Source organism: Typopeltis vanoorti, chromosome 17 (assembly GCF_054136105.1).
Source record: "Typopeltis vanoorti isolate ZY-2024b chromosome 17, IOZ_Tvanoo_1.0, whole genome shotgun sequence".
Lineage (NCBI taxonomy): Eukaryota > Metazoa > Arthropoda > Arachnida > Uropygi > Thelyphonidae > Typopeltis > Typopeltis vanoorti.
Window position 1 is genome coordinate 82,736,787 of NC_143565.1, and position 72,089 is coordinate 82,808,875.

Genomic DNA, 72,089 nt, shown 5'->3' on the forward strand with positions numbered 1-72,089 from the left:
AAAGAATTAAACCAAGAACCAGTAATTGAAAAAATTAAAAAACATAAACATAAATGGATGGAACACGTTCAAAGAATGAAAATAGAAAGATTACCAAAACAAGCCTTAAAGTACAAGCCGTTAGGAAAAAGAAAACGATTCAACGATGACTTCTGAGGCCGGAACAGGCCATGCTAGGCCTAAATCCTTGATACGTATGATGATGATGATGATGATGATGATGAAAGCCACCACATGTTATTGTTGTTGTCATTTGAGATTATTCGCGCATGTTCTTCTGCCCATTTTTCCTGTTTCGATGTCATCAGTGTAATAAAGTCTCCGTCTGTTGTGGTACAAGGAAGGCAACCTCTGACCTGGAAAGGGTTGCAGTTCATATACATTCACACGTTTGTATATTTGTTCATTGGGTTGTAGGGTATTGTGCTTGACGAGAAACTATTATTCTTGTGTACAAGATCGCTCAGAAGTCAAGCTCCGTCAGTTTACAAGAGAAATTTATGCTAACAATCACATATCGTAATCCATCTGTTCCGAGTTTATGTCTGGTTCGAAATTGCAGTGGATGGGGGGGGGGGGGGGGGGAAGGAGGATACTTCAGCACATTGCAGATGAGGTTCTTGCGCAGATGGTTACTTCGAGGCAATGGGTTTAAAAGCAAAAATTGATTGTTGAAACTATTACTACTATTAGTTAATATAATTAGCATTATATAATTTATAAGTTAGATAGGGCTAAATGGCCTCGCCTACTCCCGTATACGGGAATAAAAAGGCGTTAGCTGATTTTTTTTTTTTATATATAATTTATACAATGATAATTCATTATTATCCTGGTTTTCTTATCCCTAATGGCTTGTACCTTAAGGCTTGTTTTGGTAATCTTTCTGTTTCCATTCTTTGAACGTGTTCCATCCATTTATGTTTATATTTTTTCATTTTTTCAATTACTGGTTCTTGGTTTAATTCTTTCATAATTTCTTCGTTTCTTTTGTGATCAAATAGGGTATACTTTGCAGTTTTTCTCGTAAACGTCATTTCTGCTGTTGTTAATCTTTGTTTGTCTTTTTGTTTTATTGTCCAGATTTCGCTTCCATACATTAAGACCGGTAGGGCTAATGTATTGTATACTTTTAGCCTGGTTTGTTTTTGAACTAGGTTTGGTTTAAATATAGAGTTAATTACTCCTGTCATTTTTAAATATTTTGCAATTTTTATGTTTATATCTTTTTCATTTTCATAAGTGATCATACATCCTAGGTAGTTAAATGAATTCACCTGTTCTAAGATCTTGTTATCTATTACTATTTTAGTTCTTGCTGGATCTTGTCCTTTAAAGGCCATAGTTTTTGATTTTTTCCGTTGATATTATCATACCATAATCTTTGGTTATCTTATTTAGATCTAAAATAGCTTTCAGTAAGTTATCTTAATTTTAATTATTATTTGGTCGTCTGCAAAGAGGAGAGTGTTTAAGTTCACTATCGGAGAAAGTTTAATTCCTTGATGGAAATTTTTATTCCATCTTATTATTATTTCATTTAGATAAATATCAAAAAGAGTTGCTGAGAGGGGACATCCCTGTGGGGTGGGACTCCTTGGTATCTCTCTCGTATATGATAGCTCATGATTTAATCTTATTTGTATTTGATTATTTTCATATATTCTTATGATAGCTTTTAGAATATTATTTGGTTTTTTTTTCTTTTAATATATTAAAAATGCTTCTTTTAACTTTGTCAAATGCTTTTTCAAAGTCAGTAAATGTAATATGTGTTTCTAAATTGTATTCTCTTAATGATAATTTATGACCAATCGTAATGCCTCTGTCATTTACCCAATTATTAAATGTATGAAGTCAATTAATTTATACGCCAATCATTTTAGCCTTTGCTTTCTTCATTTTTAGGTGTATTCTCTGATTGAGATTAAAAATGGGGTCACCTTATGGAACAGGCTGGCCAAACTCTTGACGGCACCTTGAGAAGAAAATGAATACTTTCAGGAATAACATGCACAACAATATTTGAATGGATATAAATATTTAAATTGCACACTTTACACGAACTCCATAATCATAGGAATGGCTACCTAATGTAAATATTTCCTATTCGTTTTTTATATAAAACTTTCCCACTTCCTCCTCTTTCTCGCACACATCCATTTGTTACTGCAGTAATATCACCCAAAGACAGGTTGACTGAGAAAGATGTCCTTCTACTTTACCAAAATAAAAAATAAAAAAATCATAACATCCGTTTCTATTCACTTCATTAATTAAATTAATTAGAAGTTTCATGTTTATAAATTTCTCATTTTAAAAATGCATTATGCTATTGCTCATGCTTTTTATGTTATAATTTAAACTATATTTGATGTCTGCAGAACGAGGGGAAGGAGGTGGGGGAGCTTTCGAAAGTAAACGCGTCCATTGTGATCGCTCCTATACGAAAATAACAAAATATCCCCAATCTATCCACAGCAAATACTTCATACTTTATCTGTGAATAATGCTTACTCACCCCTTGTATTTCACCCTTTTCCCAGTGACCTTGTGACCTTGGATAGCTGTAAAACACTTTCCATTGGTCACTTTACCGGCAGACTTTGGTATTATCTCCCCCTCTCCTGCAAACACACACTACAACCCACTTTCAAATAGTGTCCCTCAAGCCGATTTCTCTACAGAAAACCCTGGTCATTGTTATCTACTGAGCTCATTCGTTCTCCATTTGTTCTACAGACAGGATCTTTTACTTCTCTCTACGGCTAACGTAAGTTTTGCTAAAGACTTTCTTACTTAGATATATTTTTAGTCTTGTAAACGTCTTAATTTGGGGGAAATTTTGCTTTAAAAACACCTGAAAATGGAACGTAAATGTTCATTTTATCTGCATAATTTCTGTTTTTGCCAACTAACGAACATTATTCCACAATGGAGTCGAACAAAACCAATATTCTCGTGTTTCTTCCATTTATGGACTCTCTAGAATTCAATATCGACTGTTGATCAAATCGTTCAACTTAGAATGCTAGCAAATATCTAGTTTTAAAATGTGTATTTAGAATGACGTAATTGATCATTATAACAAGTCTCCCATTTCATTATTTCCAATTTATTGAAAATATTGCTCGCATTTGTTAACAATAATTACCTCACGAACTTTCCCGTATCACTTTAATAATAACACTGGATATATCATAACCGATCAAGTCACGTGATATCAGTTCTTAAAAGAACTGGGCGATGGACTGAGTCCTTGACTCTTCATCCCGTTATCTGAATGAAGTAAATCTGTGTGGATGAGATGTTATTGAGCTAAAAAGCTCTAGTCATGGCTGGGTAACGGCAATAGCCGAGCCTCAGTTAAAACTACATTGGCTACAGCATTGCCATTTGTTACCCTGGATGTCCTAAAAAGGACTTTAGGTTGTGAAGATTCTTTTCGAACCGCTCCCAACCGTTTATCCACGTTATATCAATCCTTGTAAGGACTGGCTTAGAGGGGCGAAGCAAGAATGCTTTTCATCTTCCCCGTTATCTGTAGAGGACAGGGTAGGGATAAGGTGTTATTGAGCTATTATTAAATTAAAGCTCTGATTATGGCAGGAGGGTAACAGCAATAGCCGAGCCTCAGTTAGAACTTCATTGGCTACAGCATTGCCATCCATTACCCTCCAGGAGTATTTTGAATTGAATGAATCAATCGCCGCATTTCACGGTCGATTGATAATCGGGTTATAATCACCGCAAATGTGCAACATATAAATAATTTCTACATTTTTTTAATGAAAAGGTGTATTACTTATATTAAATTTTATTTAATATATTCCTTAATTTCTTAAAGTATTTCAGTGATTTTTGTGTTAATTTAAATTTTTATTTATTTTTATATAAAAAATATTATGTTAATTTTTATTTAAATCTCTGTACGATATCAACTTGAATTACCTTTGTAATGGTCAATCACGTGGGAAGAATTACCGAAAGGAAAGTATATCCTGATGAAAAAGTTTGACGACACATGTTACTTTTATTTATTTATTTGTATATTTTTTGAGACGAGGGGATAGAAATTTGAAATTCAAATCAAAGTAAAACCTCTTACCTCTTCACTAGATGAAGAAACGCAGGTGGTGAGGGCTAAGGTATTAGAGCTGTTGCACAAACTGGATAAGAATTCTTCAATAAGGATTGATGGGATATCAGCACGGGTGCTAAAAGAGTGTTCAGCTGATCTGGACATTCCTTTGACCAAGCTGTTTAATATGAGTGTCAGAACAGGGAAGATTCCGCAGGAATGGAAGGAATGTATGGTAATTCCATTGCACAAGGGTGGTGCAAAGACCGATATATCCAACTATCGACCAATTAGTATCTCAGGAGTGGTGGTGAAGATTTTGGAAAAATTGGGCAGGGCCCGCATTCAGAAATGGGTGGACAGTGAATCTCTACTTTGCAATGAACAACATGGGTTTACCAAGGGAAGGTCATATTTTAGCAACTTGCTCTCTATAACAATGTTACTGTTGAACTAGACAAGGGGAATGGATACACCATGATACTTTTGGATTTTGCTAAGGCTTTTGACAGAATACAACATGGCAGACTGCTGCATAAATTCGAGAAAATGGGTTTGGGTTATGCATGTGGATAAGAGGATGGCTGACCGACAGATAGCAAAGTGGTATATGGGGGATCTGAGTCTGCAAGGTTTAAGATAACAAGTGGTGTACCAAAAGGATCAGTGCTTGGTCCACTGTTATTCAATCTGTACATTAATGATATTGGGAAGGATTTGACAAGCGACATACAGCTATTTGAGTTGTATTAGCAATCTTTGCCACATGGCCCCTGAACTTCAACTTCCTATCTATTAACACTCCAAGATCTCTAGCTTGATCAGTTTCTTCTAGAATAATCCCACCAATATAATACGACACTGGATATCTAATCACGCCAAAGTGAATGACTTTACATTTACTGATATTGAAATGAACACTCATTTTTCCATGCCCACATTTCCAGCCTATTGAAATCATTCTGCAAAGATAGGTGGGGTAATCAGTAATGCTGCTGATATGCAGTCTTTGCAGAATGATTTGTATAGGCTGGAATTGTCGTTATATGAAAATGGGTATCAGTTCAATGTCAGTAAATATAAAGTCATTCACTTCGGCATGATTAGATATCCAATGTCGTATTATATTGGTGGGATTATTCTAGAAGAAACTGATGAGGCTAGGGATCTTGGAGTGTTAATAGATAGGAAGTTGAAGTTCAGGGGGTCATGTGACAAAGATTGCAAATAAAACTCCAAAGATAATTGCAATGCTGAAACGAACGTTCACACGTAAAGATAAAGATGTTATTTTGCCTCTTTACAAGGCCTTGATAAAACCTCACTTGGATTATTGTACCCAGGTCTGGTCTCCTGGTTTCTGTTGTGATTCTGACATATTGGAGAGAGTACAAAGGAGAGTGTTAAAAATGATACGAAGATTGTAGAATTTGTAGACTGCAGACACTAGCAAACAGGAGAAAGAGGGGTGATATGATTGAGACTTACAAACTTCTGAAAGGATCATAGAGGATTTCAATTGATGGAATTTTTCAATTTATGGAGGGTTGAGAAAGGACAAGAGAGCATCCTTGGATGCTTCTTCGTTCTTGTTCTAATTTGTTTGTTTTGGTTTTTATATCACGTTACGTTGAGTCAAGTTAGATTGTTTTGGAGACCTTCTTTTAAGGTAAACAACATAAATTAACACAACTCACTCTAATTTCTTAATACAGTAATGAATTCAAGCATGAACTTTTAATTATGTTGATTTTGCAAATCGAAGCAACGATGTCAAGAGTCTCATCGGACCTCTCGAAGTCTTGTGGATGGAGTTTGATCCATGTTTGTTCATTGGGTTGTAACGTGCTTGACACGAAAGTATCTTCTTGTGTACAAGATCTCAAAAGTCAAGCTCTGTCAATTTACAATAGAAATTTGTGATGAAAATTACGTAGTTTCAGGTTTATCTTTGGATTTGAAATTGCAGTGGATCAGCGGGATACTTCAGCACACTGGAGATGAGATTCTTGCGCAGATGGGTAGTAGAGGAAATGCCAGAAAGCAGATGGTATAAGAGCAATGCCTGTAAATTAGTCTCACAAGATGAATGATGGCAATCCGACCGAGCAGTTCACTAGCATATTCGAAAAGTTTTTAACTTGCAATGTCAAAAAAAAAAAAAAAAAAGGAAAAGAAAAGCGATGGAAAAACATTTCATAATTGATTGAATAGAGACGTAATGAGTTTGAATTTAAAGTTAATAAAAGGTAGTGACGAGATACAACATTCTTCTGTTTTAAAGGTGAAGGAAGCCGAATTTTTAAATGACCCTCATTCGTGAAAAACCCGAGTTACCAGGAGAAAAATCCTCCACCTCCGTATGAGTCCTGTTAACTCATATTTAGACAAAAGAGATCATATAAAGATTCCACACGTCTTGGACGGGAATTGAATCCAGGTCTTTCCAAACAAAGGGCTTCACCTATATCGACTGAGCTACGGAGGGGCAACGTATTTTTCTTTAAAGATTAGCGCCTTACAGTAATTGTCAGACAACAGATGTTACGTCTTAATGTATAGACACAAAGAAGATCGAGAAATATGGAATGCACCCGAAATTGCTGATTATAGAGCAAATAGAGCAAAGCTGCATAAATGAGTTTCTTAAAAATTCTCTTGCTGTCTACCTGTAACAATAATATTTTATTTACATTTTATAAATAAAGAGGTGTATGATTTAAAACAATTTTAATGTAAATTTTTATTTTCTAAAATCATTTTAGTACATTTCATTTTAATTGTTTTTAAAGAAAACATGTTATTTTTATTGATATTTTTATTTTAATCGTTTTGTAAATTCAACTCGAATTAGCTTCAATAGCCAATCATGCTGGATGAAAAACATAATTATACATCGTACATTTGAGACACGATATTCCAGTTTTACACTTAGGAATGTGAACAGCAAGCTTCATCATTCAGGAACTATCCCATTAAACTTAATTCTCAAAGTTAAAATACAAAAGAATTTAACTAGAAACAATTTACTTTCATTGAAGTTGTGATTCCTTTATGTTGTCTATTTACATTTAGAAATCACCAACATATACGCGAAGGCTACCGTCGAGTCTCTCCCCATTGACTTTCATTCCCCTCTTACATCCATTTGGTGCTACACTACCCCCCCCCCTCAAAAAAAAAATAGGCTCACCTCCGACAAATTTTCTTTCACTTTGCGAAAACATTCACTTAAAACCTTTCTTTGTGTTTGACTACACACATGCAACGTGTCATTTATAGATTGAACACCAGTCTTTTTAATTGTGGCTTCCATTTGGTAGTGTAGCATTCAGATGAGCATCAAAGGGAAGCCACAATTAAAGCCATAAAAGAAAGGGCAGAAAGATTATTACATTAATTACAAGTCATTTTTATATATTTCTCATTTTACAAAATCATCATGGTATTGCTCGTGTTTCTTTTGTTATTATTTAAAGTGTGTTTGATCCCTGGAGTACGAGGGGCCTTCTCAGAGTAAAGGCCTCCGAAACAGATACAGATAAAGGACAAAAAAAAAAAAAAAAAAAAAAAAAATGGAACAGTGACACCTTTCACAGTTGGAAACGAGCACTCTGGCTGGTAAGCATCTTCGAGCATTAGTCTACTATTGCATTTCGTTGATGATGTTTGTTCTGTCGACTGCCATAACCTTTGTTCGTCGACTAACATGTGCGATTTCAGCTGTTCTATCGCAGATGCGCCTGGCTCCAACAATCACACCTCTTTCAACATTCACTGAGGTCCTCTCTCTGGATTCGATTCTAACATTCAATAAACGGCGACAGGCTTCGTTTGCCTTTATACACACGCTCCATTACAATGACCAATAACGTGATCCGATAGCTCAGTGTTTCCATTTTTTTGTCCATTACTTGTATGTCACGGAAACAAAACAACAACAACAAAAAAAAAGATCATGTGAGACAACATGGACGAAGTCTGTTTCACATGAAACAAGTACGTTAACACAGTTTGATTCGAGTAAATTGAATGTTCACTTTTAGTGCTAAGTGATCTCTGATTATCTACTGAACTTAGCTTATGGGAATTCCTACCTCCAGAATTTTCTTTCTCAAGCAGACTAACTAACTATACATCTCATGTAACCCATATGTCAGATTGGATTTTCAACCAGTCGATTTCCACAGCGTGAAAATCGACTGGTTTTTTTCTGTTGTTGTCGTTATTATTATTATTGTTTGACACCTCCAGGAAGTCCAAAGACTCATCGAGAATGAGCACCTGCTCTACAACTCTCCGTCTCCACTAGCCACAACCACCTTCATCATCTACACCAGCGCCATCTAACACCGACCACCACCTTCATCATCCACGCCAGCGCCATCTACCACCGACCACCACCTTCATCATCCACGCCAGCGCCATCTACCACCGACCACCACCTTCATCATCCACGCCAGCGCCATCTACCGCCGACCACCAACACTATTTTCCCAGCCAATCACAAACATCCAGGGAGGGATTCGACCCCGCAACCGTGTTTGGCTAGACAGCGGATACGCTAACCACTCGGCCAATCAGGCCGCTTTGTTAATGTATGAAATGCTGGACCAGAGGAGCAAGTCTATCGGAATTCGAATCGTTCTACTCGGTTGTCGACTGACTGAGGTCAGAGCGCACAACCAAAAATAACACAGTTTAACTGGTTGGAATGATTTCTAATAATGAATGGCAAAGTAGTAATTTTGAAATCTTTGCGTTTTGTGGGTTTACAAAGTTTATCCCCGAAGGCAATTCGAGGTGTCTGTTTATTTAATTGGTCCCTTTTGAATGAAAAAAGAAAATCCCTTGTGATAATCAGCAGTTGGACCCAAGAATTCAACTCTTAAAAAGTCTCCAATCATGGCTGCGACTACTGAATACAATCTGTTACATCCCCCCCTCCTCCCCTCATCCACAAAAAATGTTTCGAGTGTTTTCAGAGATAAATCAAGACAGAGGTGTTTGAATTTTGTAGCTTGCAAACCCTCTAGTTTTCCGCACTCAAAGCAAGCAAACTGTCAAATCTGTAATAGGCCACAAGGCCTGTTATGGCAAATTCAATGGAAGTTTTTATGACTTATTTAATATCATCTTTCTTTAATAAACTCAAGCTACCTCGACTGATCACTAAGTTTTCGAAGTCCTTTTAGTATTGAGTCCTGTACCAAGTACGAAGAGGATCCCACATAGGAGGACCACTTTCACGACAGACAACTCAGTCCCTATCATTAATCACGCTTAGCTTTTGCTATTTTTTTTTAATATTTTTTTCCTTTACTAAATGCCATAATTTATGTATTTATATTGCCTTTTGATATATTCGTATCCAAGTATTTGCAAAATGTATATCATCTGCACATTCATTTTCTACTAAAGATGAATTTTAAATGGATCTTATTGTTTCCGATGTTGTATTATGCATAAATTTTGATGAAATTTGATAGTCGTGTTCTTTAACAAAATTGTTAGCACCAATTCGGATTTGGTTTTTCACCGTTAATTTTAAAAGACTAAATAGCAAACAGTGGGAAAATCTGCGCTGTTGTATGAAACCAAATTTTAAGACATTCAGAATGCAATTTCAACAACAATGAAAAAATCTACCTTACATGAACGCTGTTATCAATTAAATTGGTAAAAAAAAATAATAACAGTCGCAGCAGATTATCAATAGGTTGCTTATGGGTTGTTGAATTAAGTTTTTAATGTTCATTTCATGAAACTTCACAGGTGATTAGTAAACTGGGAAGTTTTTACATTTTTTTCTTGTTTTTTCAGGATTATTCTTTGCCACTGAAGATGAAGCAAGCTATTTTATTGATGTTGGTGTGTATGATTGTTCTTTCCTGCTCTGCACCGCACGGAATCCGTGTCCATCTTGGAATGGGATATCCCATCGGATTTTTTCCGAGTTATTACCCATCTCATGACCACAGCAGCTGTGAACATGATCATCACGATCACCACCATTCTCATTATCGGGAACATCGTCAACTGACCTTGGGTGATTCTTCTGAATAAAGGACAAAGTCTAGCCAAAACCTTCTATCTTTTGTTGCCTATACTGGGTTCGGTATAGAAACACGTGATGTCCGTAACTTAAATTTGGTTGCATTCTTTCAACAGACTCACTCATTTGTTTGTGTAGCAAGAATGAGAAAATAAAAATAAAATGTTCGGGTCATTGCTCGATTAAACAATTAATTATTGTTTAACTTGGTTAATAAAAATAATTAATAAGAATTTATTAAATGTTTAAACCTCTCCGTGATTTATGGGCCACCCTGTAATCCATCTAGCGAGAGGTGGGTCACCATGACAACCTTGTGTGGTGTCCATGATCTCCAGAATGCAATCTGGGCTACTTCGAAAGCATACGAAATACTTAATTTATTTATTTTTATTATTTTTTTTTTCAGTGTCCTTCATAGCACTTCGCTTCCTTGATAAATGGACAGTGGAACAATCTGGTATTTTCTATAACTTCTTTTTCATCGTGTTACAAGTTTCAATTATGTGATGTGACCTCTTTGGATTTCCTTATCGATGTCCTCTAATTTGTGGCCCAGAAGTAAACCTCTTATTAAAGGTCAAATAGAATGAAGGCGACATTTACGAACTTCCTTAAAAGCAGCAATCTATTGGAAAATGAAGGTGAAACTACAGCCTTCACTTTATATAAGATATCACTTCTTAGGATCGGGTAAAAAAACAAAAAAAAAATCATTAATTTTTTGGTAATAATTTTTGCATTTCATCAACGAGACTCCTTTGTGTCAGTCCGTTGCTTTTTTTTTTAAATTGTATTTAATATTCACAGATTTATTTAAATCATATAAAAGACTAATTATGACGTAAAATGTAATGCAGCCAATAGGTACTGCATGATTAAAAGCGATACTGAGGCGCTAATAGTAAATGGACCGTCCATAAACTGAGTATCTGGTTCGAGAGTATCACGAAACTCAACTTATGAAGTATTACGTTGGGAACCCATAATGTTGTGTAAAGTCCTTCTGAGGCGAAGGCAGAGAATCTAAAATTCTGAAAAATATTTTCACTATTCTATTATGAGGTAATATTTGCTAGGAGAATGCTTCAAGAATCTGAATTTTTTTTTTTTTTAAAGTAACTCGGAATATTTCTTAAGCTATATTTGTGGCTGTTGAATTAAATATGTATCTTGACTAAAATATAGGCGCCAGTTACTTTGCGCGAATTCCGAATAAACAAGAATTTACAATATTTGAAATACACTGATGAGCCAAAATATTATGACCACCTGTCTAAAAGGTGTTGGGCCGTCAAGGGTGCACACAAAATGCGTGGACCATGTAACACATGGTCCAAAGATCTTTTTCCAAACAGCTAATTAACTTAACCCCTTAATATATTTATTCCCTCCTCCATTTTTTTAACTTTTCCATTTGTTTCGTGTCCAAAGCATTTTTGACTGTAGTTTATTCAAATAAAATTTATTTTTATATCCAACTACATGCGATTATTTAATTAGTGTTTATATCTCAATATTTATCATCGTAAGAATTTTTACAGGGAAGAGAACGTTCGTTTCAATACCTTAAAAGCTCCTCCCACTTCTTACCATAATTAGACGTCTATTTTTCATACTTGGTTCAATCATAATTGTCTATAAGCATTCCGACTGTTATTTAATCAAAAAGTGCCACACCCCTGGAGCATAAATTAACTTAACCCTCTCCAACAGAAAGAACCAGGAAAGAACGAAGAATAAAATCTCTAAGGGCAAAGTATAACCTTCTCGGGATGTGATCACATACCCCCCCCCCCGGAACTTCCTGTATATCACGTACAATACTTTCAACAAAATGTAGTCGAAATAAGGAAGGCTTAAGATCAAGAGTCATGGACTGTCGTTTTATATTCACTTAAACAGGTTTATAGCATTAATCTTAAGTCTCTCCCGTGTATAATTTTCCCTTAAAAGAAAGCTAATTTTCCCCAATAAATAGAATTTTAATCAATGGTTATACCGTGCTGGGCTTTTAAGTCTTTATTATCTATCATGAATCATTGATTGTTGCAATTTGTATGCTACGAACGCTTTGAATATCATGTTCAACGCGTGTTAAGTTGTTGGACAACAATAGAAAGATGATAGCAGCACGCTATCCATTATTCGGTACTTTCATTACAGTTAATAATACTTCATTTTGAAGTACTTCAGGATAATAATTTGAATAACATTTCTCGCTTTCTTTTTCAATCTCTCTCTCTCTCTCTCACGCACACACACACGTGTAAAGGAGGCGACATTTGGTGCAATAACAATGACTACTTTATTAATCAAAAAACGATACAATTTTTAACAGTTTCTGTCCATTTGAACATCAAATCTTTCTTTTATTCTTGGTTGTCCTTTGAATGGTCATGTCCGTCACCTTCGTAGTGATGTTCGTGTCCATCTCCTTCGTAATGATCATGTCCATCGCCTACCTGATGATGCTTCTCATGATCCGAATCGTCATCGTGTCCTTCTTCGTGGTGTGGACTGCAATGAACTTTGGCGTCGTTCAACAGGACCACCACACACAGAGCAGCTACAAGGAGGAGGATGACAGCCTTCATTTTGATTGGATTCTGTAAAGAAAGTTGCGACACTTAGTTCAAGCAGAGAATCACTGAGAGTCAAAAGTACTCAATCAGTACTTCAAATCTAAATTGATACTTGTTACTTGTTTTATAACCAGTTATACGATACTTCGAAGTACTTCATACTCTATCCTTACCTGATACATCGAAGTACCTTCGTATTTTGTATTTCCTTAAGTACTTGAAATACTTTATTTTTCTTGCCTTTTTACTAAGCAATTTAAGAATGGAAGTACTTTTTTACTTGCTTAAGCGTACTTTTGTATGTTTAATATACAGAAGTATTGAAAAGCAATGAAAATAACTGTCAATATCTCAAATAGTACTCATTAATTCATTAACAGCTTGTTCCCTATCTTGTAAAAGTTAGTTGGGGTTAACTCTGTTTGAGAAGTTGCTAAAGAATTATTTATTTTTAACCAAATTTATCTTCAAGCATTTGATAACTTTTTTTCAAATTACGCAGTTAAATAATGCATTTAAAAATACATTGTACTTCCTAGTGCATGGACGATATAGAGTACCTTATCCAGGTCTTCTCTTAGCCAATTTTTGTGGTAAAATCATTTCCCAATGCAAAAATATTAAGCAATACAACATCTGCCATAGCAAAGATCTTAAGACACGACATATGGAAAACAGCAGTTTAAAGAAAAAAAAAAAACGGGATGGGTTGTTTTCAGATGTCTTTAAAAAGGATGAAAGTTATCATAAGAAAATGTCCATGTCATATCCTATCACTCTCTCATCTCATCTTTCCATTTTATAAGTTCTTTTATAAACAAAAGCCTCCTATTATGACGTAAGTTAGCCTTTTCTGAATCTGTGGTGAGAAGTTTCATTTTTGTAGGTTTTTCCACATTTATTATTATAGAAATAAACACAAAGCTTTGTTTGGTTTTTAATAACACTAAGCAATTCATGTGTTAAAATCATAAAAAAAAAAAAAAACATTGCTGCTAAGTGATATCTTACCAAAAAAGGATACATTCATATTTAAAAAGAAAAAAAAAAGAAAAAAAAAGCAGCTTTTCAATAATAGTCTTTTAAATTAAAAAAAAAAATAATAATTAAAAAAAAATGACCCCGACAAGCAGTGAAGATTATTCTATAGTTTGAGTATCTTTATGTCTTATTACATAAAATATCAGAAATAAAAGAGAACCAAATGCCATAACAGTCGTTAAAATATTCGTTAAAAAGTAATAACTTCGAGAGAAAAAAAAATGAAACCAAATTCCAAAATACTGAAATAGGTGTCCATATTAACAACATAATGTCAAACTGACCAGCCTTCTTATTCATGATTTAAAAATGTACAAGTGACGCATTCATTGCTAAGTTCAAGTTCCAGCTGTTTCAGAATAAATTCACAACTATAATACCAAGTTTATTGAGAACTATAAAAACACATTATTAAAATACTTCTCATAACAATCTATAGATGTCTCTACATGTCGATATTGTTTTGCTTCATTTTTGGCAACGTTCCAAAACTGTTGAACAATAGCAGAAGACATTTGAAAACGTTAATTCGGAAAAAGTAATTTATATAAAATTTTATTATTTATATATAATATAATAATTATACTATTTATAATATAATTTATATAAAATTTACATATAAAATAAAACAAATTAATTTTTTTTTTCTTTAGATTACTTACGAAATCAATACCTTTGATCATACAATCTTTTGGTTAGAAATTATAAAAAAATTAAATATTCACAGTAACGGTGAGCCATAGGGAAAAAAAAAGGCTTATCAACTTTAATGCATTTAATATCATTAATAGTCAAACATCCTTAATTATCGACTAGAATCACTTAAATGTATTCCATTAATGCCTAGAAAAACTCGTAAAAACACATTGACGTCTATACTTACTCAAGCCGATGTGCTAGCCGAATGAACTTGACGACAGATCACTTTACTCGGTATACTTAAGTAATGAGGCGAAGAAGTCTACTTTTATACAAGCCGTAAGACTACCTTCTACTTGAAAAAGATTCTTCAGTGCAATTTATGCACATCTTTAACAAAAATTCCCAAGAAAAAAACAAATAAAACAGTCATTTTTCTGTCCAACGCCCTGGATGTAAAACTAGTTTGGAAAATATATAAGAAAAATAATGTCGTTTCAGTGGCCAGAATGGTCTAGACATATTATTACCGAAGATAAAAAAAAAAAAAAAAAAACTAAATGGACGACTTTCCTTGTTAGGCATGCTCAGATGGGTTGACAAAGAATGTTTACCATGCGTGGGCCGATAAAGATGGGAATCTTGCACAAGAATAAAATATCTTAAAATCTAAACATTTCCTTGGATTGTTTTCTTTGTTTAAATGCGTAGGAAGTGTGCAATTTTTGATTGCATAACTATTATGTGTTTTAAAATTTATTTGTGGATTTTTACTGTACCAAGCAAGCCTTTTTTTAGTTCCAGTAACCTTGAAATGACTTTGAAGGACGCATACATTATTAATGGGTGTGTCTTAGACAACCTGTTTTAAGGATTCTTTTAAAATAAAGCAAAGAAACATGAATGGATAGTTTAAATTATGAATCTTCAGATACATCACACCATTATTAGAAGTATTAAACAACTGTAAGTATTTAAAAATTGCCTAAATCCTGTGTATGTTAAATCAATGAATATCTTTCGCGGTAAGTCCGATCGTCTCGAATGCTTCCGAAAAGAACCGAAAGCTTCCGAAGTATAACCGAAGTTGTTTTTTTAAAAAATTTCAACTATATTGATGTCTAATAACTGCATTCTTGGTCCAGTTGAGGTGTTGTCGCGCACGCACGCACACACAGACCAAACCAAGCAACTTTTTAATACTATTTGATTAATAGCTAAGAAAAACCTTGTAATCTAAGTACTGACAAATTTATATTTACTGAGATATCCGGTTTCCAAGAAGGATGGAGGCATCTTTCGGCAGCAATGAATGTAATGTTAAACACAGCGTCTCCTTCAATTAATTAGCACCTATGGTGTGACAACACTTGAAATAAATGATCGAATCACTGTATAATTTACACGAAAATTACCCCGTCTTTGGCACTTTCAATAATTCAACAAATATAAATCTGGGGTTTTGCAATCGTAGACTTATTATCGCCTCGTGGGTCATGGATGGTAGGTATTAATAATCCACCGTATTTCTCCAAGGAGTTCGTTTAGGAAGTGTTGTTAAAGGTGGTCCGAATGGCACTCAAGAATGTCAAGTAGGATCCCAATTACATGGAAGGTTAGATGTGTTATAGAAGACCTTACGAACATTTAAATATACTCGTTTGTCGGTTCTGAGAAATATAAACCAGCAGGATCTTTTTTCAGATGCGTGAGAGGGATAATAAAACACGTATGACAGTAGGAAGCTACGAGAAGTCTGTTAAGCCTAATCATATGTGATGTGCTATGAAACCTTGGCAACTTTTTTTAATAGTTTAATGTTGTATCATCAATCGATAATTGTGATCATTAAATAACCTTCTCAATACCACACTAACTGATTCTTAGCAGACAGCAGATTATTATCATTATTGCTTCTTACTCATAAGTCACATTAAAATAATTGCTAAGTATAATGTCCTTTTAGAGTCTGTTTGTTCTTTCAACTGCAGAAATAACCGAAATATTACAACAAAGTACTAGAACATCAGCTCCCCACATTGCATTATTCTATAAGTTAAAAATAACTAAATTTCCACGGATAAAATTGAAGCGCCATCTATGAGTCAAATAAGGAACCTTCTTGCATTTTACTACTTATATCTATCAATAAAAATGTAAGCTCTCTATAATAAAAACGGAATATTGTTTTGGACGAAATCTGTACTGACACCTATGAGCCAATTGAGGAACTATCATTTGTTTTTCAATTTATAAGTAATATCCTTTAATCACTATTATCTCTCAGGAAACTGTTCTTTTAATTTTAAGGTTTAGAAATCGGTGTATAAATGGTCTTGATCTTGCACTATCACGTGTGGTTCATTTCTATTGAAGATTTTGGAACTGTGATACGAAACCCGCTATCTTGTGGTCCTAATCCTAACTTCTATTATTGTTGTGTGAATATCGTGCATTGAATTGTCAATTTTTTTTTCTGAGTTGATCGTTAAAGAATATATATATATATATATATATATATATATATATATATATATATATATATATATATATATATATATATATATGACAGAATGATCATTGACTCGGTTAACATACATAGTTTTATGAAAAAAATTGAATGACTAGAACCGAGATTTAATTAAAAAGGTTTTAATATAAACACACTACTAGTTTCGGCCTGTAACAGCCTTCTTCAGGTGACATTATAAAAGAAAAAACACTAAACATTGTTGAGGGTTAAAAGACTATGAACAACATAGACAGTCTTTATACATAATTAGCATGAAAACGTTGTATTTGTATTTGAAGCAGTTCTTTCATTTGTTGCATTGTTGGGAGAGTGCGTGCTTGCTGCATCACGTGAACGCCAGTACATGATTACAGCTGAATGACTATCTGGGAGGTTGTAGCTGAAGTTGTTATTTAGATGAACAGGATTGAAGATGATTTCTCTCGATTCCACAATTTTTCTCTCTATTTCGTCACTGCAACGGAAGATGTTTGTAGATTTTTCCCAGCAGACTTTGTGACTTTGGTTATCATCATTAGGATTAGCCGAGAAAAGGATATGACTTGATAATGCACTTGCTCACTGTCTCTTGTAAGTAATGTCTCTCATGTGTTCTTCCATACGCATTTCGACAGATTTGTCTGTCTGCCCGAAATAAGGAATATCGCAGTCACATAATATTTTATATACGCCAGGGTATTTGAGTTGATGATGACAAGGTTTTGGGTGGCTAATTAAGGAACGGATCTTTGGAAGTGGAGTGAACAAGGTTCTGATATTGTATTTTTTTTAGAACTTTTGCTAATTTATGTGAAACAGTACTTATGTAAGGAATAGAAATATTGCCTTTGAATCTATTTGTTTCTTCTGAGTGATGTCTAGGAGGATTAAGAAGGAATTTGTTAATGATTTTCTTGGAATATCCATCTGAAACAAACCACCTGAAAACTTCGAAAGAAGTTTTCAGGTGGTTTATTTCTGTACGCAGTTCATTTGGATCATCAAGAAGAGAACGGACTCTATGTCCCAAGGTGGAAATTATTCCAAGCTTATGAGGAGGGAAATGATGGGACTGACTGTGCAGATATCTGTTGGTATGTGTGGGTTTTCTATATATCGATATTTTTAGTTTACCAGAAGAGCGAGTCAATTTGACATCAAGAAAAGGCAAGGAATTATCCGTTTCAAGCTCAGCAGTAAACTTAATACTTTGATTTTTCTCAGGGAAATCACCATCCTTTATCAAGAACACTACAGAATTTGTTACATACATCAAGGATATTACAGTTGATGAAAATGACATCATGGCTAGCTTGGACATAACTTCTTTGTTCAATAATGTCCCAACAGATGAAGTCCTAACATTACTCAAGGACAAGTTATCCAAAAAAATGTTAGCCTTGCTTACACATTGCATCAGGTCCGGTTACTTCAAATTTCAAGATAATATATACAAAATCATGGACTGGCTATGGGCAATCCTTTATCTCCGGTTCTTGCAAATATTTACTTAGAAGATTTTGAAACCAAGGCTATCTCTTCCTTTATTTTAACACCTAAAGTTTGGAAACGTTATGTGGATGACGTCTTCATTGTTTGGAGCCATGGACATGAATCCCTTATGGTTTTCCTCGAACATCTCAATAGCCGACATCAAAGTATTAAGTTTACTGCTGAGCTTGAAACGGATAATTCCTTGCCTTTTCTTGATGTCAAACTGACTCGCTCTTCTGGTAAACTAAAAATATCGATATATAGAAAACCCACACATACCAACAGATATCTGCACAGTCAGTCCCATCATTTCCCTCCTCATAAGCTTGGAATAATTTCCACCTTGGGACATAGAGCCCGTTCTCTTCTTGATGATCCAAATGAACTGCGTACAGAAATAAACCACCTGAAAACTTCTTTCGAAGTTTTCAGGTGGTTTGTTTCAGATGGATATTCCAAGAAAATCATTAACAAATTCCTTCTTAATCCTCCTAGACATCACTCAGAAGAAACAAATAGATTCAAAGGCAATATTTCTATTCCTTACATAAGTACTGTTTCACATAAATTAGCAAAAGTTCTAAAAAAAATACAATATCAGAACCTTGTTCACTCCACTTCCAAAGATCCGTTCCTTAATTAGCCACCCAAAACCTTGTCATCATCAACTCAAATACCCTGGCGTATATAAAATATTATGTGACTGCGATATTCCTTATTTCGGGCAGACAGACAAATCTGTCGAAATGCGTATGAAAGAACACATGAGAGACATTACTTACAAGAGACAGCGAGCCAGTGCATTATCAAGTCATATCCTTTTCTCGGCTAATCCTAATGATGATAACCAAAGTCACAAAGTCTGCTGGGAAAAATCTACAAACATCTTCCGTTGCAGCGACGAAATAGAGAGAAAAATTGTGGAATCGAGAGAAATCATCTTCAATCCTGTTCATCTAAATAACAACTTAAGCTACAACCTCCCAGATAGTCATTCAGCTGTAATCATGTACTGGCGTTCACGTGATGCAGCAAGCACGCACTCTGCCAACAATGCAACAAATGAAAGAACAGCTTCAAATACAACTACAACGTTTTCATGCTAATTATGTATAAAGACTGTCTGTGTTGTTCATAGTCTTTTAACCCTCAATGTTTAGTGTTTTTTTCTTTTATAATGTCACCTGAAGAAGGCTGTTACAGGCCGAAACTAGTAGTGTGTTTATATTAAAACCTTTTTAATTAAATATCGGTTCTAGTCATTCAATTTTTTTCATAAATATATATACATGTGTGTGTGTGTGTGTGTGTGTGTGTGTGTGTGTGTGTGTGTGTGTGTGTGTGTGTGTGTGTGTGTGTGTGTGTGTGTGCGTGTGTGTGTGTGTGTGTAGAAAGTATTTATATAGTCGAAATGTTAATAATATTAATACTAAGCTGAAAAATGCTTTAGAACTCGGCAATTCGCAGTATTAAGCTTAAAACAATGAATAGCACCTACTGAGGCTATTTTAACTGACTAAAAATTATCGAGATTTCAGTAACATTGGTAAGTCTCGATCTCCATTATTATGATATTTTGACGTTTTATCTAGTAGGAGGCAATACTAAATTTGCGTTAATATTAATCTAAACATTGCACAAGTGTGGAAATGATCATAGATAATTATAAACGAGTTGAGTTTATATAGCGAAGTCATTTATCATTTGGCATTTCGGATCTTGAATTAAAATTTGTTGAGTGGTTTCCGTTTTAGTTTCAATGTTGAGTTTCAAATTGTTGCATAACTCAAAAGTGATTCTATATAACATAAACATTCTGTAACTTTTGAATTTTTATAAAATATCATTCGAGATTCTTGAATAATGTACCTTTGTCTCGGACATTACAATAATACTCAAAACAACAAATTCTTTTCTTTTCTTTTTTTTTTTTTTTTATTTAATACGATTTAGTATTAAACTAAGTCGAAGCCTTGTTGTTTCGACTGGATCATTTTAATGCAAAATTAATACAATTAAAATTATCTACAGGTTGAACAGCTACTACAGTACCACCTGCAGAGCACGAAATGAACTAAAACATACAAAAATTACTTAAACCTACTAAAGAGAAGGAGGAGTAAGACTGACAAGCAAATGTAAATGGATTTCGTTCGTCATACATCAAAATGGACACCTGAAGAATCACGAGGCTAATAACAGCACTATAGTCACGATGGCGAGGAAGGATTGGTGGTCAGGTGAGAAATGATGGGCAACAAGAATAAGGCCTTCACCTTCTTTCTCATCAACGATGCAAAAAAAGACGTGACCAGTTTCCAAACACTGACGATTTCATATCTGCAATGGAAAAATCTACATAGTACGGACATTCAAGGGGAGGAGTCCATCCTTCCGTGTAATTTAATCAAGGTTCAAGGACTGAACTGGTGAATATAAAGGAAGACTGGAAGAAGGTCCTAACAGAAGTCAGAACTACTGTTGGACGTTGAGTTTCTTACTACATCCTACCATCGGTAAGTTGACCGTAATGTTAAAGTAGTATGCAATAGGTTAGTAGCATCCTTCTTGGTAACATTAACAACATCCCTCTTCTTAGCATTGCTCTTTTGGATTCTTTTAGCAACATCCCACTTGATAGCATCCCTTAGTAACATCGCACATGTTCCAAAATGAAAATTAAACTATTCCGAACGAACTTTATGATTAACCACGTGATCTGTATTTGTATTGGTAGAGACAGAAGGTGATTCATGTTTATTATTTGCAGGTATGGAGACAATTAAACTTCTAGGGATTCTGTTGATCGTCATGTTGGTGCTCTCTTGGTGTGATGCTGACCGTCCATATGACCACAGAGGTGGAAAGAGTGGATCACATAGGATTGGCAGAGGAGGAGGAGGAGGAGGTTCAAGAGGATATCACGTAGGTCGAGAAGGAGGTGGAGGATCAGGAGGTAAAGCGGGTCGCGGTCATGACGATTATTATGGAGGTGATGGACGACGTGGAGGAGGAGGAGGTGCCTACAGGGGTGGAGGTAAAAGAAAGGGAGGATATGATTATCCTGGTGGAGGTAGAGGCAAAGGAGGACATGATTATCATGGTGGAGGACATGGCGGATACAGAGATGGAGGATATAGAGATAGTGGAAGAGGAGGTAGCTATAAACGTGGAGGAGGAGGAGGAGGTCACAGAGGCGGTCGAGGAGGTCACAGAGGTTAATCAGCTTTAAGATATAGCGGTAAGTATTTGTTTGTTTATTTGTAGTATAGACCCTGTGGTACATTTTCCATTTAAGATTATTTACGTTTATTTAGAATTGAAGTGTGGCTGTATCTGTTCATCGCATGTATTCATCGGCCAGTTTGTAATTGTTGTTTGGGCGAATTGAACGAAGAAGCAAGGAAGTTCTAGGTGTCCTGGTGTATTTTCATTGCCTATATACATTTGAATTAAGCCTCACTAAAGAACTGTTTTCATCGACAAATCTAGCCAGAATAAAATATCGTGATAATGGATTTATTAATAAAAATGTTATTCTAAGCTTAACGTTACTGTTCTTGCATTAACGGCCATAACAGTAAGTGGAGGAATGATGGTTGCTAGTTCATTAGAGCTGCGTCTATGAGATAGAGGTTGCAGTGAACCTATAACGGACAGATCATCTATGAGCCTAATTGCTTGTCTCTGGACAACATAAAGAATTTTTAGGGCGGTTTTTGGCATGCCACCTCAAATGTTCAAATGCTATTCTAAGGATGGCGAATTTGGGGAATTTGTTGAGTGGAAAAGAATGCCTACTTTTTTAGAGGCTGAGGAGGCTATCGATGTGGCGTGTTGATACCAGGAGAGGCTGAAGTTAATACGACCCGGTAATCTTGCTAACCCTATTTATCTAATTAACTGTATGATTATTTCCTGGAATTAACTGTTAGAATTAATTTAATGATATGATAAAATATTCAGTAATTTATGAAAAATATGATTAACTTACGCAGTAAATTATAATTAATACGAACCTTTACATTTTTTTCAGGTTTTTTTCTTTTGTTTTTTTTTTTTTTAGCTTTCTAGGTGACATCTCTCCAATCTTTTTGAAGAAATTCTATTCAGGATGCTTGGTTTTCTAATGCAATCAAATGCTTTGCATTGACTAATTCAATAATAAAATCTTTAAACATTTCTTTGTGTGATGTTGCGAATCTTAATTCATAGATTAAGCCACTAATACTCTCCACGATATCAGAAAAGGTTGATATATTAATCTCTATTCACAAATTTAAGGAAACTATTATTAAGGAAATAATAATAGTTTCTAAAACACAGTGTTAAAATGTAGAAAAATTATTAAACATATGGACACAATAAACAAAAATACTGATTGATAGTTTTATTACAAAGTTCTTCAAACATTGCCCATGTCCAAAACTTTACATATTTCTATCGTTCTACGTTAGATGGCGCCACCTAGCGAAGACATAATTGACTTGAAAAATAAATAAGTAGGAAAAACTCGTTTCTAGATAAACAAAGATGATTACATGTATGATTGATGGTAGGTTTGAAGAAGTAGCTACTGCAGTTTGGAATTATCGTGATGCAACTTTACCAGTTAGAAGAGAAATTATATTTACTAAAATTAATGAAAGAAAGATCTTTGTACAGATATGTATTAGTATTAAATTTTTCCGCTTTGTGTTCATGTGTTATTATTATTATTATTATTATTATTATTATTATTATTAAATATCGCATTGGTATCCTAGCAACAAGCCTAAATGACTATTCCAAAACATATCCCAATGAATACAACAAAAATCACACACATGCACGCGCACTTATCTAATTTCCCCACCATACTTAAAGGTTATCTTCCTGGTAATCATTGCATCTACAAATTTCCCTTGTTTTCGGAAGCCTTAAACCTATACTGAGAAAAGTGTACAACAGGAAACATTCGAAGGACAACTAGAATCATTTGCACTAACCTCTGTAGCAGGTTTTATTCGTCACGAGTAGAGAAAGCTAAATACGACCTACTGTTGTCTTGGTAACCACGCGCACTCATTATTGTGTGCCATTTTACTGAGAAACGTTGAATTTGATGTTTGTACTGTAAGTAAGTTTGGATTTGTTTAATTACTTTAAGTGTTTTTGTAAATTATTAGTATAGGACAGAATAAGTTAAAAAATATTAAAGTAAGTGAATTAAGTATCATTATTCGATGTTATTTTAATATATTAAAAAGTTATTTATTTAAGTAAACTTCTTAATCTGCTTACACCATTATATATTTACTATACAACCCATATATGTTAATCTATTTTATCTGTTGATAACTAAAATGGTTCAAATTGCATTCTGTACAATCGGAATGCATCATACTTAAATTTTATAGTGTTCTTAGAGCTTGCGTGCCATGTTTAGTTTTTAAAGATGGCAGCGCTTGAACTTCTCGTGGAATGGAATTGGCATATGGCATATAAATGAGAAGTCATACATACATACATATATGGCATATAAATGAGAAGTCATACATATACATACATACATATACAGTATTTCAAGGGAAAAGAATAAAGAGAAATAAAATAATTAGTAGTTTTTCATATGCAATAAACCACGTCACTGAATGATATTACTTGCTGTTTATTATGATAAAAATAAAAAAATTATAGATGAGATAAAATTTTCAACGAACTGTAGACTTTTTTTTTTCATCTTATATGTTATCAGCTAATACAAGTCGTTTATGCGATGTTATTATTGTACGAAATGTGTGTGTGGGGGGGCATAAATGAGACATATTCTTATTCATATAATCCTGTAAATCCTATAAATCTGGAAGGTTTACGGTAACCAAGGGTGTACCACACGGATCAGTCCTTGTTATTCAATCTGTACATTAATTATATTGGGAAGGATTTGACAAGCGACATACAGCTATTTGCTGATGATGCAAAGATAAGTAGGATAATCAAGAATGCTGCTGATATGCAGTACTTGCAGAATGATTTGAATAGGCTGGAATGATGGCCATGCGAAAATGGATGTTAGTTCAATGTCAGTAATTGTAATGTCATTCACTTCGGCATGATTAAATATAAAATGTAGTATTATACTGATGGGATTAGGCTAGAAGAAACTGATGAGGCTAGGGATCTTGGAGTGTTAATAGATAGGAAGTTGAAGTTCAGGGGCCATGTGGCAAAGATTGCAAATACAACTTCAAAGATAATTGCAATGCTGAAAGGAATATTCACATGTAAAGATAATGATGTTATTTTGCCTCTTTACGAGGACTTGATAAGACCTCATTTGAACTATTGTGCGCAAGTCTGGTCTCCTGGTTTCCGATGTGATTCTGATATATTGGAGAGAGTGCAAAGGATAGTGTTAAAAATGATATGAGGATTGTGGAATACTGAGTATGAAGACAGATTGGGAATTTGTAGACTGCAGACTGCAAACTTACAAACTTCTAAAAGGGTCATACATGATTTCAATTAATGGAATTTTTCAATTTATTGAGGATGAAGAAAATAGCTGGGATGCATTGTTAATGTGAATAATTGTGAAGATATCAGAAGAAGATTAGAAATGGCTAAAACAACAGTCCAAGATTTGTCTAAAATAATCTGGAAGGATGGATCTATCTCCACAGGAACAAGCTAAGGATTTTGGATGCAGCTGTTTTTTTTTTTTTGTTTGTTTTTTTCCCAGCAGACTTGGAATCTAAAGAAGTCTGATAGGAAAAGAATTGCTTCTTGTGATATGTGATGTCACAGAAGGCTGTTGAGGATGTCGTATACAAAAGACGGACAAATGGGTGGGTGCTAGAAAGATCGACAGAACTTTAAAACTCCTTACTGACATTGAAAGAAGAAGAAAGTTGAAATACTTTGGACACATTGAAAGGATGGAAGAAGGAATTCTCAAAACAGTAATAGGACATTAAGCTCCTGGAAAAGAGGAAAGGGTAGACCATCAATGAGATGGTTTGTTGTGTTGGATGAAACCCGCTGTTTCCTGGAGTAAAAACCCCCCACCTTCGTGTAAGATCGATTACCGTATCCTCGGTTAAAAAGCCATTGTCAAGATTCTTCCTTAACTGGATTCGAAACCGGGTCTTTTCAAAGGAAGGGCATCGTTGAAACCGACTGAGTACGGAGGCTGTCTTTTATTTATTTATTTTAAATTGTAAAGCAGACTGACAACACATTGAAGAGGCGAACAAAAAAAGTAGCAAAAATCTTTCCAATTTTTTCCAAACCCACTAACAGGCTATGAATATTTAATTTATAATCCGTATATTTCTATGGCGTTTTCTGAGCTTTTTATTCTAAATAATTTTCAATTTTTAAGTTTTTACCCTGAGTAATCTGTTCATAACTGTGGGTGAATTTTTATTTATTTATTTATTTTTGTAGACTGTTGTTTATGAAGTATGATTTGCTCTCTCTCTCTCTCTCTCTCTCTCTCTCTCTCTCACTGTATCAGAATATAGCGCACACTGAAGAAAATGTCCATTATATTCTGTATTCCATAAGTGATAGGTACAGATTTTGAAATTAATTAAAAAAAGTGCCTTGACCCACTCACCACAAAAAATCGCAAGCACCGACCTGTTACTCTACGAACACAATAGCAATTTAATATTTACGTTTCTACGAGTTAGTCATTCACTTCCATGGCCAAGAATGGATTACAGGGAGAATAATGTGTTATATTAACCTCATTTCAGGAAACCTTTAGTACTTTCCTTTCTTCTTAAGCTTATATCTCCCCTATCATCTGTAAAAAAAAAAAAAAAAAAAAAAAAAAGTTTTGTCTTCTGTTAATCTCTAATCTTCTTTTATCAAAGAATAAACCTCTACGAGGGTCATTTCAAAAGTTCCAAAAACTGCGCATGAGCAGCCAGTAGGATGATGCAATGTTTCCACCTTCATGTCGGTTGTGTGGTGTTTTTGTTTGGCGAAAACGAAGAACGGATCAAGCTTCAAAGTGGAGAATGAATTTTAATCAAGTTGGGTGTTAACGTATCTGATCATACTTCTGATCAGATACGTTAGTTTTTACATAAGTCCCCCCCCCCCCCAAGACTTTGAAGTTTGAACTTTTAAGTTGAAAGATTCGTTCCTGACAGGAATGCAATACTTTACACAAACGAGTTGAGCAGCAATGATAGCAGAGAATAGCAATAGAGGATAGATTCCCCCTTTATAATCTTAAGACGTAATTGAATTTCTGTTAAACTATTCTAATCACAACCATAACGCTTCATTACATAGCGATTTTTCCAAAGTTAAATATGCTATCATTGAGACAAGCCTTACAACATTCCAAACCGAGTTACCATGGCGCCAATGATATACGTGTTAGCAATATCAATTTTATATGCACGAGCATCCAGTTATTTGTTTACGTAATGATACATTTATAGCATAAAGAAATTCTTCCTATCTTTTCGTTTATTGAAGGAGGAGGACGCAATGCAATATTGAAATCAAAACGTCCTCAAGTGTAAAAATAGCAGAGTTTATTTTATTTGCTTAAAAAAATAAATAAATAAATAAATCAAACGTACTTTGACTGGGAAAATGCGGCCGTTTATAACATGTGAATTGACCTCATTACAACATTCACTTACGTACCGTGAGAACATAGATACATTGTACTGGTTATGTTGTCTGCAATAGTTATGGGAAAAATCGGTAAGAACCAGCATACTTTAAATAAATAAATAAAATTAAGCGCCGAAATACGCAGGAAATAAAATTTGTGAACCGCACCAATGTGTGATTTTTTCCATTAAAAAATAAATAATAAATATTAAAAATTAAATACGTTTCTTTTAAGATTAAAAAAAAAAAACATCTACTTAGTCTTAAAACATTTTAAATTTGTTTTCATTATTTCACCCCCCACCCCCAACAAAACTTACGGCCCCCAAGGTGGCCGCGGCCTACAGTTTGGCAAGCGTGATCTAGATAACAGCGCACGCCTTAAAAATACATTGCTTAATAGGGGGCGCCTTTGTTGTTAATTATCGGACTCGCTAACAGCAGTGGTTCAATCACGTGACGTCAGAATATAATTCGACAAATTGCAAAACCAAGAAAAATAAATGCAAACGATTACCGACACTGCTATTAAATGGAATTTTTATATAAGCAAGAAGCCACGCGCGTTGTCATGGTAGCGATTAGAGAAATTTGCAAGCACCAATTAGAGAACGTTTTGTATTATGATGATAATTAGGCCATTATATTAAAAATTATGCAAAACATTTATAAATTATTTATAACGCTAAGTATAGATTCTGACAATTTATTATTTACCGATGAATGTTTTGAAAACGGTGAGAACTATTTTAAAACTGACGTCATCCCTTGCTTTTTTTTTATTTCATTTTTTTTTTTTATTTTTTTTTATATAAAAAGTGGTTGGACAAGTGTTTCTTAATATCTACAGAGGTTCCCATTTGGGTAACAGAAATTGCAACACCTGTTCAGGAGAGTGGACCTTTAGGCTATGTCTGGACCGGTATTTGACGATAAAAATATCACGTAAAAAAACTTTCGACTAAAGTTGATCAAATCACTTTTTTTTTTTTTTTTTGCGATTTCCAAATATGGCATTGAGATAGCGTCTAGTGTTACAATAATTCGCATGAAATTTCAATAACATAAAGTTCAAGGAGTTTCCACTATTATTAGTAGAAACATACAGACAAACCAACATGGTGATCTAATTAGTTTATTTTTCTTATAAACAAGTAGATTACAATGAACGGAGTAAAATAATATTAAAAAGTGTTTATATTCAATAAAGAATTACATCTTAGCAGGAAAACATGTTTTTTTTTTTTGCAATTCCAGCAAATCTGCTTGTGGTGAGTCTATCATTGCAACACTTCTTAATGCGACTCAGTAGGTTGAATAACTTTATTTTAAATAAAATTTCGCATTAAAAATAACTTTATTTTTAATGCGAGATGTAGAAACTTCTCAAATATATATGCTTTTTTTTTCTGTTTTCTTTTTCTAGGTAATCACAATGAAGAACTGGTTTGTGTTGCTGTTCCTGGTGATGCTTTTGATTTTGACTTTTGATTTTGGTACAGAAGGAGGACATGGTGGTGTTAAAGGAGGAGGAGGTTGGGGAGGAGGAGGTTGGGGAGGAGGAGGAGGACGTGGAAGCAAAGGAGGAGGAGGAGGACGTGGCATTAAGGGAGGTAAGGATGATGATAGAGGACGACAACGGGATAATTTAGGCGGAGCTGATGATTTCCTAAGGGGTCCTTTTCCGGGAGGTTTTTATGGAGGACAGAATGGGTGAGTTGAAGTCGGTTTCCATTCTTTATGCAATTTATTTATACTTATTTGGAACAAAAATAATACATAGAACTAATTTTTTTTTTCATTTAAATTACAACCTCTATTTGCAAAGACAACGCAGTGTTACCTAACTTTTTTCTTTTTTTTTTTTTCAGAGTTCACATAACTGCGAAGTAGTCCAGATATCGACTGAGCATTAAATGAATCCATTTCTTAAAAATTGGGAGCTCAAGAATGCATATTTGTAGGAGTAGATAGAATAAGAGAATTGTTCATTTTCTTAAAATAAACCATTGATTATTCTGTGATTTTATGTGGTGATTCCATACTAAACAATACACCTTAAACCAAAAAACACTTTTCACAGAAATTGTTTGCACGCAATGGAGTTATTCTGCTCTGTTGCTACTCATGTGCGTGCATTGATTAAAAAAAAAAATAAATAAAAATAAAATAAAATAAAATAAAATAAAATATAAACGACATTGTACAAGTCACGTGCTACAAACTCCAAATGATACCAATTTCTATTTATATATTAAGCACTTAAAAATATTCACGCCAACACATCCTTAAATATACTTCACATTTGCTTTAGAATTTTTTTTTTTTATCTTTTTCTCATCTCTTCTCAGTTTTGCATGGTTTAAAAACGAGACAGTTCTAAAAATGTTTTAAGGAAACCGAAGAAGGGCATTGGTCTACCCTAAGGGATATAAAACTCACTGAAGTTCAAGGATAGCGGTACATAACACTTGAGTGGGCTGCTTTCGAAATTTATCAAATAACTTTCCAGAGAAGGTCAAACTTATTAATTCCACCTTTAACACACCGTTTTTGATGGGCGTAATCAGGTGACAACTCATAAAAATTCCAGTTATTTGGTATGCAACTGCCACACCTAGTTTCCAACAAGAAATACGGAGGAGGGGGGGGTGAATAGACTTGTTTTTATTTAATGTGTATTGAAATAATATTTAGGTATCTATTAAGGTGTTTTTTCTTTCTACATTTATCTATACGCATAAAGTATCGTTTGTGGGGGGGGCGGTACTAAAATTTATTAATTTTAATAGTAGTTTAAATAGAATAAAAATTCAGTATACCTACATTACATAAATTAATAACAAACTTTATGTGTTACAACACAATAAAGTGTTCATTGGCCCACCGGAAACACATCTTTGCTGTACTATTCAATGATTGCCAATGACGTCATTATTAATATCATACAAATTGCACTGAGGCCATGAGGCATCTTTCTAGTGAGTTCACGCTATTCTCATGACTTGGAACACTAACAGTAATAGGAGGGTGTTCAATATATTGTAAGGATCCGGGGATTGTTATTAGCCAATAGGATAATACTACTACTACTACTAATAATAATAATAATAATAAATTTAAAGTTAGACCCTTTCTCTAAGAAATGATGGTTGGTTAACTTTTTTTAAGGAAGGCACACTGATTTTCTATCAGTTAATAACAAAAACTTGCTTAAAAAATATTTTAAAATAATTCATAACGTTTCCCGTTTGCTTTATTTATGTGTGTATATCATTTAGAAGCCTAAACGTATCGGATACGACAAGGGCATAAATCCCCTCCACCAATTCTACAGGATAAATTGTCCAACAAGGTTCTGAACGTATATTCAACAATCGTTCCGAGATGATATCCAGCTCAATGTGACTTTGTTCTGTGCAGAACATTTCAGATGTGTTTGGTAGAATTAAAATTGGGATCTGAAGATGTGGGGGGGGGGACCTATCATGAGAAGACTAACAAGATAAATTTTTCATAGTCCTACTACAACAAAATTAAAACAAGAACATAAGCGAAATGGTAAGCAAAGTTGTACTTGTTACGTGCAATGAGCTAGTAAAATATTGGACAACTCCTCATGATAGATTAGCCTCTTGGAAACTGCGTTCAAGTGCGTGTATGTATGCGATAATTGGTAAAGGCAGTAATCAAAATGATAGACGCCAGGTTATCTAAGCAAACCTTTGTAGGATAGTCATATACAAAGGTGTCTCTGATGTAATACAGAATGGTATAACAGCAAGTTAAATGGTGTGAGTATCGACATGGTTCATCGTTCTTGATTAGAACAAAGCAAGTCAGCGAAGTGATGGTCTGTCATAGACATGTTTTCCTGACACCACGTAAACCCTTGGATAACAGAAGAACAAGGAGCAAAATGATGAGAACCACTTGAACGTCCTGGCAGACCAAATTCACCCAGTGATGTTGCTCAGGGTTCGTTCTCCTATTATGATCATAATACATCATTATAATTAGTTATCATAATTCGTGTTAATCGCTCTATGAAGATACGTAAACGCAATTTGGCCATGAATAAAATAAATAAAACGTGGAATATACTGAGTACATTTTTTCCTTATTTTTTTATCTATCTAGACTTCAGTTCAAACTCTCCCTAAACAAATCTTATCCGTTAGAAATAACTAAATAGAGATATTCTTAACTGCTGGCGTTTACCAGAGAAAACAGTTTTTTTATACTTTGTCATTATGGTGTCTAGTTTTTTGATATCAATTCAATACAGGGTATTCATCAAAGATTGATTAAGTATATAGAGGACTGTATCACGAGGATGGTGCAGGTGTATATAATAAAAGATTTAATTATAAAAATAAATAAATAAAATAAGATTATTATTATGATATACAACTATATAGGAAATTACACGCTTTGAGTGCAGTTTAATATACTCTCGATAGATGGCAGCAGTAAAGAAAGGACAATGATACCTACACCTCGATCTATATTATACGGAAATGAGCAAATTTAGGATTATTAGTGACAGTTTCCTGATATTTGATCAAGTTGAAGGCAAGAGGTAGGTCACATTATCAGGAATGTGTTTCGGGGAAAAAAAAAAAACTGACAACATTTCAAACACACATATATAAGGCCTACATTTGAAGCAAATGGAGTGAAAAATGAGTGAATGACAGAAAGGATATAGAACAACACAAAGAAGGAACTACGGAATGGATATTTAGATAACGTATCGAACTTCAGGACACGCTACGATATGGAGCTGCACTCTTGAATTCTAACGATTATAAACAGTTCAGATATGATACACGCAAACCTCTGATTCAATGACTAATTATGTAAGATATTAAAGACAAAGATCCTCTTAATTTTCGTAAAGAATATCTCATCTGCGTCTCCATGAAGAAGACAAGACTTCAACATTAATTCTTCTTAAATTATGTCCCAATCCCCCCCCCCCTTAAGTATTAATTCTACTGAATAATGTTTTCCTGTAGGATTAAGAAAGTCACTTCTGACACAAACCCTTCCATTTTATATGACTTAATGTTCCTTGGACTCATCTTTTCCTTGTTTATGTACACCCCCTTTATTAGTTAAGCGTGATGTAAGGAAGGGATTACCCCATCTTTTCATTTGATCGTAACAGGAAGAAACACATAAAAACCAAAAGAACAGTGTCGCCATAGGAACTGCAACTAGATGGCGCTAATGTTGACATGCTTAGAAAATTTACCACTTGGATGAGGTAATAAAAATTGTGGATGAGTCAAGATAAATTTATGCTTCTGAGTTCTGGTTAAATGGTTGTAGCACCTTTCGCAATCTTGGTTTGCGTTCTGACCTTGGGATATTTAAGGAGTAATTTATGGGTTTGTGTTCATTAGTTAACTGGTTTTACGTATGCGACAACATTAGTCATTAGAACTCTTACAACATTCTAATAACAGACTCATCAGAGGAAAGCCTATTACCATCTGAAGGTTTCCAGTAATAAATTACGAAACTTATTTAAAGAGATAAAGTATTCACCACCTAGACTTTTCAACACGGGATTGATTCAGATAAAGCCTATCAATCTCTTAAATGTCCAGTAATATTTATAAATAAATCAATTCGGCTAACGCCTTTTATTCCCAAAGAAAGCAGATGAGGCCGTTTTTGTTTTAACTATTGGAACTCGAGGGGCAGTCAATTTCCCCCGTTAGTCTATCAGAGATGGGATGGCTGGCCCAACACTTACTAATTTTATTTATATGGCATCCCGTGAAGAGAAGTATACAATCTTTATTTTATAGAACGAAGAACCGTTATTCATATTTCAAAAACTTGCGATTAAGAGTCTCAAATGAAAAAAAAAAAAATAATAATAATAATAAAATTAAAAAAAAGAAAGAAAATGTCCGAAATTCGTACGAATAAAAATAAACCAATGAAAGTCGAGTATTATTGAAGATTTTAATTTTTGTCCCTTTGCCACGATACTCTTGGCACTCGACATTAGCGATTAAAATCACTAATATATAGTCATTAAAGCCTAAAATACGAATTTCGGTATATAAATGATGCAACCATACAAAAAAAAAAATCTTTCAAGGTCAGATAGCAATGCGAAATACTTTAGAAGGAGGAAAATGCTATAAATACAGTCCCTTATTCTCTTTGTACCTTCCTGGTGGTGGTGGATATTAGAGTCATTGTTCTCAGTAACAGGTGAAAAAAAAAAAAAGGTTAAGTATTGTTTTCCTGTAGTCAATGCTAAACAGAACGATAATACACCCTTCCTCTTCTTAATTGGTTTTTAATGATCTGCTTAATGAACACCTTCATTGAAAGGTGTTCCTGATCCATCTGCCAAAAAAAAGTCTATATCATTCTAGAGTGGAACTCAAGAGTTAAATGAATAATAACTTCAATAATTACACAGAAATATGAATATTATTAGAAAAGATAATATATAAAATTAATAAATGCTTGGCTCAACATAAATGGCTAATTACTTGGAATATTAAGATGTTAAAACTTTAAAGGTGTTTGAATATATTCCCAGAAAATTTTAAAATATTTAAATTTATTTAAAAAATTCAATTTATATCTCAAGTAAAATATAAGTTACATTATTATTTCAAAGATAAATTAAATTTACTTTTATGATAAAATAATTAAAAAGTATTATATATGACATCATTGCCTTTCAAACTACACACACAGTTTTAAGGCCTTCACTGAATAACTCGATTTTTATTCATTATGCATCACACTAACTAAAAACATCTCAAATCGTTCACATGTGAAGTTAGTTATTTTAGCTTTGATTTTAATGAATGTGGAACCTCACATTAACTGAATAACCTATTCGATTTACAGTGACAGGAGCGCCACCTAACGTTAACTTTGGGATGATTGGCTATTGGTAAACGATAGAGGTTAACTGGTGTGTGGCCTATCCGGACATTTTAAGGTCGTTGACATGGAAAAGAGTCAATTACATTCTTACTTGCATAATCAGAGATGGGCGGGGGGGGGAGAGAAGACTCGTTTTTCAAATGAAAGCCCCTCATGTCCTCTGGAGTTTTACTATAAAAAGCGGATGTACTTGAGAATAAATATTACTTCGTTGGAAGTTGCTTACCTTAAACCAAGGTAAGCGGGATATTTCTCAGTGATTTTTGAACGATATTGAACATTCCAGCTTTCATGAGATTTCTAGGGATGTCCAGCTAAACATTTCGGCCATGAATGCTATCCATGGTTGAGGAATACGACTTGATTTTATCACCAATTGAAATAAGTCAGGATCATCTCTCATTAGGAAACTATGCTATGAAATCAAAGTTTCCAGGAAGTGATTTGTTGCCTACCTCGAGGTTACACTTTAATTATGAAGGAAACCATGTTGAACAAAAAATTATTCAACCGTTTTATTGTTGCCTTTTTTTTTTTTACTTAAAGATTTAAACACCTTTAAAAGTTTAAAGGTGTTTAAATATATTCCCAAAAGAATTTAAAATATTTAGATTTATTTAAAAAATTCAACTTATATCTCAAGTAAAATATAAGTTACATCATTATTTCAGAGATAAATTAAATTTACTTTTATAATAAAATAATTAAAAAGTATTATATATGACATCATTGCCTTTCAAACTACACACACACATACAGTTTTAAAGCTTTCACTCGAATTTTATTCATTATGCATCACACTAACTAAAAACATCTCAAGTCGTTCACATACGGAGTTAGTTATTTTAGCTTTGATTTTAATAAATGTGGAACCTCACATCAACTGAATAATAATAATAATCAATCTTTTCATGCGAATATAAATGAAAATAAATATAATGATTATAATTAGTGTACAGGAGCTCGACTGGTTTGGACGATATCCTTTGGTTACAAATACCTAGGTTCGAATCTCGTCTAGAAGGATTTTCTCTCTCGGAAATGAATTTTTCACCCCCCCCCCCCCTCAAAACAGGCAAATCGGTCATACGAGTATCTATAGGGGTTCCAAAGATAGGAAAATGACTCGACCTAATTAAAGGACGCAACCTGTCTCAGGCGGAGGAATGCATGTGTTCTACTGTTTTTTCCGAGCTGTGAAAGGTAGAACCCCCAGTTATTAAGAGGGAGTATCCTGTTACTTGGTTATGAGACAAACTGGCTAACTCTACTTTATTTGGAAACCCCCCCTTATGAAATTTCTGCAGTCCATGACGAGACTGAGCTCACATCTTTCGAACTGAAAAGCACACGCTTCGTTGTCTTGGTAACCGCACAAAGAAATATTAGATGGCAATTCAAGTGATTACTGTTAATAAAAAATAAAATATTTAAAAATAATGAATATTGCATTTGTGTTGGATTTATATACCTGTTACACAGATTTCTACAATTTACACTGACACATGTTTTTATTTTATTTATTTCTTTTGTTTATTTATTTTTAAATAAAATGCACTACGATATCAAATATCGGGATGTACTCTCGTTATTTTTTTTAAATATATTTTTTTTTTATTTAGTTCTTTTCTGTATATAATTAACAGACTGTTTAAAAAAAAAAAAGAAGAAGACTCCCCAGTATTTCGCAATATTTCGAGATAAAGCCAGATAATGTTTCGTAAACTAATGTCATTCATTAATAATAAATAAATAAATAAAAATAATAAATAAAACCGACCATCCTTAGTACTCCATCCAATGGTGCCTGTAACCACCAGAGGAAAAATTAATATAAAAATTAAAAATATTCTTTCCAAATATCATTATTGTTGTTAGGATACTTGATGGTCTGAACACGCTCGTATGTCTGTCTGTCTGTGTGTCTTGTAGGGTTAATCACTTCCAATCTTCAAGAGATGAAACGGATCATGGTGCTCTGCATAGTTGCCTGCATATTCGCCACTGAGGTAGTGGGTCAACTCAATCAAGGACACGGCGGACATGGAAGTCATAGCAGTGGACATGGAGGTCATGGTGGAGGACATGGGGGTCATGGTGGAGGACATGGAGGTCACGGCGGGGGTCATGGCAGTCATGGTGGAAGACACGGATGAGTAGTACATCCTGAAGGATGGATCAGCGGACGTGATCGTCACTGAAGAGGTAAGAAACTTTAACTGGATCCAGCATACGATGGACAAAGTGTGTGTGTGGGGGGGGGGGGATTTGTATTTATATATAAGGCTTAAATATATCCATCGCTACCTATTGAAAGCATTTAAAATATTTAAAATAACGAAGGCCTGCCGAATAGGCAGCGAGTTAAAGACATTTCGTTAATTATTTATATATATTTTTTTGTTTGCTTCAAATGCTGTATCATGTTTATCACTAAATAAACTTGTTCTACCAATGTATGTACTGTATTTATATGGCGTTAGTTTTTTTTTTAATATTAGTTTATCAAAATCTTCTCCATACAAGGAAATTTGCTAATGATTTAACGATAAAATATAATAATCAACAATGTCAATGCTTAACGCTAACTGCAAACACCAAGGGAATCCTTCAACAATGAATACTAATACAATTCAATCACGTCACAATTATTTTTTCTAACAATGATACAGCATCACTAACAATGATATTTATAGTAACAAAGCAATTACAACAAAAATTATTTTTTTAAAAATATTTATATTGACAAATGACAGAGAATAATTACAAACTACATATCAAATGAATAACCTGAAAAATCTTTCAGGTAATACTCACATTTCTATTATATATCATAAACAAATAATCTACATACTACACGCTGCAGTTTCCTTTACTGGGTATATATATCTTAAAGAAGAGAACTGCTAGAAAGAAAAAAAATATATAAATATACTTTCTCAGAATTGGTAATCAGAGACGTCTCCTTGAATTACAGATAGGTTTAAATAAACCAAAAATGTGAGCATCGAATCTCTGATAAGACCTTTGTTCCGACTTATGTATTACACAGCATGTTAAAGGTCAGAGCTGGTGCAAGTTTATTAAGTCACAAGGGTTATTAAGGCAACATTCCCTACCTGTAGACGCTGTGGTAAATCTTAGGTGTCAGATAGCTTTTGTGCTTCGTGTGGCACAAATAAGCATCGGATTCTGCGTGTGTTACATGAGGATAGCGGGAGGCAAGATCGATAAGAGGAATCTTAGTGTATTTTCCACTTAAATAGATAATAACATGATTTTGTATTTACTCTACGTTATTAGGACAGTAATAGTGGTCCACAACTCGTTGACTTTGCTATAGTTACGACGTAGCTGCGAGGGGGGGGGGGGTCGTGAAGGTTCTGACAAACACACCTCGAACAAAAATGATATTAAAGCAACTGATATAACCACAAGAAAGACCATATGAGGATATAAGTACATAAGTTACCTTCATAACTCAGTTGCTTTAATATCATTTTTGTTCGAGGTGTTTATCAGAACTTCCCAGACCCCCCCCTCGTATAGTTACGATGGAATGTCTTTAACAATAGTACGGAACAATATTTATACTTCTGTGTTTAACAATGAGTGTTCTGACTCTGCTCTGAAAGATTCCTAATAAATAAGTAAAACTCAAATAAAATAAATTTAAAAAAAAATTGAGAAATTATTTAATAAAAACGTAAATTATGTGATAATAAATCAGATACAAAGACAATGAATGCTAAGGTAATTCAATTACGTCACAATTATTTTTTCTATCAATGACACAGCATCATTAGCAATGATGTTTATAGTAACAAGTCAATTACAACAAAAATTAAATGACATACTTTGTCGTGCAGTTGTTTTTAATTTTTCTTAATATGAATTGCATTGTTGAGATATGTCTGCAACAATGGATAAACACATTTATATCTAGAATATGAATTGTTGGTGCTGCCATCTATCCATTAGTAAAGTATTAATTCTAACTTTCATTTGTTTTCTCTTTTGATAGTTCTCAGGTACCACATCACTACTAAGAGAGCGATCTACAGAATGAATGATCTATTTTTAAGATCCGTTAATAGCCATATACAACTGGGTTCATTAGTCTGTGGTTTAGATTGTGCCAAGCGAAGAAGGCCGGCCGATGGCTGAGGTTATTTGGAATTAATGACCAAAACAACTAAAGCTTTTGGAACAGAGTGCCTATGTCTGTAAACTGCTTCGTTTGGGGGGAATGAAATAAACCCGAAATTTCTGGAGAAAACTTCCACCTCCGTACGAGACTGGTTAACTTATCTTCACATGAAAAAATAGTCTCGTAAATATTTTTCGTGTATAGACGGAATTCGAACCCTGCTTTTTCCAAGCAAAGGCATGGAGATCGAGTAGGCTATGGAGGTTCCCTAAGGACATAAGACGAATGTATTGTGTATTAACTGGGTGTGTGCTTAGGCTGATCCTCCACGTTACACCAATCCCCCGAGACGGATGAGAAAAATTCTCGAACTGACCATAACAAACAGATCTAAACTAACAATCTACCTAACCCAAATTCAAATGCAGATCGCAATCAGAAACATTTTGCCAGCTCTAAAATTTATTACACGGACGACCTATTCCTATCATTCTTCAAAGAAAAACGATTTCTTGATAACCAATTAAGCGTTTATCTCGTGCATTTTAAGTGTGCTCATTCCCCGGGCAGCTGCAAATTTACTGAATGGATAACGAGGATGGTATGTCCACATGGCGATTGCTGACACATTTTGCTAAGTGTCCAGGAAGAACTCCCATCCTTCCTAATATATGCCGCGAGCTCATTAACTTCTCTGCTTCTTTCCCACAATCTCTTCGTAGGCACGATAACATCTTGAGAGATGTCGTTAAAAATAATCGACAGGCAAGGGTGTTCCATTGCCACACACACACACACACAGGTTTCGTGTGTACGGAACTGGTTCTGTAGAAGGATGTTAAAGCCACGAGTCTAATACAACTTTAGGTGTTTGTAATACTCGAACTAAATATATGTTTTCATTATAAAGCAATGATCACTTTTAATAATTACTAATATAAAATAATAACACAGTTTTTAGAGTATCTTTTTTTTTTTTATTCTGAAACGCGGCAACTTTATTTTGCCGTATCGTCAGACAAACAAGAAGGAAAAGTGTACTCCGTAAAGGTAATACACAAAAATTTATGTACCAGAAATATAACGTTTGTTATTATTATTATTTTTTTTATATACAGAAAATGAATAAAATAATTTTAAAAAGAATTCAGATGGATAGATACAGTTCGATTACATTCTTATAAGTTTGAATGTTCAGTAATAATGTTATTCTGATAACATCATCATATGATATTTGGAGGAAAGCTAGTTGTTTTCATCGGATGAACAAGTAGGATAAACTAACTGGCAGAGTTAAATACGGTGATATAGTGAGACATTTCCAGACTCCATGACGCAGTGTCCTGGTCTCTGACGATGGTGTATTTATTCCTGAAATTCGAGATGTTTGTTCTGCCAAAGAACACACGTATTTGACAGATATAAAATCCCGTCTTCAAAGGCCTTAGTTGCGTCAATATTAACTCTTGAAAACTCAATCAAACAGAAGTGCTGAAGTGGCTTGAATTCTTGACAATTTGGATTGAAACTGCAATCCTCTTCATTAAATGATGAGTTCTCAATTTCATGAAGATCGAAACTATTCCCCCAGACAAGAATTGTCTTGGGGAATAGTTTTGAACCAGATATTTCCCCCGACACTTCGACAATGGGACCCAATTGATCTTCCCACACGCGTCCATGTGCTTTCATGGTAACCTAATGGTCTTGATTTGAATCCCATCGAAGATTTGTGATGGAACGCAGCATCCGTCGGTCGATGCCATTTCACTCGGTTGCTGATTTCCATGACGTTATTCTGTCTAGTTGGTCCAGAATGACTATCTTGATTTAGTGGAATCGATGTTAAGAGTGATGCAAACGATCATCTCGGCCAAAGGAGTCTCACCACGCTGCAAGTTAGGTAGCCATAACGTTTTGGCCCCTCAGTGTATATCATGTTGCACTTCTCAAGAACCTAAGTGGTGACATTACAGAACAGAATTCGTTTTCCATCCTGAATTCGCCACCACTGACAGAAGAAAAGCTCCTCAGTAGACATGTTTACTTACAAGTACGTATTTTAATAGAAAGAATGAAATTTTGACCAGAGACATTTTTATTATCCCATTAGTAGCATGAAAGGTGAATGATCAGTCATAAAGTCACAGATCGAATTTAGAGCGTACCTATGACGTCACCAGAAGGTTAGTCGCTACTGTAATCATTTGCCAGATTTCACCGACAAAATATTCGCCTTTTAGCAGCCTATGTTTTGTTTTTAATCTGCACACACACAATACATATAGATCTACTCTTAATAGCTTAGTGGGGGGATTCCCCCCACTCTGTTGGGAGTGTTAAAGTTGCCATCGAGAACGCCTTGACCTCCCGTTGTCTTAATTGAGTTTGCTGTTCCTTGAATCCAATATTTTTCAGTGTTTTTCCTTATTACGACATTCGCTTAATTCTAGCTACTAAGCCATGTGATCCATTAACTTATTAGCTCAAGACATACTAGAATTACTGTTTTTCTTTCCTTTTGGTGACATAAAATGCTAAAAATAATGCTCTTAATTGAAGACTTCACAAATAACACGTTCCTTTTAAAAAAAAAATAGATCACCGATGAAGGCTTCCATTATCAGATACGCTGTAAAGCCAATGCACCTTTCTGTCTCTATCTGATTGTTTCTTAATGTCTTGCAGAACGATGACCTCTCCCCCTAACATTGCAACCATTTAGGTGGTAACAGGAGGTCATAACCTGTTACTACTTGCTCTGTTAAAAGAGTAAAAAAGGAACTCACATGTTTCCTGGGGTGTTTTGTATCTCAATGAACTAATACATCGTTTTTTGGTGGAGCGGGGGGGTGATAGGACTTCGGTTTCCATTAGTATACAATCCACATGCTTACTTAAAGAGATTTACATTAATATTTTGATAATTTATCACTCTTTCGGCGTTGGTTCGTATAGAACGATTAGGGATATATCTAGACTACCGTCTTCTATTACTTGTCAGTAACTGATCATGTTATTGAAGTATCGAGTTGATACTCTATGGAGCTTGATTCCCCCCCCCCCCTAATAGTGAAAATCTGCGTAAGATATTTAGCAATTTAATGTACAAAAGAGCTTGACTTCTCTTATTTACATAAGCCAAACACCAAATAAACCGATTGGTGTATTGGTTAGATTATGAAGTCCCACTTCGACTTAAAATGAAATAATCGTGTATTTGGAATACGACTGAAATTGAATTCCTATTTGGAGGGCATAGCTGCAAGCTTTAGTGTATCTCATCTTCCTTTAACCTCTTTTACCTTGCGGTGTAGAGGGTTTATTAATCATCGGACCTCAAACCGTTCACAGGATAAGGTAGTCAGCCCTACGTCCCGGTGTGTCTTATGTCCATAGTGTTTGAGTTCTCAACACCAGTTTGCCTGCTTTGCAGGATGAAAAATCGGGGGGGAAACCCTACTCTCCACGCTCAAGACCGGCTAACTTGGCTATGGCTGAGGAAGATCCTGCAGCTCCTCCCGTCACCGACGAGAATCGAACCTAGGACACTCCTTCCCCAGGCATATGGTTGCGAAGCGCATAGTCACTAGGCTATTTTTTTAATTTTGCCATTAAATTGTTCCATTGAAACGACTCTACAAATTTTAGTAGTCATTTTAAATACTAAATTTCCACCAAGTCTCAAAAGTAATGATTCTCATTTCGTTTTTTTTTTTTTTTTTTAAATAAAACGTCCAGTTATAGTGAAAAAAGAATGCATCGTAAACTAATGTAATTGTATTGGGTTTTAGTCACTAAATTCTTCCACAATTACCGGTATACGAACCTCTTAAATCTCCCCAATTGCAACGGAGATGCCAAAATAATCCCCTCACCCCAAGCTCAAAAGAATAATAAAATAAACTCTTTAGAAAATATTTATTTATTTTTATTTATTTATTTATTTATTTATTTTTGATATTTATAGTGCACGATGTTTGAATATAACAGTGAAATCGAACCTTCAAATTTATTTCTTTATTTAAAAAAAAAAAAAAAATCGACCTTAGAGCCTAAAACTATTTCAGACATTAATATGTAGTGTTAGGAAATACTAAATGGTGGCAGTTGTCTGCGTACTCACTTCCCCGGATGCTTAAAATCACTGATCATCTTGGGACGTCTAGAAATAAACGCCATTAAATTAATTCAGCCACTTGTGTCCCGATCTTGAAAAAATCTTTGACTAAATATTACAAAATAGAAATTAAAATCATCATTTTTATTTCCATCAAACATTTAATAAATCGGGACACAAGTAGCCTGAATCAGTTGCTACTGTTCCACCACATTATTACGACTTTATTTTTTTTTATTAAACAAAATTAACTCTAAGTGAATGAAAGTTTTTTTATATAATTTTGAAATTGCTTCTATGGTTCTGTCACTGGGATGAATGGAGCTCACCCACACTCGCCTTAATTTTTCCTTTAAAAAATGAATTTCTAATCTGAAAGGATTGAAAACAATCCTCTTCTAGTCCACTAGTGCAAATCAATAATTATTAATATTTTGAAAGCATTTATTTAAAAAAAATGAAAATGCTTTTCACACTTTATGTAGACGATGTTTTTTGCCGGGGTTTTATGTGTTTAAATGATAGGTGATTTTGTTGTTCGGTGTAAGACTAATCACCCTGCTTATTAGTGTCCTGAAGCGTTTGAAAATTTTTCATATTTGGTCTCTATGGCAGGATTTGAGAATTATATTATCTCTAATCTATACTGGATAGCTGTACAGCCTTGCCTGGATGAGATTCACATAAAAATGATCCCCTCACATTCTAATGAACATTTTCATCGCCCTCTCCTTTTTTTTAAAATAAATAAATAGAACTGTTATAAATAATCATCATACTATACATTTTTTTTTTAGTTTTACAGTTAGATTATATTTAGTACGCACAGGTTTTTAATCCTGCATCTCAACAAAATCGACTCTAGAACACAAACACTAGTTCATTGATATATATACCAGTTACGATTACGAACAACGCTAATAAACTAATATGCCGTTAAAAGGCAGTCTACCTCACGATGGCTACAAAGGGGAACCATCCACCTACGAATTTCCAAAAATGTCAAAGCTAAGAGAGTGACACTATTATCTTTAGGAAATGACAAACGTGTTTGTGCTTGTGTGTATTTTAATTGGGCAAAATTTGAAGACTCGTGAAAACTTCGAATATCTGGGAAGTATATTTTCTGTTGATGGAAGTTTAGATATCAGGAGATAATAAGGAGAATTTCATTTAATCAAACCTTTTTAGCAGTGCTTGAACTATTTTGAGACTTAGGTCTCACTAAAGTACAAGATTTTGTCCGATTTGATTCGTATATATGTATTATTACTTTAATTTTAATTAACAAGTGAAAATATAATGATATCTTTATTATTATACAAAAATACAGCCATACTAAATGGATACAATCTTAAAACAACTCAAAAAATCATCAGTCACTTCCCTACACACACATGAACGTAGACAAGAACAAGCCTATAGGATTGCCATTCCTTATGTCAAAGGCATCTCCGAACGTCTTTCAACAATTATGAAGAAATATAAACTTGCTACTACCTACAAACCCATCAACCAGATCTATAACTCGTTACCTTCTCCTAAAGACAAAGTCTCACCTCTGATGCTACCTGGCGTGTACGAGGTTCCATGCTCTGTAAATTGTCTTACTATGGACAGACAGGTAGATCTGTTCATAAACGCATTTCGGAACATCAAGTCCATATCCATTTTATCAAACCGCAGAAATCTGACCTCGCTCAACTCGTTGTTGAAAACCCAAACCAAAAGATCTATTGGGAGAAGACCAAACTTCTACATATAAACATGAACGTTCATATAAAGAAAGTGCTGAAGCCCTACTTCACAGACCAAATCTAAACCGTAATGTCAAATAAAATTGTGTAAGATCATTTTTCCCCTCCAGTTATATTTTAATTGAATTCTATAACATGCTACTGCACGCACATTGGGATTCCATTTAATCAAGCGCCCTAACTGTATGTTAGGGCGCATGAATAATATATATAAACCCACTGCATGGGTTTATATATATTATTAATAAGTATAATAACAGCTGAAATAGTTAACGCATTTAATGATAACTGAAAATATTTTCCTATCTTGCATTCTTTCCAGGAGTTTATACATTCCTAAACACTTGAGTAAAATATTATTTTCTGTTTGACATGCTTAATGACCATTTTAAAAACTAGTTATTTATTAACATCATTAATGATAACTTTAAAAATTATCTTGTGTAGATCCATTTGTTTATTGCTAATGAAAGCAGTTTTGTTACTGATGTCTCCAAACGTAAAAGTTCTGCAAACATTTTTAAAATATTAACTTTCACAGTGTCTACATTCGGTTTTGAAATAATGCTGGATCTAATATCCATTTGATTTATATAATTTTGCATTGCCGAACCGAAGATTTTCGGATCCTTATTTTAGTAAATATTTTAAATTTTAAACGAAAATACACTTTTGTATTTTTTAAGCAAAAATGAGATGGAGCATGGATGCTGAAAAAATGTTATCTGAACTCCATATTAACTGTGGATCTATCTATTAAAAATTAACATAATTTTATTCTTCTTCTTCTTTGACCTTTTGGTTCTATCCACTGCCCGGCGAAGGTCCCCCCCCCATGGTTTTCCAGATCACTCGGTTGTCTGCTTCTCCCATCCATCTCACTCCTGCAATTTGTTTCAGTTCATCCCTCCACCTTCTTCTCGTTCTTCCTCTTTGTCTTGCTGCATCCATTGATCTCCACTCTGTTGCTTTTCTAGTCCATTTCCCATCACTGTCAGATGCAGTGATGGGCAATGGCACCATCCATGACACCTGTTTAAGATCTTTTCCAGGTATTTGTCTTCCTATCTCTTAATACTATTTTTAGCATACCTCTCTCCATGCGACGTTGTGTTGTTCTCAGCTTTTGGTTTAGGGCTTCTGTTAAAGTCCATGTTTCTCTTCCGTATGTTAGGACAGGAAGTATGCATTGGTCGAAAGCTTTCCTTTTTAGACTCATTGGGATGTCACTTCTGAATATGTCTCTCATTTTCCCATAAGTCATCAATCCAAGGTGAATTCTTCGTTCAATCTCTTTTCTTTGGCAATCTTCAAAGGATAACAATTGGCCCAAATATACATATGACGTAACTTGTTCTATTTCATGGTTTTCAACTTTGACAGTTCTATGGTTTATATATTTATTCATCATTATTTTTGTTTTTTTCTCTATTTATTTTTAATCCAATTACTCTGGAGACTTCATTTAGCCTTTCTTCCAGATCAAGATTATCTGCTATTAGGACAATATCAACTTCAAATTGCAGATGATGCAGCTTTTCTCCGTTTATGTTTATTCCTTTTGTTTCCCAATCAAGGGCTTCTAAAGACTTCTTCTGGTGCAGCTGTAAATAATTTGGGAGATATGGTGTTGCATTGCCGGATGCCTTTTGGTATTAGGAACTTTTCACTGTTTTTATATAATTTAATGACAGAAGGTGAATTATTGTAAATATGTTTTAGTGTTTCAATATATGGTTTCTCAGTTCCCCGGGTTTCAAGTGCTTTTTGTGTTGCAGATGTTTTAACTGAACCAAACGCTTCTTCGTAGTCTCTATAGGGCAGACATAAGGGTTTATTGTATTCTGTTCTATTGATTTTTCAATGAGCTGTCTTAATGCGTAAACATGGTTCTAAAAGTTCTAAAAAGAACTGGGGTATGGACTGCGTCCTTGACTCTTTATCCCGTCATCAGAATGAAGACAATCTGTGTAGATGGGGTGTTATTGAGCTAAAAGCTCGAGTCATGGCTGAGTAATGGCATTAGCCGAGCTTCGGTTAAAACTTCATTGGCTACAGCATTGCCATCCGCTACCCTGGAAGTCCTAAAAAGGACTGGAATTTGCCGAATCTGCGTGCACATGGTCCTTATAAGGACTGGCTTAAAGGGGCGAAGCAAGAATGGTTTTCATCTTCCCCGTTATCTGTAGAGGATAGTGTAGGGATAAGGTGTTAAAGCTCTGATCATGGCAGGAGGGTAACAGCAATTGCCGATCCTCATTTAGGACTTCATTGGCTACAGCACTACTATCCATTACCCTCCAAGGGTATCAATCACCGCTCCCCCCACGAGCTCACATTTTCACAAACTTTATAGTCCTTATAGTCCTTATAAGGACTGGCTTAAAGGGGCGAAGCAAGAATGCTTTTCATCTTCCCCGTTATCTGTAGAGGACAGTGTAGGGATAAGGTGTTATTGAGCTATTAAAGCTCTGATCATGGCAGGAGGGTAACAGCAATAGCCGAGCCTCAGTTAGAACTTCATTAGCTACAGCATTGCCATCCATTACCCTCCAAGGGTATTGGACTGAATGAATCAATCACCGCATCTCACGGTCGATTGATTCCTCCCCACAAACTTTATAAATGAATATAATTTTATTATTGGTGTTTAAATATTAGTTAAACAATTTAAAAAATATTTAAATAAATTTCTAAAATTAATATTACTAATTTAAGTTACCGCAGGATTTTATACAAATTATCTAGTTTAATTTAAGTTAAAAATTTTTATCGTGATATTAATGTGATCATTTAACATGTGCTCAATGATCAGACATCTGTGACAAGACTTCACACGCACTGAACAAATAGTGTGAATCAAAACACGATGATACCTCTTTTGTATACGAAACTGCCGAAGAAGGGCGTCCATGCATAATCAACACAGTTCCAAGATGGCCCAATTTTCCATTCTTTGACAAGGGAAACACCAAAGCTTGTATAAGATCTGGCAATTCCAGTTTTCTCGTGGAAAAGCTGTTGTTATATCTGATAGTAAAGAATGTCCATTGAAAGATCCAATTAATCGCTTGTCCCAACACTGACACACTTAACTAAAAATCCACCTTTTTTTTTCCTCTTTTTTTTTTTTTTTTTTGGAATACTAAGAATAGGTCCATCTCCTGTAGACTTGACTTGCGGTTGTGAGCCTAATTACATTTTGAGAACAACTGAACGGAGTTCATCACCGAACCGTAAAAATTAAAGGAACTTCGTCTCTTAAAACCACGAAATGAAAAAAGAAAAAAAAAATTAAACAATCGGATTTTATTTTTTTTTTAATCGAGAAGGAAATTAAAGATTATTCAATAGAAATCAATTCCCGTGAGTCTTAGTTTTCAGGAACTTAATTAGTGTTCTAGATTTTAATAGTAAACAGGAAACATCTTATTTTACTCCACGCACCTCCTCAGAAAAGGTTTCACAACAACTTAAAGTTTGGATTGAGCATTTGAGAACATTTCCTACGTTTTTTTATCAACCGATTCTTGCAGGAAGTGAAAGGTAATCAAACTGATTGCTTGTGTGGGTTAAATGCGGTCGGATTTGTCAGATGTACGCACAATCTTGCATCATCCATTATGAATAAACGAAGTTATCAGCAACAAACAAAATATCTCCTGTTAATTAGTTTTTTCCCTTTCAATACTGCTTCCTACTTACGTAAGTAGGATGACTTACGAGAACTTCCACGTATTCCTAAAAAAACACTGACACCCGGAATTTTAGTTAATGGCGACGATTTTGTGTCAGAGCTGGATCAAAAATTACGTGACTTTTTTCTTTCATTGTAGACTATCTTATCTATATAATATAATTTATATTATATTTTTTTTTATTTTAAATGTTGATTTATTACTTTAAATTTCTTAAATTAAAAAAAAATTCAAACACTTCTTATACACCTTTAATTATTTAATATCATAATATTACAATTAAATCGACGAAGAGATTGAGAATGTGTGTGGAATTCCTGCACAGTAGTAACTTAATTAATTTGCGTATATATTATTTATATTCATTCGATTAAAAGTTAAATGACTAGATAAGTTTCCATAGTGATAAGTTTAAAAAATATTCGACTTTATTAAACGTCATGAGGCCGTAGAGGAATTATTGCTGTGCTCATGAAGAACAGTACAATGGATGGTAGAAAAAAATTAATTGAAATTATTCAGTAATGAATCTTGACCCTAAGACAAAATACATATGACGTTAGCAAGCTCTTGTGGAAAAAAAATCATTTAATGACTATTGTTAAATTTGGAGAGAGTCCGATAACCTGTAATTTTTTGTTTCTTTTCAATTAGCTTTGAGCAAAAGCTATTTTTTGAAATTCACTTTATAAAAATACCATCATGACAACTTGGGAAAGCTACATGGTTACCTGACTGACATTTTTCTTCTTTTTTTTTTCCTTTTTTTTTTTTTTTTTTTTGCCTTTAGCTAATTTGGCCAACGCCCTTAAAAATACGACATCAACTTAGGAACTCACATACGAAAGAGGTTTCGTAATGTGAACTGACAACAGTTGTTATAATTCCACACAGGTCCCGGTTTTTATTTTTTGTTTTATTACAGGGGAAACTTGTCGTATAAAATAGAACACAAGGTTAAAGACCTTCTCGAGGCTAAGAAGTCCGTGCAGTTTTCCTATGGAAAAACATACTTTCTTTTCTTTCCTACATCCCGAATGATGAAACTGGCAGGTTGCTGCTTGATTTTAATTGCATTTGCCTTCCAACTGGGTAGCGCAACTCGTAGCTCAAGCAAGCATGGCGTCAACCTATTTACATTATATTTATCTATAATAGATCTTACAAAAATTGTGTGAAACAGTGAAGTTAAAAAAAAAACATCTGGAGGTTACACGTTACTATCATAGTGAAATTTGCATAGCTGCTTAGATAACATTGTAAAATCCCCCAAAAGTAGCTACAATATCATTTTTGTTCAATGGACTATTTTATCTATATAATATGGTTTATATTATATTTTGTTTTATTTTATATGTTAATTTGTTACTTTAGATTTCTTAAATTAAAAAAATTCAAAAACTTACGATACACCTTTAATGATTTAATATCATAATGTTACAATTAAATCGATAAGGACTAAATATAAAGATGTAATTTCGAAGATTGATACATTCAATCCAATACCCTTGGAGGGTAATGGATGGCAATGCTGTAGCCAATGAAGTTCTAATTGAGGCTCAGCTATTGCTGTTACCCTCCTGCCATGATCAGAGCTTTAATAATTGCTCAATAACACCTTATCCATACGCTGTCCTCTACAGATAACGGGGAAGATGATAAGCATTCTTGCTTCGCCCCTTTAAGCCAGTCCTTATAAGGAATATATAAATATATATATATATAATAAAATATATATATATATATATATATATATATATATTTTATTTATATATATATATAGTTTGAGTCAGTTCTCTTATATATATATTATATATATATATGGACGCTGAGTTTCGAGAGTTTGAGTTAGCTCTCTTATAATAGATCTATTATTGATCTTATAGATCTTGGCGTAATATAGTTTATATTATATATATGGACGCTGAGTTTCGAGAGTTTGAGTTAGCTCTCTTATATATATAATATAGTTTATATTATATTTTGTTTTATTTTATAAGTTAATTTGTTACTTTAGATTTCTTAAATTAAAAAAAAATTCAAAAACTTACGATACACCTTTAATGATTTAATATCATAATGTTACAATTAAATCGATAAGGAAAAAATATAGGCAACAGAGAAATGGTTCTCTAAATGGACTCTACAAGTGAATTCCCCAAAAAAGCTCAGCCAATCTCTTCAGAAAAAGGTCGATATCTCATGCAGGAGACGTTTTACTATTCAATACTAAAATCACTTGGCAGACAGAAACAAAATACCTTGGCGTAAAACATTAACTTTCAAAAAAATTAACTTTCAACCAGCACATCAAGGTTACGTGTGCAAAGGCATCAAAAGCCATCACCCAGATCTACCCCTTAATTAACAGGAACAGTAAGCTAAACGTCAGAATCAAATTGTTTTATACCAGCTGATGATTCGTCCTATACTCACTTACGCCTCTCTCGCCTGGAGCCATACCTCCAATACTAACATTCTCAAACTGCAACGTATGCAAAACAAGTGACTGCGATGATTCTAAACACCCCATGGTTCGCCAGAAACAATCAACTTCATCGAGATACAAATGTTCCTTATATTTTCTCTTTCCTTCAATCTTTAGCAACGAAGTTCTTCTTAAAGACATCCATACACCCCAATGATCTGGTTCGAAAAGCTATGGCATACGAGGCAACAGATATATTCAAATATAAAAGACCAAAAGCCATTTTAGCTTCCAATAGCGATGCATAATCTCCATGCCCATCCAGGATGAACAAACTGCTCATAAAACTTTATTCTCACTGTAGCTATAACAGAGAGCGGGGATACCCTATCTGCTACATGATAAATAGATACCCTTTGCTTCATCCCTAAAGTCATTAATGTCATTTGTCATAAAAGTGTGTGTGGAATTCTTACACATACTAATTTACTAATTTCATTGCCGCACCATTTATCAGAACTTTCCAGACACCCCCAACTCGTTGTTTCCTATCTCATATTTAGCTATTGGTTGTCTTTCAGTGTACGAACAGAAGAAATATAGACTAGTTTAATGTTCTTTAAGGGTAGCGTATTTACACTAATGACACAAAACATTAAGACCATCCACAGTATGGCGACTCCTTTGGCCAAGATAACCACTTGCATGCGTCTTAGCATTGACTACTGACAGTTTCCTGAGGTATTCTAGATCAACTGGACAGAATATCGACTCGAAGGTCAGCCACCGAATGAGGCACTGTCGTCGATCTGCGGATGCTACATTTCACAGGATCCTAAATATGTTCAGGATTCAAATCAGGAGAATAAGCGGCCATGGAATGTTTGAGTATTCTCTGCCGGCCATGTGACACGGAGCGCTATCTTGCTGGAAGAGTTTAGATTCATTGGACTACGTTGTTACTTTGTAGGACAATTATAGGTCTGCTTAGGTAAGAATTAGTGGTGAAAGCGCGTTTGGTGGGGACAATAGGACCTGATGATGTTCACGAGGGTAATCCCCATACTAAGACACTTCCATTTCTACTCAACTTTATTTAAATAATGCTCATCAGCATAGCTATTACAGAACTCTTTCTGAACAACCAACCAAGTCGTAACACATGGAATACACAAAAAGGGGAAAACTACCCTATTTGTGTAAAAAATATCTATTTGATAATTTGATATATATATATATATATATATATATAATAAAATACCCATCAAACGAAGTCTGAAATTTGGAGGAAAAATTTATTACAAAAATAATTCGCCAGTCATCTTAGAAATACTTAAAATAACTCAGAAATGATTATGAAGGGGCTGTGAGAAAACAATAAGGATGTCACACTTATGCATTTCAACTTTTTTTCTTCTTCTTTTCATTGATGCTTAATAAAGATAAAGTGTTATACCCAATACGTTTCGTAAGTTACACCTCATCAGGTTGCACTCATGCGCGCCTTCATGTGAAAAATTAGCTCATGGTATTATGTGAGAGCGTTGAGAGCTGCTGCAATGTATATTAATCTCTCTCTCTCTCTCTCTCTCTCTCTCTTTCTGTCTCTCACGTACAAAACTCAGCTACGTGACACTTGTCAGGAAAAAAATGAATTAATAAAAAATGGCAACTGTAGTTCCTGTGGTTTCTACACTTAGCTTTTTTTTATATATTTATTTTTTGGAACATTTATCCTGTGCAGTCCTTCCCTAGGTCTTGCACTTTCCTAAAAATAGGGTGTGATGAAATATGATTGCTCCTGTAGTGGTTAATTTGGGCATCGTCAATTATTTTCTTATAGGAAATACATTTGACTGCAGGGATAAATTCGACCTAGTGACATAAAAAATGTTATCTCTTCCCTTCACCACAAAACGAACATGTGTTGGGGTAGACAGAAACAACAACTAATTGAGCATTTCACACGTGGGGTCAAATGACATTTGAGTCGAAGAATTTGGCACAACATGCACGCCTCAATCACAAATGTTTTTAGGTACAAGAGAGGACTTTGCTCTCTCTCTCTCTCTCTCTCTCTCTCTCTCCCTCTCTCTCTGTGTGTGTATATATATACACAGAAGGAAATGTAAAATGAATCCGCGTAATATGTCAGGGAAAATATTTATGTATAGACAGGTTAAATTAAAAGATAAAATGTTATTTAATGTATATCTTTTCGTTTGATCAGTAGATAAATAAGTTAGCTGAATTGTTAAAAACCCGTTTTATTTGGGAATATCTAATTGCTGTTTTTCAATTAATTGTCGTGCGAGTCTTGTTTATCTTGCTGTGAATATTAATAAAGGTATTTCAGGTTAATAATAATTGAAAAACTAGTACGGAAGTAATCGAAGACACTAAAATTAAAAATGTGTGGTTTTGCAATAATATTCTTGTAGAGGGTGGCCCATAAGTCACGAAGAGGTTTAAAATGTGAAAAACGTTTTTGATTATTATTATTTTTTTTTTTTTTTTGTCAGGTATTCTAAGAAACATTTGGGAAATTAATCATGGAAAAAGCTAATCCCTGATAATCCCTGGTACAACAAGAGCTTTTAGAGATGGCAAAGCAAGTGCTGTACACTATCTCTTTCTGTAAAGTAGTGATTCACTGATAGCTTGAGCTTGCTATTAATGATGGCTGAAGGGCGGAGATGGTTGCCCACCAATCTTCATAAAGTTAGTTACGGATAAAAAAAATAAATAAATAAATAAATCCGCTTATACCCATGGAGGAATAAAAGGCGTTTGGAGGAGTTTTCTCCTTTGCCTACTACTAATATAAAATAATAGTTCGATTTAATCAAAATTAAGAAGATGATAAATTTTAATATAAATTCCAAATTTCATGAAAATCCATCAATCTGAGCTAAGTTACTATTACGTGCAAGGACGAGACATAAATGTAGTACTAGGTATACATTTGGAGAAACGAACCTCAATAACAATTGTAAATACTGCGTGATTTTAGCAATAGGCGCGCATGCGGGGCTGATTATTATTATAACAAATTATTACTATTATGTTTACTTCAGAAATTAATATTCAAAATAAATAATTATTATAAAATCATTTGGAAAGATTTAAATACTCCTTAATTTTTTAACTTATCTATTTTATTTAGAAATTTTGGTTTTATATTTGTGATTAATTTACTACACAAAATTATTTTCTAAATAGCTGTATTATTGAATGAGAAATCGTAGGTTTTTAACCTTAAGGGAGCAATTTGAAAGTGTTTTCCGGTATGGCCCGCTGAGGGGCTCTTTCGGTGAATGCTTTTCTTCGGAATTTGAGCGGTTCTGCTCGGCAGGTAGGTAGGTGGTAGGTAGAAGGCCATCACTGAGTGGAGCCACCGCTGAAATGGACGGTCTTTCGCCCACGATTAAGTGGACTAGGGATCGTCCGAATCCGAATTTTTTTGATTTTTGATACGCTTTTACCTTTAAATAAGGCTCTAATAATTATAATTATTCTGTTTTGTATTCTTATTCGGAGTGGGTTAAGTAATGGAAAATTAGAAGTTTAAGTAGAAGAAAATTAAATATATTTAATTTTCTTCTACTTAAACTTCTTATATTTAAGACACAGGAATAATTATTGTTTATATAAATAGCGTGCAAGAATGGAGACATAAAAGATATTAAGGACGCCATACAAAATTTAAATAAAGATATGTCTCTCGACATTCTGAAATTCATCCTAAAGAAATTTGAATCAGAATATCCTGGCTGTCTGAATCTTTTCACCCAAGTTAATGAAACTGAAGAAGATGAAGTAGACACTGAAGGGGACTTTACACCTGTTTCTCCTGCCAAGACCCCCCCCCCCCCCCACCGACAGCTTGAGTTTTCACAGGAGGAACAATCTAACAAAAGGCGCAGAATATCTGAAGATGTAATGGAAGAGGATGAAACGACACACGACACTGAAGTCACCCAAGATAAAAAAAAAAGAAAAGGTCCCTCCAGTTATTCTCAGAGATAAAGACAAATGGACCTCAGTCTCAAGGTCCCTAGGGGAACAAAATATCAATCTCTCCTGGACAAGAAATACTGACGAGGGTGTAAAGATTCACCCTACCACTGTTACCGATTATCGAAAGATGACGAAGATATTGGACAACTCCAAATTGCCCTTCCACAACTTTGCACTAGCAAGCGAGAAAAACCTAAAGGTGGTTCTGAGAGGGGTTTCTGAGGGCATCACAACTGATGAGATTACAGCTGACCTCATCAGTCAAGGATTGATCCAAGTCAAAGTTAGTAGAATGGTGAGGTCAGATAAAGGCCAATGCCGCTGGAATTGGTGGAAATCACCAATACACAAAAAAAGAATTTATGAAGTAATTGACATATGTAAGCTCAAAATTACTACAGAACCGCTAAGGAAAAAGGAATCGGCAGGGCAGTGTCACAGATGCCAAAGGTTCGGCCATGCACAAAAGCTGCCTACAGATGTCTAAAATGTGGTGAAGGTCACCAAACCAATTCCTGCACCAAGACCAGATCCACACCTGCCAACTGTAGAGGACCACGTCCGGATAACTACAAGGGATGCCTCCTCCATCCAAAAAACCGTGGATCAACAAGAACGAATCACGCACCTCCAAACAATGATACCACAAACAACCAAGCAGGTCGCCCTGCTGATCAAAACACCTCATATTCAGCAGCGCAGGAAGGCACCCGACCTTCATCCATGTCCAAATCATATGCAGAGGCCGTACGAACACAGACTCCCTCATTGCAAGAGTAAACAAGCTCCAAACTCACATCATCTCTAACCTCTTCACTTGCAACAATGTTGCACGAATTCAGCAAAGCAAACACCTCACTATCTTCCAGAAAGAGATTTTATCAAGAAAACCAATCCATACTAACAGCTCTCTATAATGTTTAAACAATTCAAACCGAATTCCCTCATGATAACAGCATGGAATGCCAACGGCTTAACAAATAAAATTCTTGAGCTACAGGAGTTTGCAAGGAGATACAACCCAGACATAATTTTAATCAGTGAATCCCACCTCAGACCGTCGAACAACCCCCAAGATTAAGAGGTTATATTCTATACAGGACAGGCAGACTTAACTCTAGTGGGGGCGGCACAGCTATTTTTATTAAAAATGATTTAAGTCACAATGCACTGACCAACCCCCAAACTTTAAACCTCCAAGTGACAGGTGTAGAGGTGCACACAAATAATGCAGGCAAGCTCAAAATTTGTGCAGCATACAATCCTCCTAGCATTCCACTATTGACAGCAGACTTAGATTCCATCCTTGGCTCCACGGATTCCATAATTATAGCAGGAGACCTCAACTCCAAACACACAGCTTGGTTCAGTTCGTCAATCAACTCCAAAGGCCATACCTTATTCAACTACTCGTCACTTAACTCATCAATAGTAGTTGAACCCGCTGAACCCGCCCACTACAGCCCATCAGGAAGCTCTGATGTACTTGAAATAGTTATCAATACCAACTGGAAACTTTAGAAGAGCTTAACTCGGATCACAATCCCATCCAGCTAAAGCTAGGATTCCAGGATCAGTTCTCTCCTAATCACTCTTTCTTAGCATGGAACAAGGTTCTCCCAGTTCACATCGGCCCACCTCCTGTCATTCGCAAAAAAGCAGATGTAGACCTAGCTGTAAGCAATTTAACTAGGCAAATCAGCACAGGAATAACATCAGTCACTCTCAAACTACTGTCTTCCACGCATCAAACTGGATCCCAGAAGAAATAATGGACTTAATTAAAGACAAAAACAAAGCCAGAAAGCGGTATCACAACACTAGAGCACCCCAGGACAAATGAATCTTAAATAACTTGAACAGACAGGTTCGAGAAGCCCTCCAGATACATAGGAATTCCAAACGGGAATCCAAACTCACAGAAATCAACCCTGAAGACAACTTCATGTGGAAATTTGTAAAATCTCTTCGTACCAAAGACAACCCTTTCCCCTATAAAGACCGCAATTGGAATTGCACACTCAGATGAAGAAAACGTAGAAGCTCTAATTGACAATCTCGAAAACCAATGCAGCTCATCTTATGAAAACTTAAATATTAATCTCATTTACAAAGATCATCGTAAAGTTAAAACAGCATTAAGGCATCCTAAGGATGATTCAGAAATCATCACTCCCCCCCACATACACACACATCTCCAACAAAAATAATCAACATTATATCCCATCTGAAGAAAAAAAAGGCTCCCGGCCCCGTTGGCATTACCAATAGAATAATGAAGCTACTCCCAAGGAAAGCCATAATTCATTTATTTAATATTACCGATTCCATTTTAAGATTCCAGTATTTCCCCACAGATTGGAAAATCGGACATTATACCTCTAAAAAAGCCTAGTAACAATCAACAACTCCCCCAAAGCTACAGGCCCATTAGTCTTCTTTTCTACCTTGGCAAAGTGACAGAAAAGGTGATCCTATCAAGACTACAGTCAGCAGTGGACAAACAGAAAATAATCCCAAATGAGCAATTTGGGTTTCGTAAAGCCCACAACACGGTGCAACAAATTCACCGTCTAACTGAACATATAACCCATGGTTTTAACTGGCACCTTCACACTGCAGCTGTATTCTTGGATGTTGCCAAGGCCTTTGATAAGGTCTGGCATCAAGGCCTCATTTACAAACTGATTGAAAACAACATCTCAATTAAACTGGTGAAACTCGTATACTCATACATTAGTGAAAGATACATGCTAGTAAAACTCAACGGAATTGTGTCAACAAGGCGCAAAATCCTGGCTGGAGTGCCTTAGGGTTCCCTCCTGGGCCCAATACTTTTCACAACTTACGTTTCAGACATCCCTCTTAATTCAAGAACAACCATTACGGCCCTTTATGCCGATGACACCGCTATTCCCGCAAGGTCGCTCAGCCTATCAATCACTAGACTCCAAGGAAGTATCAATGTGCTAGAAAACCGGTTCGCCAACTGGAGGACTCGAGCGAATCCCCTCAAGAGCTCAGCCATGCTGTTCTCTAGAAGAAAGGTCTGCATCAAAGAAGACATCTTGCTCTCTGGCAGAAAGATCCCATCGCAATCAGAGACCAAATACCCTTGGGTATTGATGGACAAGAAACTCCTTTTTGCCAAACATATCAACCTCAGTGGCTGCAAGACTTCCAAATTATAACTCAGCTCTACCCAATGATCAACCGCAAGAGCAAATTAAACTTACAAAATAAATTACTAAATTACGTCTTTCGGCCGGTTTGGAGTGGTCTAGGGATCGTCCTAATTTTTAGAGATGGCTTTACTTATTCAGTAGCCAAAGAAGTTTTAACTGAGACTCTGTATTGCCGTTACCCAGCCATGACCAGAGCTTTTAGCTCAATAACACCCCCATCCACACAGATTTTCTTCAATCAGATGAAGAGATAAAGAGTCAAGGACTCAGTCCATCCCCCCCCCCAAAAAAAAGAAAATAAAGGTGTAGCGACCATTCCAGAGGGTAACAGATGGCAATGCTGTAGCCAATGAAGTTTTTACTGAGACTTGGCTATTGCCGTTACCCCCCGAATACCAGAGCCTATAGCTTAATAATAACACCTCCATCCACACATTTCCTTCTACACATCTACAGATAACGGGGAATATGAAAAGCATTCTTGCTTCATCCAGCTAGTCAAAACATTAAAAGAAAGGTAGCCAAATTTCTCTTATATTATATATTATATAATATTATATTTTATAGAAAGAAATGGAAATTCCTTTTAAGTGGACTGAAAGCATTGAAGTGAATCGGAACGAAAAATGTGATGTAATAACCTGGATGAAATAACAATCGAAAAAAATAAGTAAATATTTCTGGAAATGGATTCAGCAATGCATCATTAGGCAATCGACTCGAAAGAAGACCTGTGCTTATCTGTGAAGGAGTCTAGTTCAAGGACACGGACGGACGCAATGAAAGTTCGACGAACTCGCTTTCCCGCAGCGTTCCGAAAGCACTTAAAAGAGATTTTTAAGTAGAGCGAGCTACCTCGAGGCAGACTCGATGGCGACTACTTTATTTAGGTTTCTGGGACAAAAACTCGACGAGTTTCTTTGGTTTCTTCGGAGCTACCGACTCATTACAGTTTCACTGGCAACATTGTCCTTCTACCGCATCTGGAAGACATTAAAGGACGTTCACACATCAACGATCGCTTGCCCAATGATTCTTCATCTCCGGAAAAACAACATTTCCATTCAACGCACAGACAGACAACCGAATCTTTATTATGATTATTAGATGGAGTAGTATTAGTCCGATTATTATTAAGAAGAATGGGTTTTTTGTTACTTCAGAAGTGGATTATTGTTCATTAGGCCAACGACGACAATTCAAACAATGGAATTCAATGTCACGGACTTGCTCAAGTTTAGTTGAATGAGAAAAGAACAAGACTGACTGAAATATAAAATTTTTCTACACTGAAAAAAATATTAAAAATTACAATGACTTTATATTTGCATCGGCTTTTTTTGGACAATTTCTTCCCAAATACTTGTAAATTAATTTGTACAGACTAAATCGAAAGCCTGAAACTGAAGAAAGAGTTTTTTTTTATATGAAATAAAACTCAATTTTAATTTATAAATAATTGTTTGATCTTCTATCAATAAACACATATTTTAGGCTGAACGGGCATAAAACACGGGGTCCAAAATTTCGCTTCCATAGCTGCGTCGATTTCGACAAAGCTCTTTGGGTGGAAAGACCCCTCCCCTGAGTTCGAATGGGGAAAAATGAGCTAGTTGGTCTCATACGAATGGGGAAAATTTTTCCCTCCAGGATATTCCGATTTTTTCATCTCGCAAAAAACAGACAAACCAACCCTAAGAACACACGCAATTAACAAACCTAGGACATAACGGGAATAAGGACTGACCACCCTATTGCGTCAAACTTTGATTCGAAAAATAATTTTCCGGATTGAATATTAAAGCTAAAAGTAATTTTCGAATAAAGATGGGTTCATTACAAGCCTTTCTGTCTTTATAGATAGAAATGATGGGTCATACGGTTTAAACAAAGTAGAAGAATCTAACATCACTTTCCGTAAATCTATTAGTAAATCTATTACTAGTTCTAAAAAAATAAAAAATAAAAAATCTACGATAAGAAATAGTAATAGAGATGTGAAAAAATAAACTGTTCATTTAAATTGGAAATTTTTACCCTATGCCCTTGCTAACTAAATACATGTCAAGAAGTTCCTTTTCACCCCGGAAATTGACTAATGAAGACCATAAAAACGGAAACAGATAGTACGAGATTGAATCTTAAGGTCAGGAGGCCCAAGATCGCATTTTTATCATCTGACCCTTCTTGCATACGTACGTTTATCTGAACAGGAAATAGTGTGTGGTGAAATGGGGAGGAAGGGACTGTTAGGAATAAATAAGAAACAGTAGGGGTAAATGACGAGGTGTGTGTGCTGGGGGGTGGGAACATTTCCGGGTTCAAGATGGCAAACACTGCAGCTATTCGAGTACAGATTTTTTTTTTTTTTTTTAGAGATTTTTCACGCGTCATACGAATCTTTAAGATAGGTGTGCTAACAATCTAAGCATGCTAACATTTGTTTTAACAGCGGTCATTCAGTGAATCTGGCAATAAATAAGATGTTTTATACCCTTACAAAGGAGTTATAAGATATTATGAAGGGTTATCTATGAGAAGTGGATCGAATGTTGTCATCCATGCGCTTTAAACGTAAGAATAAGTTGCTGATGCGGTAGCGATTGTTTGTTGGTTCCTACATCAACCTAACAGGGTGTCCTAGATTCGCTGGAAGTCTATCCACAGTAATTGATGCTCAAAAAAGCCTCGGAGGCTAAACCTTAAAAAATATCGGAATAAAAAAAAACAGTATTTTTCATATTCAAATGGAAGCAATATTTGCTTCTTCCCTTTTCTTTCTATCCTTTAACATACTTTTAGGTTTTATCTGAAGATACGACACATTAGAGAAGATTAAGTCAAACATTCTTTCCCTCTTATAAGTAGCATGAATGATTTCAATGGCAAAACAACAAAAATACTCCAAACACGCTATTGAAGACAAATTTCTTTACCACTGTCATCTTCCATGTACTCTCTTCTTTCTTCTTCAGCAAAAGGGTTGTAAGTGAGCTAGTGAAGCGTTCATTGTGCCCCAATAGCATCTTTGTGAAAACATCCGTGACAGCTATGCTCTGTTGCAAGGGTAAGGGCCCAGCATGAGACAATAAACTTCTTATAACAAACAGTAGGTTCTTTCATGCACTTGAGATGCGTAGAAATGTATAATTAAAGAGAAAATGCATGATTATACTCACTTATGAATAGTTTATTAGCAGAGTTAGTTGAAATATTTGTATAATTATTTTACTGTACAAAGACGACTAACAATGGCATATACAGAATAAGAATGGTTGCCATAAATACACTAGTAGTTTTTTAATATAATGGTTGCCATGGCTACAGTAGCAGATTTTAATATACGGTTGCCAAGGTCACAGCTGTAGATTTCAATCTGTTATGTGTAACTGGTATTTTATTAATGTTATATTTAAATAGCAGACAGTGGCGCCACCTTCTTCGTAAATTATTGGTATAAGCCAGTTTTGAAAGAATGACTAGTTTATAATGGGCACAAACGAATCGTAACTCAATTCAATTGACAAGTCAAACTCATTCGCTATTCTAATGTGACATCAAGATTGTGTTAGCAAACTGTCTATCGGTTATTCAAAGTGGTTTAACAAGATTTTTCTTGGGGTGGCTATAAAGTCTGTTTAACAGGAAAGTCCGGTATGGGTGCAGATGTTAAGAATGGAAGATTTACAATTGAAAAAACAATAATAATGGTCGGAAAGTAGGAAGAGATAAAAAGAAAAAAATGGAAAAAAAAGTACTTAAAGAGAACTGGAGATGGATTTAGAAGTGAATAGGAGTTCTTTGCTAATGAAGTATTTCGATATATATATATATAAGGACAGCAAATTATCTTCTCCATTTCAGGTATGGCATAAGGTAATTAATCACACAATTGCTATTTGGATCCAAAAAAAAACAGATGATAAATGTATTTATCCTTGTCTGACAACCAGTTGAATCTTGTTAGATCATCGCCTTTCATTTAGTTCACATGATAATCTAGTTCGCCGATAATTATGTGGCTTACAGAATTGTTTATCTTCTCCTGAAGAAGAAAAAAGAAACCACTACACTACATGTTTATTAAATGCACAGTTGTGTAGCCACTAGTTGAATAATGTTGTCCAGTTGATTCTGTCGGTGAGATACTAAATCAAAATCCCAGGGGCGTACTATAACATTTTATTACACAATACACCAAAGATCAGTGTAGAGCAGATGTCCTCCATTGAAGAAGTAGCCCGGCAAGGACAGCCTTTGTAAACTGGGTCATTTCCAGTAAAAGAAACAAAGAAGGGTGCAAAGCAGACTTTCGTTGGCCCGGTCATTATCTTCACCGGCACTACCTTTGGGACCGTAGGCTATGAAAGGACCAGAATAACCCGTCCACAGTACTAAAGGATAGTCATCAGGCAATGACATGCATAACTAGGATGTAGTGCATCGTGTAAGCACGAGACCTTCTGTTGGAGATGGTAATTCGTGGGTATTCATTAATCTGGTTCTGAAATATTAAAAATATCAAGATCGTCAGGATATAACGCGATACTTCCCTAAGTGACTACCAGGGGTCGCTTTTTTGATCATGATTTGGTTTGTAATGTCTTAAGATATACACGTGGTTTTTCTTAATATGCTATTGATAGGAAGACTTGATGTTCTACAGCGTTGTAAATGTTTGTGGTAAAGAAATAAAATCGTCAATAGTTGGCATTATTTCTTAGATTAATTGGGTGTTGCGTGACTCTGATTAATATCGGATCTGTTTAACGCATAATTGTTTAACGATGGATCTGTTTAACGCTGTGAGTATGATTTTTTTAAAGTATTCATTTCTGTATATATCAGTATGATGGCGTCATTTTCCAACTATCTCGAAGAAACTTAAAAAAAAAAAAAAGAATGCCATTGGTTCCAATACTATTCAAATTACTTTTTTTTTTCGTATAAAGTAATTACATCCCCTATTCAACTCATTTCTTCACATCATCATACAGTAGAATGATTGAGAATATTCTTGTTAAAATTCTTTTTAGAATTATCAGTAGAAACAGACGGCTACTTTACAATCCACTTACATTTCGAGATCCAGTCCAAAGGAGGAGTAAACTCAATCATCTGTCAAGTCTAGATAAGTATAGTCATTGGACAATTTCTTCTCTCATTCTTGTAGTCGCATCGGAATCTATACACAACACATTCAACTGAAAAGTCTAAAGCATTACATCTTGCATCTATGACTATTTTCTGGTTCTTATACCAAAAATACCTTCTGGAGACAGTAACGTGTCAAGTATCTCAACTGATAAATTACAGTCTCTCTCTCTATCTCTCTTTCTGAAGAAATTCTTATGGGTTAGTGGATACGCACTTATGAATGATCTGTGGTTCTCCTTCGATAGCTGGAAGCTACAACATATTTTTCTGCCCAAGCCCAACTGTCTTATTAATCTCTCTGCCTACCTCAAGAATTCAATGGTGTTATAATTGAAGATGTATGCACTGCTTGGAAAGAAGTCAACGGATACACCATGGGCAAGGTACATCGTGCCATGTAACGCGTCAGTTGTTTGTAGTTGGTATAAATTGGAAGAATCCGATGCTTGTAAGTCAGTGCAACTGTGTCCTGATGAAATGGTTGCGAGAAGGGACCTGATGGAGTTTGAAAAAGGCGTTGTGATAGGATGACATGTTGCATCAACAATCAGTGATACCATATGAAATGGAAGCGCGCATGATGTCCATTGTAAGTGCTACCCGCAGTAAGAAACTGCCATTCGATGGAACACGAATCTGCACTAAAAACATTCAGAACTGAGGCTCACAACATGGATTTCAGTAGGACAGCAATATGTTATCCTACATTACTCCAACCAACATGCAGCGTTTTCAGTGGTGCAAAGAATGTACAATGGATGATTTTGGTGGTGAAAGCCTGGAGTGTTATGAACGACGAATCACGCTACACCCTCTATCGAGCAGATGGACGGCGTAGGTGTGGTAGAGTGTGCAATCCTAACTATGAAATTCAGAGGTAGCAATGTGAAGGTATGGTGTTGTTTTCCTGGTTTGTCCTCGGATCTCTGTGATTCCATGAACATTAAATTCCGAGAGGTATCTGAATATTCTGAACAATGAAAGCTTCCTACTTTTGTGACGTTTCTACTAAACTGACCATTATCTCTTTCAACAAGACAATGCACGGTGTTGTAAGGCTGCTGTAACAGCGTGGTTTGTGGGCATGAATGTCGGCACACTTGACTTGCCTCAAAAGAGTCCTGATCTCAATCCTATGGAACATTTGTGGGATGAACTAGAGCATCGAGTGAGGTCGAGGATTGTACGCCCCCCTCCAGGATCTCATTACATGCCTACAGGAAGAATAGTCCAAAATTCCCACGAAATGTGTATTTAGGCACGACACTTATAGCTGTGGATTTGAATTTCACTGTGTCATGGACTACGGTATATTTAGGTGGTAAATGATTTTCATTGACGGATGTGAAACAAAAATTCTAGTTTATTAGAAGTCTGAAGTGACTTGCAAGAGTTGCATTGGATCGTGAGAGCAAAAGTACCGGATTATTCAATTCAGTTTTAACCGTACAGTATACAACTACAATACGTATCTCACTGTACAACACATTTCGTACAATGCAGGTTCACAACCATGCATGAGTGAGATTCTCATTAAAAAATATGATTTGAAAAATCCTAAAATGAAAGATATTGGTAGATGTGTCACTGGTGAGTTGGAATTATGGTCGAAGCAACTGAGGTCAGTGATTAAGTTTTTAAATAAATAACGGATGTTCTTCGGCCGATTTTTTTGTTTTGAGGGAAGAAAACGCCGAGTTTCCGAAACGTAAAATCTAATAACTTCTATATGAAACAATTAACTTGCATTCAATTCCTTCTTGGAGGTTGCGTCCAGGGTGGAATTCAAACTAAAGTCTTTCCAACCGAAGGACAAATGTTGTGTGACCCTCGTGACTGTAACAGATGCTAACTAGCAACCTTTTAATCTGTCAAAGATATTTTGTTGTAATGACGACTTAATCCTCACAGAAGGTGATAGAACGAACGTAGATAGTCAGTATATTTAAATGATCTTCGGCTGAATGAAGTAGTTGCTGTTTTACAATGATGGACATCTTTATCCTATTGTAAAAATAAATAAATAAAACTTCCAGCAATAGAGATGCATCGTTATTTACTGAACATTGGATAATTTTAGTGGTAGACAATTTTCATCGCCAGGTGTGAGACCATCACTGTGCTTATCGGAGGCATGAAGTGGTTCAACGAAGTTCTATCTTTGGTACTCTAGAACAGGTAAACCGGATTATCAAATCATTAGCCCACCAAGCATGCTAATACAGTGAATACGGTGGATTCCTTGTGGTATCCTATGAAACATTCTAAATAAAGGTTTATAATGTTTCATAGGATTCCATAAAGAATGTTTACTTGTATAGAATCGATAACAAAAATTTGGTGAATTGAATATAAGTATGTACACGCTTGGCGAACTAAAATATGTAAAAATGACCTGTATATACATTTTTGGGGGGAACACTTCAGATATCTTGGATGCCACATGACGCATGACTTGAAAAAGAGATAAAAATTAGAATTGCCAGAGCAACAACTATTTTAAAAGCCATGGACAAAATATGGAAGAGCCGAGCTATAAAAATGCAAACTAAATTGCGCATTGTAGAAACCTGTATCTTCAGCAGCATGCTCTATGGATGTGAGGCTGGGTACTCCTGAGAGAATCAGAAAGGAGGATGTTGGCATTTGAGAGGAAGTGCTATAGAAAGATCTTGAGAATAAGCTGGATACAGAAAGTGAACAATGAGGAAATCTACAGACGAATACAACCAAAAGAAAACCTGATCCAGGAAATAATCAAAAGAAAACTACGTCTCTTTGGCCATATATGTAGAATGAATGATGAGAAAAAATTAAAAACGTTGATGTTTGGAATGATTGAAGGAAAAAACAAAAGAGGAAGACCAAACAGAGAATGGGGAGATGACATTGTCAAATGGTGCGGAAACTCTATACACAAACTGAGGCATCTTGGACAAAATAGAATGCAATGGAAGAACCATATCAAGATGGCAGCAGACAACTACGGGCATTGGACCCATGGTTATTGATGATGATGATAATGATACATTTTTTACTTACTTTTGGTATTACAAAATGTAGGCATGAACTGGCTAACCAATATTAGTATATCATATAAAATTTCTATAAATCTAAGAATGTTTTTGACTGAAAGAAACACCAGAGGACATTTAGCAGTTGTATTTTAAAATACAGGTATATTCAAGAGGATCAGGAAAGACAATACCATTATTTTGTCATTAGTAATTCAATGAATGTAGTAAGATCAAATAATAATTTCATATGAAAGGGGTTTATCCTTCAGTATTAGTACATTATCGAGAATGTTGTGGCAGGATGAGTTTAGTGAGCAAGTTCTGTAAGAACTTTAACATGAACGTTCAGCAGACAAACTTCATCATGATGGTTCTTTAGAAGGAACTCGATGTTGTAAGAAGCACTTCAGCATGACACTATGAAGCTTCTCATCAACTAGTTTAGATGTTTTTTTTTGTGCAAAAACGTATCACAAGGAAATGAAAATTTGAATTTGAATTTGAAGTCTGTCAAAGGTTAGTTGCGTGTGAGGTGGTGGTTAACAAGAGATAATATGAATGATAATATGCATTTCCACGTTGCGTAATTTAAATCCAGTGACGGTTCTAATAACTGGCGAGATGGAGTGAAATTAGAACTATGGGGGACACGAATATTTGATCTAATTTGCGAAAGTGCTTCCTCTCTTAGCAACTCACATACGCAGCCTCCATAATAATAAGACCATTTCCGTCTACATTGAGGATAAGAGAACTCCAGATCAGGAAACTTATTCTTACATTTATTTTAGTTTTGGGATGTCTAAGTTAAATGTTAATGAGGAAAACGAGGTGCTTTTTTCGGTTGGAGATTAGCTTCCTGTTTTGAGCAATGTGGGCCAAGAATTATGTCTCCTAGTATCCTTAAGAAAATATTAGATATATACGATATTTTAAGTTATCAGATCATAAGAGGCAAAGACCTACTTATGCAGCAAAAACAGTGACAGATTACCTGAAAAATAAAGAAAATACCCATAGTGGACGCTGAAGGGGTAAGCTCCATGTGGCTATAAGTTTAAAGAGACAGATAAGGAAGTTTGGTTGATCTTTTCCCGAGTCTGTAGATTAGTTTCTTGAAAAAAGAACCAACAACAAGAAAAAAAAATGCAATTCGCTTTATTGTCTGTCAACACTAAGATCACTTTCCCTTCCGAAGACCTCTTGTAGGAATAGTACAATGAACCGTCTTGAATAAACGCAAAAAACTAAATAATCGATTGATTGAATGATATTTTCAGCATGGCTAGCTTTATGTTATGCATTCTTTAGGTTGGCTTGTCTATTTTTCCGAACGAAAAACCAAAAAGATCTGGGTTCTAAGATGTCTAGTGGGAAATCCCTTATAAAGCTTAATAGAGCTTAATAGCCCAAGTCTTTTCAACCAAAGGGCATCGTAGAACCGACTGAGTCATGCAAGCGCTCAGTATGGCTAACAATAAAAAAATAGTATTAATCTAAATTAGTCATCTATTAGTAAAATAATTTATTTATGAACTGACTGGTTGGAACAGACAACTGTATAATAGACATAGCGCAAGTGTTGCTATTTTTATATGACTTCTACCAGTAAAAATTGTATAAGCGTATAGAATATTAGCTCCGTGGGTAGGCTCATATTTCTTTCTTTTTTTTTTTTTTTGTTTTTTTACATGTTCTGAAATCTAAACAGAGCTGATCTCATACCGGGCGATGAAATTTATCCCATCATCCCATTTACAGTTTGAAACTGCGATAGAAGCAACTCAAGTTATGAGTCTAGTGCAGTGTTTTTCAAAGTGTGGTACGCGTACCCCCGGGGGGTACGCGAACGGTCTGGGGGGGGGGTAGATGGCAATTTTCGGCTATGCATCATTAATGCATGGAATCATTACATTTCTCAATAAATAGTGCAATTAGAAACAACTGGGATAAAAACGGCACTAACTAATGAATGAAATCTCCCCCTCCAACAGAAACTGCTGTATAGACCAAGCAAAACCATATGTTGCTAGTGGATCATATGGTTTTGCTTGACACCACCCCGTCATTAGCGTGTTAAAACTAAGAAATATATAGTGGATGGGTTTCAGATATTATGGAATTCGATTGAAGAGAATTAGCATTTCACCTCAACTGTTCAAATGTTAATTTGTCTTCGGTTCGCGCGATCTTTTGTTAATACTGCACCAATCATATGCACCTCTTCATAACTGCTCTACGTATCTCAAGTCTTGTAAATTACTGGTAATTTTTGCTCGAAATAATGGGAAAGAAGATGAAGCTATTTGGGTAGATGACTTTGACGATGCACACAAAGAAACTGTTCTCGATGCCAAAAGTAGTGAGCGAGTAGGAGCTTCTTGGTAAGTCGCACCATTTTCAGTTTTTTTCTGAAAACTTTAGTTTCCGAAAATCCCCGCACATATGTCGCAACACGATTTGTTAGCTTTAATTTTGGGAAAAAAGTTAGAGCTATATTCGAGTAAATACAGTATTTTTTTTTTTTTTTTTTTTAGTTTTCAAATACTTACGTATGGATCATTGGTTAAAGATTGGATTTATAAAACCGCCAAAATAGAGCAATATAGCAAATACAAGTAGTTGTAAGCAACAAGAAAACGTTGATATTTCATCTGGATCAAATGAAATTGATAAGAGTGTGTCGTCTGACATCTCTAGAGAACCAACCAATGAAGAGGAACCTATTCTAAATTTTGTTCTATTAAAAAAAAATCATATTTTTTTACATGAACATATAAATTCAAATAAAATAGACATTTGCAATGAAATATACTTTATTTATTTATTATTTGATAAGGCGGGTACTTGATAATAATGAAAATTTAAGAAGGGGTACGCGGATATCTGAAGTTTGAGAAACACTGATCTAGTGTATGATCTGTTAAATGCTCGCATTCTTTAGTTGTTTGTTTTGGGGAGATGAAAAACTCGAGTTTTAAGAGAGAATGTGGTCCTGGTTGTGGTCAATGTCAATAATTAACATGCGAAAACTTAATCAAATAGGATTAAACGAAATCTTAAACACCATCTATCCTCTAATTATTCGGTATTTCTTCGTATGGGTGTGTGCGCGAGCACGCATACCCACCTACCCACACCCACACCCACCCACCCACACACACTTAGTGTACTTGAACTCAAAGACCAGTTAGTTAAAGACCCACCCTTGATATAAAAATAAACTCTGTCAGGCGACTCACTGCCAAATGTAACTGTAACCTTTTCCAAGGTAGACAACGGATTTCTTCTCATAATTTAGATCAACGTCTTCACAAGGTAAACTTAAATTGTCCTTAATATAAGAAATGAATCTATATTCGACTGCAGCTAGCTACCGTTGTAATCGAGTAAGATAAAACTGCAAAGATGGTAGCCACAGTCATATACTAACCAGGGCAAAAATTCAAATTTCAAACTCTAAATAAGTTGCTCTCGTATTATACCATGTCTTTTGGGAATAACAAGAATCTCAAGATAAAACAAACATTGATTCATGGATCGCAGTTCGAACATCATAATCCAATCTTCCAAAATGACATCGTCATCATCTCTAATGCGTACTGATGATCAAGCTTCAAAGGAAGTTGACTTGACCATCATCAAATATGTGTTTTCGGCGGAATATAAAAGAGAAATAAAGAAAGAAAAAGGAAGGAAGATGTGCTATCTTCTCTCACCAACCAAGAACCAATCCTTACCTGTACCGAAGCAGTCGAATTTCATTCTAGATTCAAAATAACAAAGCAGGATTGAATTCTTTAATAATGCATTTTCATAATCAAGAAACAATAATCTTATCCTGTTCTATCATTTCTTAAACACATCTCTTCATTGTAGGACATTTATTTTCTTAAAAAAAAAAAAAAAAGAAGAAAGAAATCCCTACCTGTTTGTCTTCCTTTTTCCGGCCATTCAGTTTCAATAATACCTTGGGGACATGAATATAGTCTTTCGCTCCAATCATTCATCTTATCTTTCTTCACCTCCATCATTTTTTCTTTTGTATTTTTGTGTTTACGTCCCACCATCTTCTCTTCTTAAACTACATCCCACTAGAGCCTTCCCCTCCTCAACTTTCCTATCCGTTGCTTGTACAACTATTTCCTTTTCTGCTGTACTGAAGACCGTGAGTTTCCACCATGTTCTTCCTAGCTATTTCTTATATCTTCATTTCTTCAGCGATCTCCCTCTCTTTGTAAGCATCACTTCACCCACCTTAATCAATTGGCCTTTTCCAATGCTCCATTTATAATCTTTTTATCAATTATCTGATTGGTGAATTTTACTGTTTTACTTTTTATGAGTTTATTCAACTCTCTTTATTTTATTCTGTCTTTCCCCCTATCCTTCTATTCAGAAAGTACGAAGTGTGGGAAGAATTACTTGTTTTGTAAGCATCAGTTCATATCGAGTTGGATGAATCTTTCTGATTCTACCAATAGGGGACATCACAGATGGAAGTATTCATTCTGATACGAACCATCAAACACTCGTGCATCTTGTCTGATATTTCTGATATTATGTTATATTTTTTACTGTAAATAAAATACGAGTGCACCATTGAAAAAAAGACCGGGGGAAGTTTGCGATTGATTATGAAGAATGATTCATATCTACTAGAAAACTAAATAGAAAAGACAAAGTTCTTGCATACGAATAGCTTCTTATAATCAGTTTTCTTTTGCTCATGTCTCATATTTCAAACGCTGTTTACAGAATCCCCTGAAGTGAAAAGAAATCCGAACAAAAAACAAGGCCACATCGTAGGTGTAACAGCATTTCACCAAACCCATTAAATATTCCTTGACGTTTCTTTGATTGCGTATGTAAGACGCGGGATTCAATTTTCTCTGTTAGCTATAAAGAAAGCGGTTACATTTTCTTAAGACATAACACCACCCCTTAAGTGGCATTGCCCTGGTTTCTCCCTCTCAGACAAGACAACTTCGTGGCCCACTTTTCCTAACGGGAAGTGTGATATTCTGTTATCTATGTGGGTCACACATTTTGCCCATCTTTATAGAAGACTTATGAGTTAACGTGTTTGCGCAAGACAAACGTTCTGTAGACGAACTCTTATTGCGTTTCGTCAGCGTAACTGATGAATAATTAAAAGGATGGATACATCAGTTTATTAATGACCTCTTTAGCATTTGCAGGTGGATAAGAAAAGAAAAGGTACAAAGAGCATGAAATAAGGGGGGAGGGGATTATGAGCCTCGAGAGACAAATATTTTCTCCTTAAGGAATACGCTACATTTGTATGCTTGTAGTTTTTCACTCTCCTCTGATTTATGTCTAACAATAATTCATTCTACTTAAAATGTTTGTAGCTAACTTTCAGTCTCTTGCACTTTTTTTTTTTTTTTGACTAGCTTAAAAAAAAAGGAGAAGGTGTTTTTGAGTCACATAAGATGAAAGGAATACTAAGATTTAACTGCATACACATAATTCTTCGGAAGTAGAAAATTAGTGAATCTTTCATAGCCTTATAAAGAGTGAAATCTTAAACAATTATTTATTACGTTGGAAGTTTTTTCCCCACTTGGTTAGGCTATAATAAATTTAGTTTAATCCTTTATAAACAAGCAAAGTTTGCAAGCATATTTCCTTGCGGACATGAATTATATATATATAATATATGTCCGCAAGGAGATGTGCTTTGCATTATGGGAGATACTAAGACAAGGAGTGATGAGAGCTTGGTCCACCTTTACCACGAGTTGTCTCAGTCCTAAAGATAATTCAGGCGCAAACTTTGTTTGCCTACACTTGGATAAAGGATTAAACTAAATTTATTATAACTATTGATTATTTTTCAATTCTTATAAAACAGTTCGCCTAGTTGGTCGGATGGTAACGTATCGGTTCTCCAAGACAGCAGATTGGAATTCCAGTACGGATGTGGATGTTTGTAATTGTCTTACTAATTCCACGTGGAAAGGAAGTAACATCCTACCTCACTCCCAAACTTGTATGAGGTACAGGAGTTGTTATATGGCATCTCAATTAAGGAATGCCAATATAACCTGGGGGGGGGGTGATAAAACGCTTTGATTATGACAATTATCACACATTTTTGGCGAGATAAGGCGAAACCTTGATCCTGTATCAGAATCAAGGTCAAATACGGCAAAGTGAAATTGGAATATTTGCCGTATTTGACCTAAGGGAGCAAAATTCATCATTATACAGTAATTCCTAGAGACTAAAGACATGAACTACATTGAATGCCCCCGTAGCGTAGGTAGAAGATTCGGCACCCCTCTGGTAAAAAAAAAAAGTCTGGGTCTGGATCCATTCTGTGATGATGACGAGGAAAGATGGGTTATACCACCTCCGAGGATCTCATCAGTGGTGACGAAAGTGTTACCTGCCCGATGCTCTGGGGTTTCGTAACTACAAACCAGACAAACTGGGCATGAGAACACAATTCATAAATAGCACACCCAGCATGTGAATTAAATGGCTTTATTTTAATAATAAACATCATAAGCATAACAACAAGTACATCTCTAATCTGAGCAACATCTACTAAATCTAAAACTACTCT

General features: G+C 35.0%; 2 long non-coding RNA genes across 2 annotated transcripts; one reads left to right on the forward strand and one right to left on the reverse strand.

Annotated features, from left to right (window-relative positions):
• Positions 1-12,420: 12,420 nt before the first annotated feature.
• On the reverse strand, positions 12,421-36,974 carry LOC150097571 (uncharacterized). The gene is made up of 2 exons (XR_016549656.1): positions 36,780-36,974; positions 12,421-12,745 (listed from the first exon to the last, which is right to left on the reverse strand). It is a non-coding gene; the product is annotated as an uncharacterized LOC150097571 (long non-coding RNA).
• Positions 23,436-29,056, forward strand: LOC150097572 (uncharacterized). The gene is made up of 3 exons (XR_016549707.1): positions 23,436-23,522; positions 28,459-28,745; positions 28,904-29,056. It is a non-coding gene; the product is annotated as an uncharacterized LOC150097572 (long non-coding RNA).
• Positions 36,975-72,089: the final 35,115 nt, after the last annotated feature.